This window comes from Scyliorhinus canicula, chromosome 6 (genome assembly GCF_902713615.1).
Source record: "Scyliorhinus canicula chromosome 6, sScyCan1.1, whole genome shotgun sequence".
NCBI lineage: Eukaryota > Metazoa > Chordata > Chondrichthyes > Carcharhiniformes > Scyliorhinidae > Scyliorhinus > Scyliorhinus canicula.
The window spans coordinates 219,617,468-219,688,309 of record NC_052151.1 but is presented as its reverse complement, the minus strand read 5'-3'; the positions used below and the strand labels follow the sequence as shown (position 1 = coordinate 219,688,309).

The 70,842-nt window shown below is 51.7% G+C and overlaps 2 protein-coding genes across 3 annotated transcripts in view; both read right to left on the bottom strand.

Moving 5' to 3' along the window:
- The window catches only part of LOC119967885 (centromere protein Q-like), a 70,285-nt gene extending 51,014 nt beyond the window's left edge, over positions 1–19,271 (bottom strand). The window contains exon 1 of one of the 2 annotated variants that reach the window (XM_038800974.1): positions 19,136–19,271. The gene's annotated coding sequence lies outside the window, so the exon portion shown is untranslated. Of the gene's footprint in view, positions 1–14,384; positions 14,564–19,135 lie in introns of those variants that run through there. The other variant, XM_038800975.1, reaches the window with a different exon arrangement.
- Positions 19,272–42,929: 23,658 nt separating this feature from the next.
- LOC119967884 (serine protease FAM111B-like) lies at positions 42,930–60,375 on the bottom strand. The gene is made up of 2 exons (XM_038800972.1): positions 60,254–60,375; positions 42,930–45,154 (listed from the first exon to the last, which is right to left on the bottom strand). Exons 1-2 carry the CDS (start codon positions 60,332–60,334, stop codon positions 43,403–43,405), a joined length of 1,833 nt encoding a protein of 610 aa, XP_038656900.1. The 5' UTR covers positions 60,335–60,375; the 3' UTR covers positions 42,930–43,402.
- Between the last annotated feature and the right edge of the window lie 10,467 nt (positions 60,376–70,842).

The window sequence follows — 70,842 nt, the reverse complement described above, 5'->3', positions numbered from 1 at the left end:
GCACTTAAGGGGGTGAAAGGCAGACGTAGCCAAACTACAAGAAACACATCTGAAGGTCGCGGATCAAACCAGGCTGAGGATGGGATGGGTGGGGCAGGTCTTCCACTCAGGGCTGGATGTGAAGACCAGGGGGGGTCGCAATCTTGGTGAGAAAGCGGGTGGCATTTGAGGCGGGGGGGGTATTGTGGCGGATAAAGGGGGTAGATATATTATGGTGAGTGGCAAACTGCAGGGGGTCCGGGTGGTGTTAGTGAATGTGTCTGCTCCGAACTGGGACGATGCAGGGTTCATGAAGCGGATGTTGAGTAGGATTCCGGATTTGGAGTCAAGCAGTCTGATAATGCGGGGGGGGGGGGGGGGGGGGGGGGGGGGGGGGGGGACTCCAACACGGTCCTGGACCCGGCATTGGATCGGTCTAGGTCTAGATTGGGTAAGAGGCCGGCAGCGGCCAAGGTCCTGAGGGGGTTCATGGACCAAATAGGGGGAGTGGACCCGTGGAGATTCGCCTGGCCAAGGGCGAAGGAGTTTTCTTTCTTCTCCCATGTTCACAAGGCGTACTCGCGGATTGACTTTTTCATGGTGAGTAGGGCGCTAATCCCGAGAATGGAGGGGGTAAAGTACTCAGCCATTGCGATTTCGGACCATGCCCCGCACTGGGTGGAGTTGGGGCTGGGGGTGGAGAGAGGCCAACGCCCTCTGTGGAGACTGGACGTAGGGCTATTGGTGGATGAGATGGTCTATGGGCGGATTCGGAGGATTATCCAAAGCTATGCGGCGACCAACGATACTGGGGAGGTTTCAGTGAGTCTGGGAGGCGCTGAAGGCAGTTATCAGGGGGGAGCTCATTTCAGTCAGGGTCCACAGGGAGAAGAGGGATAGGATGGAGAGGGAGAGGTTGGTGGGGGAGATACTTAGGGTGGACAGGAGGTATGCGGAATCCCCCGAGGAGGGGTTGTTAAAAGAGCGGTGGAGTCTGCAGGCGGAGTTTAACTTGCTTCCCACAGGGATGGTAGAGGCTCAGTGGAGGAAGGTACGAGGAGCGGTGTACGAGTATGTGGAGAAGGCAAGTTCGGCAAGGATCAATGAGGTCTTCAAGGACTTTTATGGTAAACTGTATGAGTTAGAACCCCTCTAGGAAGCGATTCTTGGACCAAGGTGGAGGAGGGGCGGGTAGAGGGACTGGGGGCCCCGATTGAGATGGAGGGATTGGTTAAGGGTTTGGAGGGTATACAGTCGGGCAAGGCCCCGGGACCGGACGGATTTCCCGTAGAATTTTACAGGAAATTCTCAGAGCTGTTGGGCCCGTTATTGTTGAGAACCTTCAACGAGGCTAAGGAAATGGATGTCCCGACGATGTAGCGGGCCTTGATCTCGCTCATCCTTAAGCGAGATAAGGACCCGTTGCAATGTGGCTCCTAAGGGCCGATATCGCTCCTTAATGTAGATGCCAAACTGTTGGCCAAGATCCTGGCCACCAGAATTGAGGACTGTGTCCCGGGAGTGATCAGTGAGGATCAGACAGGGTTTGTGAAGGCAGCTGAACACAAATGTGCGGAGCCTCCTGAATGGGCTCATAATGCCCTCGGACCGGGGGGGGGGGGGGGGGGGGGGGGGATGTAGAAGTGGTGGCGGCAATGGACGCGGAAAAAGCCTTCGATCGGATGGAGTGGGAGTACCTGTGGGAAGTGTTAGGCAGATTTGGATTTGGCGTGGAATTCATTGGGTGGGTTAAATTGCTGCATCAGGCCCCTGTAGCGAGTGTGTCGACGAACCGGCAGCGGTCGGAGTACTTTAGGCTACATCGAGGAATGAGACAGGGGTGCCCCCTGTCCCCACTTAAGATGGTCGAGAGGAGCTTTCACTATTTGGGCATACAGGTGGCTAAGAGTTGGGATGCCCTGCACAAGCTCAATCTAGCACGGCTGGTGGATCAGATAGAGGAGGACTTTAAGAGGTGGGACATGCTGCCGCTTTCCCTGGCGGGCAGGGTGCAGTCCGTGAAGATGACGGTCCTTCCCAGGTTCTTGTTCGTCTTCCAGTGCCTTCCCATCCTCATCCCCAGGAGGGAGAACAGGATTATTGCGGGATTTGTGTGGGCAAACAGGCCCCCACGTGAGAGCACAGTCGGGGGGGGGGGGGGGGGGGGGGGGGCTGGCGCTGCCGAACTTCTGCAGCTATTACTGGGCAGCGAATATATCCATGATTCGTAAATGGGTAGTAGAGGGAGGGGGCGGTGTGGAAGCGGTTGGAGGAGGCATCTTGCAGGGATACTAGCCTGGGGGCCTTGATAACGGCACCGCTGCCGCTCCCGCCGACACAGTACACCACGGGCCCGGTGGTGATGGCGACATTGAGGATCTGGGGTCAGTGGAGATGGCACGGGGGGGGGGGGGGGCCTCAGTCTGGACCCCGATACGGAACAATCACAGGTTCGTTCCAGGTAGAATAGACGGTGGGTTCCTAAGCTGGCACAGAGCGGGTATCAAAAGGATGGGGGACGTGTTTATTGACGGGACGTTTGCTAGCCTGGGGGTGCTGGAAGAGAAATTTGGGTTGCCCCCAGGGAATACCTTTAGGTACCTGCAGGTCCGGGCTTTCCTGAGGAAGCAGGTGGGGGAATTCCCGCTGCTACCGGCCCAGAGGATACAGGACTGGGTGGTCGCGGGCGTGTGGGGAGGGGACGGAAAGGTATCGGACATATACCAGGGGCTGCAGGAGGCCTCGGTGGAAGAGCTGAAGGGTAAGTGGGAGGAGGAGCTGGGTGAGGAGCTGGATGAGGGCCTGTGGGCAGACGCCCTGGGCAGAGTCAATTCCTCCTCATCTTGTGCCAGGCTGAGCCTGGTTCAGTTTAAGGTGGTGCATCAGGCGCACATAACAGTGGCGAGAATGATCGAGTTCTTTGGGGTGGAGGACAGGTGTGTGAGGTGTTCAGGGAGCCCAGCAAACCATGTCCATATGTTTTGAGCATGCCCGGCACTTACAGAATTCTGGAGAGGCTTTGCAAACGCTACGTCCAAGGTCTTGGACACTCGGGTAAAGCCGAGCTGGGGGATAGCGATATTTGGGGTGTCAGAAGATCCGGGAGTGCAGGAGCCGAAAGAGGCCGGAGTCTTGGCCTTTGCCTCCTTGGTAGCCCGGAGACGGCTCTTGTTAATGTGGAGGGAAGCGAAACCCCCAAGTGTGGAGACTTGGGTCAGTGACATGGCTGGGTTTTCTAAGTTTAGAAAGGATAAAGTTTGGCCGAAGAGGGTCCTTGCTGGGGTTCTCCAGGCGGTGGCAACCGTTTCCTTGACTTTCTCGCGGAACATTAAGTGGAGGTCAGCAGCAGCGGCAAACCGGGGGGGGGGGGGGGGGTACGTGTGGTGGATTGACTTTACTTGTAAAGGGCAGATACCCCACCTTGTTAAGTTGTTAATTCGCTTTTCTTTATTATTATTATGTTCTTTTTTGTTTTCTTTCTGTAGTGGTTTGTAAAATTTTGAATAAAAACAAACTTAAAAAAAAAGTGGGGTTACTAGGCTTATGGGGATAAGCACAGTAAGAAGTCTTACAACACCAAGAGGTGTTGTTCCTCAGGTGAGGAAGGAGCTGCGCTCCGAAAGCACGTGTTTGAAACAAACCTGTAGGACTTTAACCTGGTGTTGTAAGACTTCTTACTGTGCTCACCCCAGTCCAACGCCGGCATCTCCACATTATGGGGATAAGGTGGAGGTGTGGGGCTTAAGTGGGGTGCTCTTTCCAAGAGCTGGTGCAGGCTCGATGGGCCGAATGGCCTCCTTCTGCACTGTAAATTCTATGTAATCTGGCCCCTTGAGCCTGCTCCGCCATGCAATAAGACCATGGCTGATCTCTTTTGTGGACGCAGCTCCACTTCCCTGCCCACTCTCCATAATCCTTAATTCCTTTACTGTTCAAAAATCTATCTATCTTTACCTTAAAAACATTCAACGAGGAAGCCTCAACTGGGCAGGGAATTCACAGATTCACAAACCTTTGGGTGAAGACGTTCCTCTTCAACTCAGTTCTAAATCTGCTCTCTCTTATTTTGCAGCTATACCCTCTAGTTCTAGTTTCAACCTCCCTGCTTCTACCCTATCCCCTTCAGAACTTGATATGTTTCTATAAGATCCCCCCCCCCCCTTCATTCTTCCAAATTCCAATGAATATAGTCCCAGTCTACTCAGTCTCTCCTCATAACCCAATCCTCTCAACTCCGGAATCAACCTCGTGAATCTCCTCTGCATCCCTTCCAGCGCCAGAGCATCCTTTCTCAAGCAAGGAGACCAAAACTGTACACAGTAATCCAGGTGTAGCCTCACCAGCAACCTGAACAGCTGCCAACATAACCTCCCTGCTTTTAAACTCCATCCCTCTCGCAACGAAGGACAGAATTCCATTTGCCATCGTAATTACCTGCTGCATCTGCAAACCAACTTTTTTGCGATTCATGTACAAGGGCGCCCAGGTCCCTCTGCGCGGCGGCGTGCTGTAATTTTTCACCAGTTAAATATTATTCCTACCCAAATGGATGATCTCACATTTACCAACATTGAACTCCAGACCCTTGCCCACTCTGTAAAACTTTCAGTGTCCTCTGCGCACTTTGCTCTATCGCTTATCTTAGTTCATCTGTGAATTCTGACACATTGCACTTGGTCCCCAACTCAAATCATCTCGGTAAATTGTAAACAGTTGTGGTCCCAACAAGGATTCCCTGAGGCACACCACTAGCCACTGATCGTCAACCAGAGAAACACCCATTTATCCCCACTGTCTGCTAAATTTGCTAAGCAGTCAACTCAAGGGCAATAAGGGATGGGCAACAAAAGAGACTGGAAAATATTCGCAAAAGCCCTGGCTAAGCGTTACTTCATTGCAGAACTTGTGATCCTAATAAAGATTATTACTTTTATGATAGGCTTTGTTCAGGGTCGACAGCTAACTGCGAACATCAAACGACTGCTGAACGTGATGACTCTATCTGGGGGGGGGGGGGGGGGGGGGGGGGGAAACACCAGAGGTGACCGTCTCCCTGGATATAGGAAAGGCTTTCGACAGTCGAGTGGAAATACCTCTTTGAGGTACCAGAGCCGTTTGGGAGAGGAACAGGGTTCACCTCATGGGTGAAACCCCTGTACGACGCCCCAAGGCAAGCGTACGGACCAATACCACCAGCTCCAAATACTTCAATCCGCACAGAGGCACAAGGCAGGGATACCCGCTGTGCCTGCTCTGGTTTGCCCTGGCAATCGAGCCGCCGCCGATCGTCCGGAGAGTGGCGAGATGCTGGAAGGGAATCGGCAGAGAGCAGAGTCTAGCTCTATGTGATGGCCTGCTCCTCCAGACCTCGGACCTGCAAAGCGGAACGAAAGGAATCATGAAGCTCCTGGGAGAGTTCGGAGCCTTCTTGGGCTACAGACCCATCCCGGGCAAAAGCGTATTCCCAGTGAGCCCGACAGTGGGAGGGTTAGAGCTGGAGGGACAGAGCTGGAAGGACAGCCATTTAAACTAGGCCAAAGTAAATTCCACTAGCTGGGATCCAGATTGGCCAAGACTGGACACGGATCTACAAGTGGAACCTGGCCAGTCCGGCGGAGAAAGTAACCGACTGAGATGGAACGCACTCCTGTTTTCCCTGACAGGAAGTGTACAGATGATCAAGCTGTACGTACGGCCCAGGTTCCTCTTCAGGTCTATACCAATCTATATCCCTAAGGCCTTTTTCCATTCAATAGACAAGATGATTATTATGGGGTGGGGAATCCCCAAAACAGAAGAAGAAGAAACATAGGGGGGCCTGTCCCCCATAACTTGTAATACTACCACTGGGCAGTCACGGTTGAAGGAGTGAGGGGATGGGTGAAGGAGCCAGACACGGAATGGGTGAGGATGGATGAGAACTCCTGCACAGGAATAACCTTCCAGGCCCTAGCCACGGCAGTGCTCCCATCCCTGCCAGCAAAACACACAGCAAGCCCAGTGGTGGCAGCTACCCTGAGAATTTGGAACCAAATGAGGCAGCGTTTCGGTCTGAAGGAAGTGCCCATCATGGCCCCCACCTGCAGCAACCGTACATTTGTACCAGCCTTGCTCAACGCCACCTTTGAGAGGAGGAAATAGGACCAGGGAGGAGCGGGGTTGGACACTGACGGGGAGAACGTTTACACGGAAGACAGACCAGCAACCTTGGAGGATGCTTACAGAGGGACTGAAACAAACTTCAACATCCTAACGGCAAAACCTTTCTTCGCAAGGAGACGACAGCTTACTCACGGACCCCGAAAAGCAATCAGGAGGAGTTACCGGACGGGGACAGTCCGGGAGAGGAAACCGTGGGAACCTTTAAGGAGGCTCCCCACTGGACGAGACACGGGGAAAATGGGAGGAAACAGGGTGGGGACTCTGGAGCGAAGCACTGTGCAGGGCCAAGGCTCAGCCTCATGCAGTTGAAAGTGGTGCACAAGAGCTCACCTGACCAGAACCCGAATGAGCAGGTTCTTCCCTGGCGGTGGTGGACAAATGTGAACGGTGCCAAGGAGGCCCGGCCAACCACACCCACATGTTCTGGGCACGCTCCAGGCTTGTTGGGCACCGGTCAACCTTCTTCGAGGCAATGTCCAAGGGCTGTGGGGTTGAGGGTAGAGCCATGCCCAAGCGTTCTGGTAACGGACCGACCAGAACTATTCATTGGCGGGCGGGGGTGGGGGGGGGGGGGGGGGGGAAAGAGGGCCGATGCCCTGGCCTTCGCTTCCCTGATCGTACGCCGGAGAATCCTGCTCGGCTGGCGATCGGCAACGCCACCCACAGCTGACCTCTCGGAACTTCTCCACCTGGATAAGATCAAATACACCACCCGAGGGTCAGAGGAAGGCTTCCAAAAAAAGCGTGGAGGCCATTCACCAGCTTGTTCCAGCGGAGGGAAGGGGAGCACCTCGCATGTAAACAGCAGATAACTACCCATTGTACAGTAAGGGACCCAGGAAAGGACCCTGAAATAACCAATTAAGCGGGGTGGGAAAATGACCAGAACATTGTAACCAACGCATTTATCCTTACCGAATGCACAGTGCATGAAATGTAAAAACTTCAATAAAAACATTTTAAAACTGGATTCTCGCACTGTCTGTAATGACAGATGTGAGATGAACTGGCCTGATATTTCCCGCTTTCAGTCCCCCCCTGTTCTTGAAGAGGGGTTATATCTGCCATTGTTCAATCCACTGGGATCTTTCCAGAATGTCGGAAATGTTGGACGATTACCACCAATGCATCCACTACCTCTGTAGTACAAAGAACAGGAACAGGCCCTTCGGCCCTCCAAGCCCGTGCCAACCATGCTGCCCGTCTAAACTAAAATCATCTGCACTTCTTGGGTCCGATCCCTCTATTCCCATCCTATTCATGTATTTGTCAAGATGCCCCTTAAACGTCACTATCGTCCCCGCTTCCACCACCTCCTCCGGCAGCGAGTTCCAGGCACCCACTACCCTCTGTGTAAAAAATTTGCCTCGTACATTTACTCTAAACCTTGCCCCTCGCACCTTAAACCTATGCCCCCCCCAGTAATTGACCCATCTACCCTGGGAAAAGGTCTCCGACTATCCACTCTGTCTATGCCCCTCATAATTTTGTAGACCCCTATCACGTCGCCCCTCAAACTCCAGTGAGAACAAACCAAGTTTATTCAACTTCTCCTCATAGCTAATGCCCTCCATACCAGGCAACTTCCTGGTAAATCTCTTCTGCACCCTCTCTAAATCCTCCACATCCTTCTGGTAGTGTGGCGACCAGAATTGAACACTGTACTCCAAGTGTGGCCTAAGGTTCTATACAGCTGCAACATGACTTGCCAATTTTTATACTCAATGCCCCGGCCAATGAAGGCAAGCATGCCGTATGCCTTCTTGACAACCTTCTCCACCTGTGTTGCCCCTTTCAGTGACCTGTGGACCTTTACACCTAGATCTCTCTGACTGTCAATACACGAGGGTTCTACCATTCACTGTATATTCCCTACCTGTATTAGACCTTCCAAAATGCATTACCTCACATTTGTCCGGATTAAACTCCATCTGCCATCACTCCGCCCAAGTCTCCAAACGATCTAAATCCTGCTGTATCCTCTGACAGTCCTCATCGCTATCCACAATTCCACCAACCTTTGTGTCGTCCGCAAACTTACTAATCAGACCAGTTACATTTTCCTCCAAATCATTGATATATACTATGAACAGCAAAGGTCCCAGCACTGATCCCTGCGGAACACCACTAGTCACAGCCCTTCAATTAGAAAAGCACCCTTCCATCGCTACTCTCTGCCTTCTATGACCGAGCCAGTTCTTTCAATATCCTGGGCTGCAGGCCATCGGGCCCAGAGGACATGTCAGCCTTCAGTCCTGTTCGGTTTTCTCATACATTTTCCCCAGTGAACAAACAACAGTACAGCCCTCCGTGCCTGGGCCGATCATGATGCCTGTCCAAACTAAAACCTTCTGCACATCCGGGCTCCTTATCCCATATTCCCATCCTATTCACGGTAGGTTAGCACTATTGCTTCACAGCGCCAGTGTCCCAGGTTCGATTCTCGGCTTGGGTCACTGTCTGTGCGGAGTCTGCACGCTCTCCCCGTGTCTGCTTGGGTTTCCTCCGGGTGCTCCGGTTTCCTCCCACAGTCCTGAACGACGTGCTTGTTAGGTGGATTGGACATTCTGAATTCTCCCTCTGTGTACCCGAACAGGCGCCGGGATGTGGCGACTAGGGGCTTTTCACAGTAGCTTCATTGCAGTGTTAATGTAAGCCGACTTGTGACACCAAGATTATTATTCGTCATGTATTCATCAAGATGTCTCCTAAACGTCACTATTTCCCTTTCCCGGCAGCGCATTCCAGGCACCCACCACCCTCTGTGTAAAACACTTCCCTCGCACATCTGCTCTGAACTTTGCCCCTCGCACCTTAAACCTATGTTCCCTAATAAGTGACTCTTCCACTTCTGACTATCCACTCTGTCCATGCCACTCAATTTTGTAAACCTCGATCAAGTCGCCCCTCAACCTCCGTCGTTCCAGTGAGAACAAGCTGGGTTTATCCTACCTCTCCACATATCGATAGTTTTTAGTTCCACTTCTCGATTCTGCCTTCTGAATTACTGCTGTTCTTTGGATGCTTTTTGTGTCTGGACCTGTGCAGAGGGAAACTAAATACTTGCTCAAAGTCTCTGCTAATTCCTCATTTCCCATTGTTCATTCCCCAGCCCCTTCCTCCAAGGGTTCAATCCTCACTCCAGCTCCTTTTTATATATTGCGGGAAGATGTTACCGATTATATTTCTTGGTAGTTTGATCCCGTTCTCTAATTTCACTCATTGTTTTAAACTATCCTCCGTGGGTTTTGCAAAAAAACGTTCCCAGTGGGTCGGCACGGTGGCGCAGTGGTTAGCACTGCTGCCTCACGGCGCTGAGGTCCCGGGTCCGATCCTGGCCCTGGGTCACTGTCCATGTGGAGTTTGCACAGTCTCACCCCCACAACCCAAAGATGTGCACATTAGGTGGATTGGCCTCGCTAAATTGCCCCTCAATTGGGAAAAAAAGAATTGAGTGCTCTAAATTTGTTTTTTTAAAGTTCCCGGTGTTCAGGCTGACCACTGATCTTAACAGCATTGCTCCGCTGTTTCTCTCAGCTTGATACTACCCCGAATCTCCTCAGCTACTCACGGATGATGGATTCTCCTTGCAGAGACTTTCTCAATGGAATATATATCTTGTTGGGAGTTATTAAAAAAAAATGCCTTAAATCTCTGCCATTGGTTCTTGCCTGTTAATCTGATTTCACCATCCGTTTCAGCAACTCGGCCTTCATAAACTTGTAAATTCAGACACAAATTGAACACTCGCATTTCTCATCCACAGGCAGCTAAAGTCACAGCCGGCTAGAAGTACCGAAATTGTGGCTGGCGGGCGGAGGGTTTGAACAGATGCTGGGAATAGATGAGAGCAGAGAGGCAGGGATTGTCAAGGCTGGAAGAGATGAGATAGGGAAGGGTGCAGGCAGTGGAGGAGGTTTGAGGGAGCGAACTGCCTCCCCCTGTTCCTGTGTTACAGGTTTGAAGGGCTGAATGGCCTGTTTCTGGGCGACAGGTTCGAAGGGGGGAGGGAGGGGGGGGGGGGGGTTAATGGCCTCCTCCTGTTCCTGGTAATAATAATCTTTATTTGTGTCACAAGTAGGCTTCCATTAACACTGTAATGAAGTTACTGTGAAAATCCCTAATCGCCACATTCCGACGCCTGTCCGGGTACACTGAGGGGGAATTCAGAATGTCCAATTTACCTAACAAGCACGTCTTTGGACTGTGGGAGGAAACCGGAGCACCCGGAAGAAACCCACGGATCACGCCGCTCGAGCCTCCCTTCCCGGCACCAAATGGGCGCCGTGCCAACCCGCGCATACGCAGTTGGGCTGCATCAACCCGCGCATACGCAGTTGGGCTGCGTCAACCCGCGCATACGCAGTTGGGCTGCGTCAACCTGCGCATGCGCGGGGGACTGTTTCAGTGCGCCGGCTCCAACTCAACATGGCGTCGGTGTTCAAGGGCCAGCCGCGCAGGAAAGTAGCCCCGGGGGGAGGAGGGGGGTGAAGTGGCCGACCCACCGATCAGTGGGCCCCGATCGCGGTTCAGACCCCAACAGAGGCCCCCCCCTGGGGACGGAGCTCCCCCCACAGGCCACCCCCCCCCCCCCCCCCCCCCCCCCCCCCCCCCCCCCCCCCCCGGTCAGTTCGTGCAGAGTTCGCGTCGGCAGCGACCAGGGGTGAACGGCTCCACCAATTCCAGCGGCCTGCGTGCAAATGGCACTGATTCTCCGCACCTCGGAGAATCACGCGCCGGCGTCAGGGCGTGGTGGCGGCGATTCTCCGGCCCGCGCGGGGCTCGGAGAATCGCCCCCCCCCCCCCCTTCCCAGACTGTATTAAAATGGCATGAAAAGTTTCATTTACCTCTGAAGTCTGCTGTTCCACTTTTACATCTAGTTACTGCAACTGTCTCTTTAACTCAGTGCACTTTGGAGTGGCACAGTGGTTAGCATTGCTGCCTCACGGCGCCGAGGACCGGGGTTCAATCCCAACCCCGGGTCACTGTCAATGTGGAGTTTGCACATTCTCCCTACGTCTGCATGGGTCTTACCCCCACAACCCAAAGATTTGCGCGATGGGTGGATTGGCCACGCTAAATTGCCTCTTAATTGGAATTTTTTTTCATTAAAAAAAACTCAACACACTCTGTTTACTCATCCTTGAATTCTTCTGAACAATACCGTGGGCTCTGTTCACTTAACTTCTATCATCATAAACTTTCTTTCTGTCCCAATTCCTTGGATATCTGGGGGGTATCTTGTTTCTTCAGAAACTTGCAGCTTTGTAACTCCCTTGTCCTGTCCTGCTTCACCTGGCAGATATGTGAGCTGATCACTATTCAGTGCCCTGGCTTCCAGTTTGTAATGTTCTTTGTTTTAGTTCTTTCAGGATGGTGAAGGTTGTAGTGTTAACAAAGAACAGCAAGCTGTGTTTAATAAACAAAGCTAATTTATTAACTACGCTATTTGTTCAACTATCTCACAACTACTCTGTCTTTTTCCCTCCATCTATCTTCCAGAAGTCAAGGAGGCATTTGATATGTATATGGTTGCTCTATAGCACCATCTAGAGATTAGAGTAGTAACATTACATTAACCCTTTATGTGCTTTACAATATCACATATGGTGACACAGTTAAAATTAAGAGCAAAGGCAAGCGCGTCCCTCAGAGATGTGGGTCCTTGTGGCTGAGCCTCACCCTTGCTGTTAGTATTTATTCATCATGCCGGAGCCCTCTCTAACCACAACAACAACACAGTTGGACTTAACCAACTCCACCAAATGTCCAGCATTAATTTACCAATAGGTTTTACCCTTCCAGGCACGTAAAGGGGTTGCCCATCACCCCTCCCTGTCTCTGTCACCTCTTGCAGCACCTAGACCCCTCACTATCTCTGTAACCTCCTCTGGCCCCTACACCCCTCCCTATCTCTGTAACCTCCTCTGGCCCCTACACCCCTCCCTGTCTCTGTAACCTCCTCAAGCCCCTACAACCCTCCCTATCTCTGCAACCTCTTCCAGCACCTAGACCCCTCCCTGTCTCTGTAACCTCCTCTGGCCCCTACACCCCTCCGTCTCTGTAACCTCTTCCAGCCCCTACAACCCTCCCTATCTCTGTAACCTCCTCCAGCCCGTACACCCCTCCCTATCTCTGTAACCTCCTCCAGCCCCTACAACCCTCCCTATCTCTGTAATCTCTTCCAGCTCCTACAACCCTCCCTATCACTGTAACCTCCTCCAGCCCCAACATCCCTCCCTATCTCTGTAACCAACCCCAGCCCCTACAACACTCCCTATCTCTGTAACCTCCTCCAGTCCCTACAACCCTCCCTATCTCTGTAACCACCCCAGCCCCTACAACCCTCCCTATCTCTGTAACCCCCAGCCCCTACAACCCTCCCTATCTCTGTAACAACCCTCAGCCCCTACAACCCTCCCTATCTCTGTAACCTCCCCCAGCCCCTACAACCCTCCCTATCTCTGTAACCACCCTCAGCCCCTACAACCCTCCCTATCTCTGTAACCTCCTCCAGCACCGACATCCCTCCCTATCTCTGTAACCTCCTCCAGTCGCTACAACCCTCCCATTCTCTGTAACCTCCTCCAGCTCCTTCAACCCTCCCTATTTCTGTAACCACCCCCAGTCCCCTACAACCCTCCCTATCTCTGTAACCTCCTCCAGTCCCTACAAACCTCCCTATCTCTGTAACCTCCTCCAGCCCCTACAACCCTCCCTATCTCTGTAACCACCCCCAGCCCCCTACAACCCTCCCCATCTCTGTAACCTCCTACAACCCTCCCCATCTCTGTAACCTCCTCCAGCCCCTACAACCCTCCCTATCTCTGTAACCTCCTCTAGCCCCTACAACCCTCCCTATCTCTGTAACCACCCCCAGCCCCCTACAACCCTCCCCATCTCTGTAACCTCCTACAACCCTCCCCATCTCTGTAACCTCCTACAACCCTCCCCATCTCTGTAACCTCCTCCAGCCCCTACAACCCTCCCTATCTCTGTAACCTCCTCCAGCCCCTACAACCCTCCCTATCTCTGTAACCTCCTCCAGCCCCTACAACCCTCCCTATCTCTGTAACCACCCCCAGTCCCTACAACCCTCCCTACCTCTGTAATCTCCTCCAGCCACGACAACCCTCCCTATCTCTGTAACCACCCCCAGCCCCTACAACCCTCCCTATCTCTGTAACCTCCTCCAGTCCCTACAACCCTCCCTATCTCTGTAACCTCCTCCAGCCACGACAACCCTCCCTATCTCTGTAACCACCCCCAGTCCCTACAACCCTCCCTATCACTGTAACCTCCTCCAGCCACGACAACCCTCCCTATCTCTGTAACCACCCCCAGTCCCTACAACCCTCCCTATCTCTGTAACCTCCTCCAGCCACGACAACCCTCCCTATCTCTGTAACCACCCCCAGCCCCTACAACCCTCCCTATCTCTGTAACCTCCTCCAGTCCCTACAACCCTCCCTATCTCTGTAACCTCCTCCAGCCACGACAACCCTCCCTATCTCTGTAACCACCCCCAGTCCCTACAACCCTCCCTATCACTGTAACCTCCTCCAGTCCCTACAACTCTCCCTATCTCTGTAACCTCCTCTGGCCCCTACACCCCTCCCTATCTCTGTAACCTCCTCCAGCCACGACAACCCTTTTCACAGTAACTTCATTAAAGCCTACTCGTGACAATAAGCGGTTTTCATTTCATTTCATTTTCATCTCTGTAACCTCTTAACCTGTTACCCTTAAAACATTATCTTATTTCTCATGTTGACCAATACAAAGATACATAATTTAAAATTGCATTTCTTTTCCCAACAGCGGTGGGAAGCTGGTAACAGTGCAGAGAGCAAACAAACTTCTCTTTTTCAAAACAGGGCACATTCGGGTGTCCTGTGTACAGATTTGGCAGCTGGTGAGGTCTGAACACAGGCCTGAAGCAGGGGCCTCAATTAGAACAGTGCCCCATGTTGAGTGCTCCACTCCTGGGCATGCTAACTCAGGGGCTTTAGGCTGGACAGATGTGTCCAGACAGACTTTCACAAGGAATTGATAACTGATTGGGGTTTCAAACACTGCGGTGTGCTATTTGTACACAATATATCTAAAATAGCACAGAGAGAGAGAGAGGATACAAACTCAGACTGAGACAGACCCACCATCTCCACACTCCACACATTGTCACAGCAGCTTCTGGAAACATGGTTGTAAAGGTAAAGGAGGGTAGAGAGCAGAGACGTACCTTCCTGACACAATTCAGTCCTGTTTCACTGCCTTTCCCTCCGTCAGCTGCACAGTTTTGACAGATGGGGCCTCCACAGCCCCACACAGTGGACAGGGACCAAACAGGAAGAAACTCCCAACAACAACAACAACATCTTGCATTCACAGAGCAACTTCAACACAGAGAAAATGCCCCACAGTGTGGTTACCTCAAACAGCAACTTCAGACCCTGCCAGCACAGGAAATGGGAGCACAGGCTGCCCACAGCTTAGTCCATGATTTGATGTTTGAAGGAGAATCTGAAAGCAGGAGGGGAGGCTACAGAGATAGGGAGGGTTGTCGGGGCTGGAGGAGGTTACAGAGAGAGGGAGGGATGTAGGGACTGGAGGAGGTTACAGAGATAGGAAGGGTTGTAGGGGCTGGAGGAGGTTACAGAGATAGGGAGGGTTGTAGGGGCTGGAGGAGGTTACAGAGATAGGGAGGGTTGTAGGGGCTGGAGGAGGTTACAGAGAGAGGGAGGGATGGAGGGGCTGGAGGAGGTTACAGAGATAGGGAGGGTTGTAGGGGCTGGAGGAGGTTACAGAGATAGGGAGGGTTGTAGGAACTGAAGGAGGTTAGAGGGATAGGGAGGGTTGTCAGGTCTGGAGGGGGTTACAGAGATAGGGAAGATTGTATGGGCTGGAGGAGGTTACAGAGAAAGGGCTGTAGGGGCTGGAGGAGGTTGGAGAAAGGGAGGGTTATAGGGACAGGAGGAGGTTACAGAGATAGGGAGGGTTGTAGGGGCTGGAGGAGGTTACAGAGATAGGGAGGGTTGTCGGGGCTGGAGGAGGTTACAGAGATAGGGTGGGTTGTAGGGGCTGGAGGAGGTTACAGAGATAGGGAGGGTTGTCGGGCTGGAGGAGGTTACAGAGATGGGGAGGGTTGTAGGGGCTGGGGGAGGTTACATAGGGAGGGTTGTCGGGCTGGAGGAGGTTACAGAGATAGGGAGGGTTGTCGGGGCTGGAGGAGGTTATAGGGATAGGGAGAGTTGTCGGGGCTGGAGGAGGTTACAGAGATAGGGAGGGTGTAGGGGCTGGAGGAGGTTACAGAGATAGGGAGGGTGGAGGGGCTGGAGGTGGCTACAGAGATTGGGAGTGTTGTCGGGGCTGGAGGAGGTTACAGAGATAGGGAGGGCTCTAGGGCCTGGAGGAGGTTACAGAGATAGGGAGGGTTGTAGGGTCTGGAGGAGGTTACAGAGATAGGGAGGGTTGTAGGGGCTGGAGGAGGTTACAGAGATAGGGAGGGTTGTCGGGCTGGAGGAGGTTACAGAGATGGGGAGGGTTGTAGGGGCTGGGGGAGGTTACATAGGGAGGGTTGTCGGGCTGGAGGAGGTTACAGAGATAGGTAGGGGTGTAGGGGCTGGAGGAGGTTACAGAGGTAGGGAGGGCTGTAGGGCCTGGAGGAGGTTACAGAGATAGGGAGGGTTGTAGGGTCTGGAGGTTACAGAGATAGGGAGGGTTGTAGGGGCTGGAGGAGGTTAGAGGGATAGGGAGGGTTGTCAGGTCTGGAGGGGGTTACAGAGATAGGGATGGTTGTTCGGGCTGGAGGAGGTTACAGAGATTGGGAGGGTTGTAGCGGCTGGACTAGGTAACAAAGATTGGGAGGGTTGTGGGAACGGGAGGAGGTTTCAGATATAGGGAAGGTTCTAGGGGCTGGAGGTTACAGATATAGGGAGGGTAGCATGGTGGTTAGCATAAATGCTTCACAGATCCAGGGTCCTAGGTTCGATTCCCGGTTGGGCCATGTCTGTGCGGAGTCTGCACGTCCTCCCCCTGTGTGCGTGGGTTTCCTCTGGGTGCTCTGGTTTCCTCCCACAGTCCAAAGATGTGCGGGTTAGGTGGATTGGCCATGCTAAATTGCACGTAGTGTCCTAAAAAGTAAGGTTAAGCGGGGGGTTGTTGGGTTACGGGTATAGGGTGGATGTGGGTTTCAGTAGGGTGATCATTGCTCGGCACAACATCGAGGGCCGAAGGGCCTGTTCTGTGCCGTACTGTTCTATGTTCTAGAGAGGGAGAGTTGTAGGGACTGGAGTAGGTTACAGAGATAGGGAGGGTTGTCGGGATTGGAGAAGGTTACAGAGATTGGGAGGGTTGTCGGGGCTGGAGGAGGTTACAGAGACAGGGAGGGTTGTAGGGATTGGAGAAGGTTACAGAGATTGGGAGGGTTGTAGGGATTGGAGAAGGTTACAGAGATTGGGAGGGTTGTCGGGGCTGGAGGAGGTTACAGAGATTGGGAGGGTTGTCGGGGCTGGAGGAGGTTACAGAGATAGGGAGCATTGTAGGGACTGTAGAAGGTTACAGAGATAGGGAGGGTTGTAGGGACGAGGAGGTGACAGAGATAGGGAGGGTTGTAGGGGCTGGAGGAGGTTAGAGAGATGAGGAGGTTAGAGAGATAGGGAGGGTTGGAGGAGGTTACAGAGATAGGGAGGGCTGGAGGAGGTTACAGAGATAGGGAGCGTTGTAGGGGCTGGAGGAGGTTACTGAGATAGGGAAGGTTGTCGGGGCTGGAGGAGGTTACAGAGATAGGGAGGGTTGTAGGGGCTGGAGGAGGTTACAGAGATAGGGAGGGTTGTAGGGGCTGGAGGAGGGTTGTAGGGGCTGGCGGAGGTTACAGAGATAGATAGGGTTGTAGGGGCTGGAGGAGGTTACAGAGAAAGGGAGGGTTGTCGGGGCTGGAGGAGGTTACAGAGATAGGGAGGGTTGTAGGGGCTGGAGGAGGTTATAGGGATAGGGAGAGTTGTCGGGGCTGGAGGAGGTTACAGAGATAGGGAGGGTGTAGGGGCTGGAGGAGGTTACAGAGATAGGGAGGGTGTAGGGGCTGGAGGAGGTTACAGAGATAGGGAGGGTGTAGGGGCTGGAGGAGGTTACAGAGATAGGGAGGGGTGTAGGGGGCTGGAGGTGGCTACAGAGATTGGGAGTGTTGTCGGGGCTGGAGGAGGTTACAGAGATAGGGAGGGCTCTAGGGCCTGGAGGAGGTTACAGAGATAGGGAGGGTTGTAGGGTCTGGAGGAGGTTACAGAGATAGGGAGGGATGTTGAAGTTGGAACTAGGGAGCCAAATTCCAGCCTTGGTCAGCCAGCAGAAGGAGAGCGCATCACAAATCCTAGAATAATGTACAATTGATTGTGTTTTGATTTGGATCGTTGATGTTCTAACAGGCTAGAGGGTCTCCACTTGTTCCTGCACAACAGACCACGAGATGCTTCATAGCCTTCTAGTGTTCCTGTGTAACGGGCTAGAGAAGGGGCTGAATGGGGCATCCTCCTGTTCCTGTGTAACAGGCTGGAGAAGGGGCTGAATGGCCTCCTGTTCCTGTGCAACAGGCTGGAGAAGGGGCTGAATGGCCTCCTCCTGTTCCTGTGGAACAGGCTGGAGAAGGGGCTGAATGGCCTCCTCCTGTTCCTGTGCAACAGGCTGGAGAAGGGCTGAATGAGGCCTCCTCCTGTTCCTGTGCAACAGGCTGGAGAAGGGGCTGAATGGGGCCTCCTCCTGTTCCTGTGTAACAGGCTGGAGAAGGGGCTGAATGGGGCCTCCTCCTGTTCCTGTGTAACAGGCTGGAGAAGGGGCTGAATGGGGCCTCCTCCTGTTCCTGTGTAACAGGCTGGGGAAGGGGCTGAATGGGGCCTCCTCCTGTTCCTGTGTAACACGCTGAATGGGGCCCCCTCCTGTTCCTGTGTAACAGGCTGGGGAAGGGGCTGAATGGGGCCTCCTCCTGTTCCTGTGTAACAGGCTGGGGAAGGGGCTGAATGGGGCCTCCTCCTGTTCCTGTGTAACAGGCTGGAGAAGGGGCTGAATGGGGCCTCCTCCTGTTCCTGTGTAACAGGCTGGAGAAGGGGCTGAATGGGGCCTCCTCCTGTTCCAGTGTAACAGGCTGGAGAAGGGGCTGAATGGGGCCTCCTGTTCCTGTGTAACAGGCTGGAGAAGGGACTGAATGGGGCCACCTCCTGTTCCTGTGTAACAGGCTGGAGAAGGGGCTGAATGGGGCCTCCTGTTCCTGTGTAACAGGCTGGAGAAGGGGCTGAATGGGGCCCCCTCCTGTTCCTGTGTAACAGGCTGGAGAAGGGGCTGAATGGGGCCCCCTCCTGTTCCTGTGTAACAGGCTGGAGAAGGGGCTGAATGGGGCCCCCTCCTGTTCCTGTGTAATAGGCTGGAGAAGGGGCTGAATGGGGCCTCCTCCTGTCCTTTTGTGGTTCTGACTGATTTGCAACGTTACAAAATGACTGCATGCCGAGGGAAGCAACAGTTTGTATTTTTAAAATACAAAAACTGTTTTCATCAGAAAGAGGGCGGATAAAGTGCCAAAAAATGATTAATTACCGTCCAAAAAGAAGTGATGTTTCCTTTTCTTAAACAGAAGAGCTGCCGGTACACATTTGGGTGTCCTGTGTACAGATTTGGCAGCTGGTGAGGTCTGAACACAGGCCTGCAGCAGGGGCCTCAATTAGAACAGTGCCCCATGCTGAGTGCTCCACTCCTGGGCATGCTAACTCAGGGGCTTTAGGCTGGACAGATGTGTCCAGACAGACTTTCACAAGGAATTGATAACTGATTGGGGTTTCAAACACTGCGGTGTGCTATTTGTACACAATATATCTAAAATAGCAGAGAGAGAGAGAGAGGGTACAAACTCAGACTGAGACAGACCCACCATCTCCACACTCCACACATTGTCACAGCAGCTTCTGGAAACATGGTTGTAAAGGTAAAGGAGGGTAGAGGGTAGAGACGTACCTTCCTGACACAATTCAGTCCTGTTTCTCTGCCTTTCCCTCCGTCAGCTGCACAGTTTTGACAGATGGGGCCTCCACAGCCCCACACAGTGGACAGGAACCAAACAGGGAGAAACTCCCAACAACAACAACAACATCTTGCATTCACAGAGCAACGTCAACACAGAGAAAATGCCCCACAGTGTGGTTACCTCAAACAGCAACTTCAGACCCTGCCAGCACAGGAAATGGGAGCACAGGCTACCCACAGCTTAGTCCATGATTTGATGTTTGAAGGAGAATCTGAAAGCAGGAGGGGAGGTTTAGCTTGCAAATTCCAGAATGTGGGGCCCCATCAACGCCGGACACCGCCGCCAATGGTGGATGGTTTCATTGGGTTGGGTGGGAGGGCTGGATTTGAGGGAGAGCAGAACTCTCAGTGGGAGGATCGGGGTTGCAGGAGATGATAACTGAGACATTTATAAGGCTGCAGAAGGTTATTGTGATGAGAAGGTTTGAGAGGTCAGTCTGTGGACGCATTCCAACACAGATGTGGAGTGCATGGATATCAAGGGGCCATTAGAACCGAATGCAATAGTGCTCAAGGGTCAGCACTGAGGGAGTGGAGCACTGTCAGAGGGTCAGTACTGAGGGAGTGCTGCACTGTCAGAGGGTCAGTACTGAGGAAGTGCAGCACTGTCAGAGAGTCAGTACCGAGGGAGAGCTGCACGAACAGAGGGTCAGTACTGAGGGAGTGCTGGACTGTCAGAGGGTCAGTACTGAGGGAGTGCCGCACTGTCAGAGGGTCAGTACTGAGAGAGTGCTGCACTGTCAGAGCGTCAGAACCGAGGGAGAGCTGCACTAACAGAGGGTCAGTACTGAGGGAGTGCTGGACTGTTAGAGGGTCAGTACTGAGGGGGTGCTGCACTGTCAGAGGGTCAGGACTGAGGGAGTGTCGCACTATCAGAGGTTCATTACTGAGGGAATGCTGCACTGTCAGAGCGTCAGTACTGAGGGAGTGCTGCACTGTCAGAGGGTCAGTACTGAGGGTGTGCTGCACTGTCAGAGGGTCAGTACTGAGGGTGCGCTGCACTGTCAGAGGGTCAGTACTGAGGGAGTGCTGCACTGTCACAGCATCAGTACTGAGGGAGTGTTGCAGTCTCTGAGGGTCAGTGCTGAGGGACTGATGCACTTTCAGAGTGTCCGTACTGAGGGAGTGTTGCACTGTCAGAGGGTCAACACTGAGGGAGTGCTGCACTGTCAGAGGGTCAGTACTGAGGCAGCGCTGCACTGTCAGAGGGTCTGTGCTGAGGGAGTGCTACACTGTCAGAATGTCAGTACTGAGTGAGTGCTGCACTGTCAGAGCATCAGTACTGAGGGAGTGCTGCACTGTCAGAGGGTCAGTACTGAGTTAGTGCTGCACTGTCAGAGCATCAGTACTGAGGGAGTGCTGCACTGTCAGAGGGTCAGTACTGATGGAGTGCCGCACTGTCAGAGGGTCAGTACTGATGGAGTGCTCAACTGTCAGAGGGTCAGTGCTGATGGAGTGCGGAACTGTCAGAGGGTCAACACTGAGGGAGTGCTGCACTTTCAGAGGGTCAGTACTGAGGGAGTGCTGCACTGTCAGAGGGTCAGGACTGAGGGAGTGCTGCACTGTGAGGGTCAGTACTGAGGGAGTGCTGCACTGTCAAAGAGTCAGTACTGAGGGAGTGCTGCACTGTCGGAGAGTCAGTACTGAGGGAGTGCCGCACTGTCACAGGGTCAGTACTGAGTGAGTGCCGCCCTGTCAGAGGGTCAGTACTGAGTGAGTGCTGCACTGTCAGAGTGTCAGGACTGACGGAGTGCCGCACTGTCAGAGGGTCAGTACTGAGGGAGTGCTGCACTGTCAGAGGCTCAGAACTGAGGGAGTACCGCACTGTCAGAGGCTCAGTACTGAGGGAGTGCTGCACTGTCAGAGGGTCAGTACTGAGGGAGCTCTGCACTGTCAGAGGGTCAGGACTGAGGGAGTGCCGCACTATCAGAGGTTCATTACTGAGGGAATGCTGCACTGTCACGAGGGTCAGTACGAGGGAGTGCTGCACTGTCAGAGGGTCAGTACTGAGGGAGTGCTGCACTGTCAGAGGGTCAGTACTGAGGGAGTGCTGCACTGTCAGAGGGTCAGTATCTGAGGGAGTGCTGCACTGTCAGAGGGTCAGTACTGAGGGAGTGCTGCACTGTCAGAGGGTCAAGTACTGAGGGACTGCTGCACTGTCAGAGGGTCAGTACTGAGGGAGTGCCGCACTGTCAGAGGGTCAGTACTGAGGGAGTGCTGCACTGTCAAGAGGTCAGTACTGAGGGAGTGCTGCACTGTCAGAGGGTCAGTACTGAGGGAGTGCTGCACTGTCAGAGGGTCAGTACTGAGGGAGTGCCGCACTGTCAGAGGGTCAGTACTGAGGGAGTGCTGCACTGTCCGAGTGTCAGTGCTGAGGGAGTGCCGCACTGTCAGAGGGTCAATACTGAGGGAGTGCTGCACTGTCAGAGGGTCAGTACTGAGTGAGTGCTGCACTGTCAGAGGGTCAGTACTGAGGGAGTGCCGCACTGTCAGAGGGTCAGTACTGAGGGAGCACTACACTGACAGAGGCTCAGAACTGAGGGAGTACCGCACTGTCAGAGGCTCAGTACTGAGGGAGTGCTGCACTGTCAGAGGGTCAGTACTGAGGGAGTGCTGCACTGTCAGAGGGTCAGGACTGAGGGAGTGCCGCACTATCAGAGGTTCATTACTGAGGGAATGCTGCACTGTCACAGGGTTAATAGAGAGGGAGTGCTGCACTGTCGGAGGGTCAGTACTGAGGGAGTGCTGCACTGTCAGAGAGTCAGTACTGAGGGAGTGCTGCACTGTCAGAGGGTCAGTACTGAGGGAGTGCTGCACTATCAGAGGGTCGGTATTCAGGGAGTGCTGCACTGCAGAGGGTCAGTACTAAGGGAGTGCTGCACTGTCAGAGGGTCAGTACTGAGGGAGTGCTGCACTGTCAGAGGGTCAGTACTGAGGGAGTGCTGCACTGTCGGAGAGTCAGTACTGAGGGAGTGCCGCACTGTCAGAGGGTCAGTACTGAGTGAGTGTCGCACTGTCAGAGGGTCAGTACTGAGGGAGTGCTGCACTGTCCGAGTGTCAGTGCTGAGGGAGTGCCGCACTGTCAGAGGGTCAACACTGAGGGAGTGCTGCACTGTCAGAGGGTCAGTACTGAGTGAGTGCTGCACTGTCAGAGGGTCAGTACTGAGGGAGTGCTGCACTGTCAGAGTGTCAGGACTGAGGGAGTGCCGCACTGTCAGAGGGTCAGTACTGAGGGAGCACTGCACTGACAGAGGCTCAGAACTGAGGGAGTACCGCACTGTCAGAGGCTCAGTACTGAGGGAGTGCTGCTCTGTCAGAGGGTCAGTACTGAGGGAGTGCTGCACTGTCAGAGGGTCAGGACTGAGGGAGTGCCGCACTATCAGAGGTTCATTACTGAGGGAATGCTGCACTGTCACAGGGTTAATAGAGAGGGAGTGCTGCACTGTCGGAGGGTCAGTACTGAGGGAGTGCTGCACTGTCAGAGGCTCAGTACTGAGGGAGTGCTGCACTGTCAGAGGGTCAGTACTGAGGGAGTGCTGCACTGTCAGAGGGTCAGTACTGAGGGGGTGCTGCACTATCAGAGGGTCGGTATTGAGGGAGTGCTGCACTGCAGAGGGTCAGTACTAAGGGAGTGCTGCACTGTCAGAGGGTCAATACTGAGGGACTGCTGCACTGTCGGAGTGTCAGTACTGAGAGAGTGCTGCACTGTCAGAGGGTCAGTACTGAGGGAGTGCTGCACTGTCAGAGGGTCAGTACTGAGGGAGTGCTGCACTGTCAGAGTGTCAGTACTGAGGGAGCGCTGCACTGTCAGAGAGTCAGTACTGAGGGAGTGGTGCACTGTCAGAGGGTCAGAACTGAGGGAGTGCCACACTGTCAGAGGCTCAGTACTGAGGAGTTGCTGCACTGTCACAGGGTTAATAGAGAGGGAGTGCTGCACTGTCGGAGGGTCAGTACTGAGGGAGTGCTGCACTGTCGGAGGGTCAGTACTGGGGGAGTGCTGCACTGTCAGAGGGTCAGTACTTAATGAGTGCTGCACTGTCAGAGCACCAGCACTGAGGGAGTGTTGCACTGTCAGAGGGTCAGTACTGATGGAGTGCTCAACTGTCAGAGGGTCAGTACTGATGGAGTACGGAACTGTCAGAAGGTCAGTACTGAGGGAGTGCTGCACTGTCAGAGGGTCAACACTGAGGGAGTGCTGCACTTTCAGAGGGTCAGTACTGAGGGAGTGCTGCACTGTCGGAGAGTCAGTACTGAGGGAGTGCCGCACTGTCACAGGGTCAGTACTGAGTGAGTGTCGCACTGTCAGAGCGTCAGTACTGAGGGAATGCTGCACTGTCCGAGTGTCAGTGCTGAGTGAGTGCCGCACTGTCAGAGGGTCAACACTGAGGGAGTGCTGCACTGTCAGAGGGTCAGTACTGAGTGAGTGCTGCACTGTCAGAGGGTCAGTACTGAGGGAGTGCTGCACTGTCAGAGTGTCAGGACTGAGGGAGTGCCGCACTGTCAGAGGGTCAGTACTGAGGGAGCACTGCACTGACAGAGGCTCAGAACTGAGGGAGTACCGCACTGTCAGAGGCTCAGTACTGAGGGAGTGCTGCACTGTCAGAGGGTCAGTACTGAGGGAGTGCTGCACTGTCAGAGGGTCAGGACTGAGGGAGTGCCGCACTATCAGAGGTTCATTACTGAGGGAATGCTGCACTGTCACAGGGTTAATAGAGAGGGAGTGCTGCACTGTCGGAGTGTCAGTACTGAGAGAGTGCTGCGCTGTCAGAGGGTCAGTACTGAGGGAGTGCTGCACTGTCAGAGGGTCAGTACTGAGGGAGTGCTGCACTGTCAGAGTGTCAGTACTGAGGGAGCGCTGCACTGTCAGAGAGTCAGTACTGAGGGAGTGGTGCACTGTCAGAGGGTCACAACTGAGGGAGTGCCACACTGTCAGAGGCTCAGTACTGAGGAGTTGCTGCACTGTCTGATGGTCAGTACTGAGGGAGTGCTGCACTGTCAGAGGGTCAGAACTGAGGGAGTGCCGCACTGTCAGAGGCTCAGTACTGAGGGAGTGCTGCACTGTCAGAGGGTCAGTACTGAGGGAGTGCCACACTGTCAGAGGCTCAGTGCTGAGGAGTTGATGCACTGTCAGAGGGTCAGTACTGAGGGAGTGCCGCACTGTCAGAGGGTCAGTGCTGAGGGAGTGCCGAACTGTCAGAGGGTCAGTACTGAGGGAGTGCTGCACTGTCACAGCATCAGTACTGAGGGAGTGCTGCATTGTCAGAGGGTCAGTACTGAGGGAGTGCTGCACTGTCAGAGGGTCAGTACTGAGGGAGTGCGGCACTGTCAGAGGGTCAGTACTGAGGGAGTGCTGCACTGTCAGAGGGTCACCACTGAGGGAGTGTTGCACTGTCACAGCATCAGTACTGACGGAGTGCTGCACTGTCAGAGGTTCAGTACTGAGGGAGTGCTGCACTTGTCAGTACTGAGGAGTGCTGCACTGTCAGAGGGTCAGTATGAGGGAGTGCTGCACTGTCAGAGGGTCAGTACTGAGGGAGTGCTGCACTGTCAGAGTGTCAGTACTGAGGGAGCGCTGCACTGTCAGAGATGTCAGTACTGAGGGCAGTGGTGCACTGTCAGGAGGGTCAGAAACTGGAGGGAGTGCCCCACGCAGAGGCTCAGTACTGAGGAGTTGCTGCACTGTCACAGGGTTAATAGAGGGGGAGTGCTGCACTGTCGGAGGGTTCAGTACTGAGGGAGTGCTGCACTGTCAGAGGCCTCAGTTACTGAGGGAGTGCTGCACTGTCGGAGGGTCAGTATGGGGGAGTGCTTCCACTGTAGAGGGTCAGACTGATGAGTGTGCACTGTCAGAGGATCAGTCATGAGGGAGCACTGCACTGTCAAAGGGTCAGTAATGAGGGAGCGCTGCACTGTCAGAGCATCAGTACTGAGGGAGTGCTGCACTGTCACAGCATCAGTACTCACGGAGTGTTGCATTGTCAGAGCGTCAGTACTGAGGGATTGCTGCACTGTCAGAGGGTCAGTACTGACGGAGTGTGGAACTGTCAGAGGGTCAGTACTGAGGGAGTGCTGCACTGTCTGAGGGTCAACACTGAGGGAGTGCTGCACTTTCAGAGCGTCAGTACTGAGGGAGTGCTGCACTGTCAGAGGGTCAGTGCTGAGGGAGTGCTGCACTGTCAAAGAGTCAGTAATGAGGGAGTGCTGCACTGTCGGAGAGTCAGTACTGAGGGAGTGCCGCACTGTCAGAGGGTCAGTACTGAGTGAGTGCCGCACTGTCCGAGTGTCAGTGCTGAGGGAGTGCCGCACTGTCAGAGGGTCAACACTGAGGGAGTGCTGCACTGCCAGAGAGTCAGTACTGAGGGAGTGCCGCACTGTCAGAGGGTCAGTACTGAGGGAGTGCCGCACTGTCAGAGGGTCAGTACTGAGGGAGTGCTGCACTGTCAGAGGGTCAGTACTGAGGGAGTGCTGCACTGTCAGAGAGTCAGTACTGAGGGAGTGCCGCACTGTCAGAGGGTCAGTACTGAGGGAGCGCGGCACTGTCAGAGGCTCAGAACTGAGGGAGTACCGCACTGTCAGAGGGTCAGTACTGAGGGAGTGCTGCACTGTCAGAGGGTCAGTACTGAGGGAGTTTTGCACTGTCAGAGGCTCAGTACTGAGGGAATGCTGCACTGTCACAGGGATAATAGTGAGGGAGTGCTGCACTGTCGGAGGGTCAGTACTGAGGGAGTGCTGCACTGTCAGAGGGTCAGTACTGAGTGAGTGCTGCACTGTCAGAGCATCAGCACTGAGGGAGTGCTGCACTGTCAGAGCGTCAGTACTGAGGGAGGGCTGCACTGTGAGGGTCAGTACTGAGGGAGTGCTGCACTGTCAGAGCATCAGTATTGAGGGAGTGTTGCATTGTCAGAGCGTCAGTACCGAGGGATTGCTGCACTGTCAGAGGGTCAGTACTGAGGGAGTGCTGCACTGTCAGAGGGTCAGTACTGAGGGAGTGCAGCACTGTGAGAGGGTCAGTACTGAGAGAGCGCTGCACTGTCAGAGGGTCAATACTGAGGGACTGTAGCACTGTCAGAGGGTCAGTATTGAGGGAGTGCTCCACTATCAGAGGGTCAGTACTGAGGGAGTGCTGCACTGTCAGAGGGTCAGTACTGAGGGAGTGCTGCACTGTCAGAGAGTCAGTGCTGAGGGAGTGCTGCACTCTCAGAAGGTCAGTAATGTGGGAGTGCTGTACTGTCAGAGGGTCAGTACTGAGGGAGTGCTGCACTGTCAGAGGATCAGTACTGAGGGAGTGCTGCACTGTCAGAGGGTCAGTACTGAACGAGTGCCGCAGTCAGAGGTTGAGTACTGAGGGAGTAATGCACTGTCAGAGGGTCAGAACTGAGGGAGTGCTGCACTGTCAGAGGCTTTGTACTGAGGGAGTGCTGCACTGTCAGAGGGTCAGTACTGAGGGAGGGCTGCACTCTCAGAGGGTCAATACTGAGGGAATGCTGCACTGTCAGAGGGTCAGTACTGAGGGAGTGCTGCACTGTCAGAGGGTCAGTACTGAGGGAGTGCTGCACTGTCAGAGGGTCAGTACTGAGGGAGTGCTGCACTGTCAGAGGGTCAGCACTGAGGAACTGCTGCACTGTCAGAGGGTCAGTACTGAGGGAGTGCCGCACTGTCAGAGGGTCAGTACTGAGGGAGTGCCACACTGTCAGAGGGTCAGTGCTGATGAAGTGCTGGACTGTCTGAGGGTCAGTGCTGAGGGAGTGCTCCACTGTCAGAGGGTCAATACTAAGGGATTGCTGCACTGTCAGAGGGTCAGTACTGAGGGAGTGTTGCACTGTCAGAGGGTCAGTACTGAGGGAGTGCTGCACTGTCAGGGGGTCAGTACTGAGGGAGTGCCGCACTGTCAGAGGGTCAGTACTGAGGGAGCACTGCACTGACAGAGGCTCAGAACTGAGGGAGTACCGCACTGTCAGAGGCTCAGTACTGAGGGAATGCTACACTGTCACAGGGTTAATAGAGAGGGAGTGCTGCACTGTCGGAGGGTCAGTACTGAGGGAGTGCTGCACTGTCAGAGAGTCAGTACTGAGGGAGTGCTGCACTGTCAGAGGGTCAGTACTGAGGGAGTGCTGCACTATCAGAGGGTCGGTATTGAGGGAGTGCTGCACTGCAGAGGGTCAGTACTAAGGGAGTGCTGCACTGTCAGAGGGTCAATACTGAGGGAGCGCTGCACTGTCAGAGGGCCAGTAATGTGGGAGTGCTGCACTGTCGGAGTGTCAGTACTGAGAGAGTGCTGCACTGTCAGAGGGTCAGTACTGAGGGAGTGCTGCACTGTCAGAGGGTCAGTACTGAGGGAGTGCTGCACTGTCAGAGTGTCAGTACTGAGGGAGCGCTGCACTGTCAGAGAGTCAGTGCTGAGGGAGTGGTGCACTGTCAGAGTGTCTGAACTGAGGGAGTGCCACACTGTCAGAGGCTCAGTACTGAGGAGTTGCTGCACTGTCTGATGGTCAGTACTGAGGGAGTGTTGCACTGTCTGAGGGACATTGCTGAGGGAGTGCTGCACTGTCAGAGGGTCAGTACTGAGGGTGTGCTGCACTGTCAGAGGGTCAGGGCTGAGGGAGTGTAGCACTGTCAGAGGGTCAGTACTGAGGGTGTGCTGCACTGTCAGAGGGTCAGCACTGAGGGAGTGCTGCACTGTCCGAGTGTCAGTGCTGAGGGAGTGCCGCACTGTCAGAGGGTCAACACTGAGGGAGTGCTGCACTGTCAGAGGGTCAGTACTGAGTGAGTGCTGCACTGTCAGAGGGTCAGTACTGAGGGAGTGCTGCACTGTCAGAGGGTCAGTACTGAGGGAGCACTGCACTGACAGAGGCTCAGAACTGAGGGAGTACCGCACTGTCAGAGGCTCAGTACTGAGGGAATGCTGCACTGTCACAGGGTTAATAGAGAGGGAGTGCTGCACTGTCGGAGGGTCAGTACTGAGGGAGCGCTGGACTGTCAGAGAGTCAGTACTGAGGGAGTGGTGCACTGTCAGAGGGTCAGAACTGAGGGAGTGCCACACTGTCAGAGGCTCAGTACTGAGGAGTTGCTGCACTGTCAGAGGGTCAGTACTGAGGGAGTGCCGCACTGTCAGAGGCTCAGTGCTGAGGAGTTGATGCACTGTCAGAGGGTCAGTACTGAGGGAGTGCCGCACTGTCAGAGGGTCAGTGCTGAGGGAGTGCCGAACTGTCAGAGGGTCAGTACTGAGGGAGTGCTGCACTGTCACAGCATCAGTACTGAGGGAGTGCTGCATTGTCAGAGGGTCAGTACTGAGGGAGTGCTGCACTGTCAGAGGGTCAGTGCTGAGGGAGTGCTGCACTGTCAAAGAGTCAGTAATGAGGGAGTGCTGCACTGTCGGAGAGTCAGTACTGAGGGAGTGCCGCACTGTCAGAGGGTCAGTACTGAGTGAGTGCTGCACTGTCACAGGGATAATAGTGAGGGAGTGCTGCACTGTCGGAGGGTCAGTGCTGAGGGAGTGCCGCACTGTCAGAGGGTCAACACTGAGGGAGTGCTGCATTGTCAGAGGGTCAGTACTGAGGGAGTGCTGCACTGTCAGAGGGTCAGTACTGAGGGAGTTTTGCACTGTCAGAGGCTCAGTACTGAGGGAATGCTGCACTGTCACAGGGATAATAGTGAGGGAGTGCTGCACTGTCGGAGGGTCAGTACTGAGGGAGTGCTGCACTGTCAGAGGGTCAGTACTGAGTGAGTGCTGCACTGTCAGAGCATCAGCACTGAGGGAGTGCTGCACTGTCAGAGCGTCAGTACTGAGGGAGGGCTGCACTGTGAGGGTCAGTACTGAGGGAGTGCTGCACTGTCAGAGCGTCAGTACCGAGGGATTGCTGCACTGTCAGATGGTCAGTACTGAGGGAGTGCTGCACTGTCAGAGGGTCAGTACTGAGGGAGTGCAGCACTGTGAGAGGGTCAGTACTGAGGGAGCGCTGCACTGTCAGAGGGTCAATACTGAGGGACTGTAGCACTGTCAGAGGGTCAGTATTGAGGGAGTGCTCCACTGTCAGAGGGTCAGTACTGAGGGAGTGCTGCACTGTCAGAGGGTCAGTACTGAGGGAGTGCTGCACTGTCAGAGGGTCAGTGCTGAGGGAGTGCTGCACTCTCAGAAGGTCAGTAATGTGGGAGTGCTGTACTGTCAGAGGGTCAGTACTGAGGGAGTGCTGCACTGTCAGAGGATCAGTACTGAGGGAGTGCTGCACTGTCAGAGGGTCAGTACTGAACGAGTGCCGCAGTCAGAGGTTGAGTACTGAGGGAGTGCTGCACTGTCAGAGGGTCAGAACTGAGGGAGTGCTGCACTGTCAGAGGCTTTGTACTGAGGGAGTGCTGCACTGTCAGAGGGTCAGTACTGAGGGAGGGCTGCACTCTCAGAGGGTCAATACTGAGGGAATGCTGCACTGTCAGAGGGTCAGTACTGAGGGAGTGCTGCACTGTCAGAGGGTCAGTACTGAGGGAGTGCTGCACTGTCAGAGGGTCAGTACTGAGGGAGTGCTGCACTGTCAGAGGGTCAGCACTGAGGAACTGCTGCACTGTCAGAGGGTCAGTACTGAGGGAGTGCCGCACTGTCAGAGGGTCAGTACTGAGGGAGTGCCACACTGTCAGAGGGTCAGTGCTGATGAAGTGCTGGACTGTCTGAGGGTCAGTGCTGAGGGAGTGCTCCACTGTCAGAGGGTCAATACTAAGGGATTGCTGCACTGTCAGAGGGTCAGTACTGAGGGAGTGTTGCACTGTCAGAGGGTCAGTACTGAGGGAGTGCTGCACTGTCAGAGGGTCAGTACTGAGGGAGTGCTGCACTGTCAGGGGGTCAGTACTGAGGGAGTGCCGCACTGTCAGAGGGTCAGTACTGAGGGAGCGCTGCACTGTCAGAGGGTCAGTACTGAGGGAGTGCTGTACTGTCAGAGTGTCAGTCCTGAGGGAGTGCTGCACTATCAGAGGTTCAGTACTGAGGGAGTGCCGCACTGTCAGAGGCTCAGTACTGAGGAGTTGCTGCACTGTCAGAGGGTCAGTGCTGAGGGAGTGCCGCACTGTCAGAGGGTCAACACTGAGGGAGTGCTGCACTGTCAGAGGTTCAGTACTGAGGGAGGGCTGCACTGTCGAAGGGTCAGTGCTGAGGGAGTGCCGCACTGTCAGAGGCTCAGTGCTGAGGAGTTGATGCACTGTCAGAGGGTCAGTACTGAGGTTGTGCCGCACTGTCAGAGGGTCAGTGCTGAGGGAGTGCCGAACTGTCAGAGGGTCAGTACTGAGGGAGTGCTGCACTGTCACAGCATCAGTACTGAGGGAGTGCTGCATTGTCAGAGGGTCAGTACTGAGGGAGTGCTGCACTGTCAGAGGGTCAGTACTGAGGGAGTGCGGCACTGTCAGAGGGTCAGTACTGAGGGAGTGCTGCACTGTCAGAGGGTCACCACTGAGGGAGTGTTGCACTGTCACAGCATCAGTACTGAGGGAGTGCTGCACTGTCAGAGTGTCAGTACTGAGGGAGTGCTGCACTGTCAGAGGGTCAGTACTGAGGGAGTGCGGCACTGTCAGAGGGTCACCACTGAGGGAGTGTTGCACTGTCTGAGGGACATTGCTGAGGGAGTGCTGCACTGTCAGAGGGTCAGTACTGAGGGTGTGCTGCACTGTCAGGGGGTCAGTACTGAGGGAGTGCCGCACTGTCAGAGGGTCAGTACTGAGGGAGCGCTGCACTGTCAGAGGGTTAATAGTGAGTGAGTGCTGCACTGTCGGAGGGTCAGTACTGAGGGAGTGCTGCACTGTCAGAGAGTCAGTACTGAGGGAGTGCTGCACTGTCAGAGGGTCAGTACTGAGGGAGTGCCGCACTGTCAGAGGCTCAGTACTGAGGAGTTGCTGCACTGTCAGAGGGTCAGTGCTGAGGGAGTGCCGCACTGTCAGAGGGTCAACACTGAGGGAGTGCTGCACTGTCAGAGGTTCAGTACTGAGGGAGGGCTGCACTGTCGAAGGGTCAGTGCTGAGGGAGTGCTGCACTGTCAGAGGGTCAGTACTGAGGGAGCGCCGCACTGTCAGAGGGTCAGTACTGAGGGAGTGCTGCACTTTCAGAGGGTCAGTACTGAGGGAGCGCCGCACTGTCAGAGGGTCAGTACTGAGGGAGCGCTGCACTGTCAGTGGGTCAGTACTGAGGGACTGCTGCACTGTCGGAGGGTCAGTACTGAGGGACTGTAGCACTGTCAGAGGGTCAGTATTGAGGGAGTGCTCCACTGTCAGAGGGTCAGTACTGAGGGAGTGCCGCACTGTCAGAAGGTCAGTACTGAGGGAGTTTTGCACTGTCTGAGGGTCAGTACTGAAGGAGTGCCGCCCTGTCAGAGGGTCAACACTGAGGGAGAGCTACACTGTCAGAGGGTCAGTACTGAGGGACTGTAGCACTTTCAGAGGGTCAGTATTGAGGGAGTGCTACACTGTCAGAGGGTCAGTACTGAGGGAGTGCCGCACTGTCAGAAGGTCAGTACTGAGGGAGTGATGCACTGTCAGAGGGTCAGTACTGAAGGAGTGCTGCACTGTCAGAGGGTCAGTAATGTGGGAGTGCTGCACTGTCAGAGGGTCAGTACTGAGGGAGTGCTGCACTGTCAGTGGGTCAGTACTGAGGGAGGGCTGCACTGTCAGAGGGTCAGTACTGAGGGAGTGCTGCACTGTCAGAGGGTCAGTACTGAGGGAGTGCTGCACAGTCAGAGGGTCAGCACTGAGGAACTGCTGCACTGTCAGAGGGTCAACACAGAGGGAGTGCCGCACTGTCAGAGGGTCAGTACTGAGGGAGTGCCACACAGTCAGAGGGTCAGTGCTGATGAAGTGCTGGACTGTCTGAGGGTCAGTGCTGAGGGAGGGCTGCACTGTCAGAGGGTCAATACTCAGGGATTGCTGCACTGTCAGAGGGTCAGTACTGAGAGAGTGCTGCACTGTCAGTGGGTCAGTACTGAGGGAGTGCTGCACTGTCAGAGGATCAGTACTGAGGGACTGCTGCACTGTCGGAGGGTCAGTACTGAGGGAGTGCTGCACTGTCAGTGGGTCACTACTGAGGGACTGCTGCACTGTCAGAGGGTCAGTACTGAGGGAGAGCTGCACTGTCAGTGGGTCAGGACTGAGGGAGTGCTGCACTGTCAGAGGGTCAGTACAGATGGAGCTGCACTGTCAGAGGGTCAGTACTGAGGGAGCGCCGCACTGTCAGAGGGTCGGTACTGAGGGAGCGCCGCACTGTCAGAGGGTCAGTACTGAGGGAGTGCTGCACTGTCAGAGGGTCAGTACTGAGGGAGTGCAGCACTCTCAGAAGGTCAGTAATGTGGGAGTGCTGTACTGTCAGAGGGTAAGTACTGAGGAGGCGCTGAACTCTCAGAGGGTCAGTACTGAGGGAATGCTGCACTGTCAGAGGATCAGTACTGAGGGAGTGCTGCACTGTCAGAGGGTCAGTACTGAGGGAGTGCTGCACTGTCAGAGGGTCAGTACTGAGGGAGTGCTGCACTGTCAGAGGGTCAGTGCTGAGGGAGTGCTGCACTCTCAGAAGGTCAGTAATGTGGGAGTGCTGTACTGTCAGAGGGTAAGTACTGAGGAGGCGCTGAACTCTCAGAGGGTCAGTACTGAGGGAATGCTGCACTGTCAGAGGATCAGTACTGAGGGAGTGCTGCACTGTCAGAGGGTCAGTACTGAACGAGTGCCGCAGTCAGAGGGTGAGTACTGAGGGAGTGCTGCACTGTCAGAGGGTCAGAACTGAGGGAGTGCTGCACTGTCAGAGGCTTTGTACTGAGGGAGTGCTGCACTGTCAGAGGGTCAGTACTGAGGGAGGGCTGCACTGTCAGAGGGTCAGTGCTGAGGGAGTGCTGCACTCTCAGAAGGTCAGTAATGTGGGAGTGCTGTACTGTCAGAGGGTAAGTACTGAGGAGGCGCTGAACTCTCAGAGGGTCAGTACTGAGGGAATGCTGCACTGTCAGAGGGTCAGTACTGAGGGAGTGCTGCACTGTCAGAGGGTCAGTACTGAGGGAGTGCTGCACTGTCAGAGGGTCAGTACTGAGGGAGTGCTGCACTGTCAGAGGGTCAGCACTGAGGAACTGCTGCACTGTCAGAGGGTCAGTACTGAGGGAGTGCCGCACTGTCAGAGGGTCAGTACTGAGGGAGTGCCGCACTGTCAGAGAGTCAGTGCTGATGAAGTGCTGGACTGTCTGAGGGTCAGTGCTGAGGGAGTGCTCCACTGTCAGAGGGTCAATACTAAGGGATTGCTGCACTGTCAGAGGGTCAGTACTGAGGGAGTGTTGCACTGTCAGAGGGTCAGTACTGAGAGAGTGCTGCACTGTCAGTGGGTCAGTACTGAGGGAGTGCTGCACTGTCAGGGGGTCAGTACTGAGGGAGTGCTGTACTGTCAGAGTGTCAGTACTGAGGGAGTGCTGCACTGTCAGAGGGTCAGTACTGAGGGAGTGCTGCATTGTCAGGGGGTCAGTACTGAGGGAGTGCTGCACTGTCAGAGGGTCAGTACTGAGGGAGAGCTGCACTGTCAGAGGGTCAGTACTGAGGGAGTGCTGCATTGTCAGGGGGTCAGTACTGAGGGAGTGCTGCACTGTCAGAGGGTCAGTACTGAGGGAGCGCTGCACTGTCAGAGGGTCAGTACTGAGGGAGCGCTGCACTGTCAGAGGGTCAGTACTGAGGGAGTGCTGCACTGTCAGAGGGTCAGTACTGAGGGAATGCCGCACTGTCAGAGGGTCAGTACTGAGGGAGTGCCGCACTGTCAGTGGGTCAGTACTGAGGGAGTGCTGCACTGTCAGAGGGTCAGTACTGAGGGAGTGCTGCACTGTCAGAGGGTCAGTACTGAGGGAGTGGTGTGGGGGTGGGGCTAACCCTGAGCATTTGATTGACAGGAGGGTTCCCGTTGTGAAGCACGCGCCGCCCCTGAGTCACCTCGCGCACCTGTCCAGTGGCGGTTGGGATTGGATCCGACCCCTGTCCCGCCCTCGTGGTGTAACTGCCGCTGTCGGCGATTTGAGGCGCGCGTTCCGGAGGGAGGGGGCGTGGTTTCAAATGCCGTCTTCACCGATTGGCGCCCGACTTGACAGGAGGTGGTCCTTCCGCTCTCTGATTGGCTGGAGCGACGGCCCGCTCCCACGTGGTTGAACCGCCGCCATTTTGTGGATTTGTGTTTGGCGCCTTCGCCTCAGCCTGGAGCACAAGTGGCTGAAGGGACCGAGTTCACAAACGTCTGCGGGCATGTCTTTGCTATTTGATCCGAGATTGAAGGGCTGCCTTTTTTGCTGCAACTTTGATCAAAACCCTGGGTTTGGCTTGGGCTGCATGTCGAAATCTGGAGTTACTGTGTTAAAGTTGCTTCCCAGGTCTCTGTGGGCCTATTTCTTCTGGAAAGTGCTTTTGAAATATGAAGAATTCTGCCCGAACAGTGACAGAATGACATGATGTGGGGGGAATAAACCTCTTTTACCAGGGGAGTTGCCATCCCTCCAGCATTAGCCTGGAGCCACCAGGGGTTGCAGATCAATCCCTCGGTCCTTGCTGTGTGCAACCCCAGCACATTAAAAAATACGGACTTCCTCATTTTCTTTCAACATTTCGCTTCATCAAATGTAAAAGTGGGAAAACGAGGCGTGCGGCTCGGAGCCGGACGTCACCCCTTGGGGTGATGAGTCTTTTGATTTCTGTTTTGCCCAGGGAGTCAGCACTTCACAAGGATGGATGCGTGTGGGGGGCAAGCCTGGTGATGAAGCCTCCAGGAATACCCCGAATCACAACTCGGCGGAGGCAAATTGAGCCGCGGCTTTCAAAGTGGAATTGGGCAAGCAGCTCTAATGAGGAAACAATTTGCGGTTGCTTTCGTGGAGAGCCAGCAAACACTCGCCGGGCCGAATGGCCTCCTTCTGCACCGCCAGCATCCCACAAACCTGTTCCACACCCGAGTTGGGCAGTCGGGTATTTGGAAGCAGTTTTAAGGCAGCTTATTAAGGAGCGGCAATTTGATTTTAAATCGTTTAAATCAAAATAAGATGAGAAGAGCATGTCCCACCACCAGGGTTGCCAACCATACTGGAATGGTCAGGAACCTCAAGGAATCAGCGTCAATGTCCCAGTGGCCAAAGAAAGCCATGTGAGAGATTCTAAAACAATACTTCATGTTGATGCCCTCAAGCCCGAGGCACTGACCTGGAAATGTCGTCTCCCTATCCCTGCATTGCAGAGAGAGTGTGCAACTCGGTGGTGACATGGCCCGGGAGAGGGAACTTCAATGCTGAGGGCCCTGAGGGGTGGGGGGGAGGCGAGGCTAGCCCGGGCTCAGTGCTGACTGTCGAGTGTCTTTTAACATTTTTTTCCAATTAACAGGGCAATTCAGCCTGGCCAATCAACCTCCCCTGGGTTGTGGGGGTGTGAACCAAGCAGACAGGGGGAGAATGTGCAAACTCCACATGGACAGTGACCCGGGTCCTTGGCGCCCTGCGGGAGCAGTGCTAACCACTGTGCCGTCGGAAGCAGCGTTTCTCGTCCACACTGCGCAGGCCAAAAAGACCGTCTCTAAGACCCCTCAGGCTGTGCAGTTCCAATATATTTGAGGTCGATCTCGCTGAGTGTCAGGTCTGTTTTACTGAACAGCCGCACTGTGTCTGACTGCTGGGCAGCCTCGTACTTCCGATTTAGTGTTTTGAAAAGCCCACCAGAAAACCGCAAAGATGCCCGAAGGTGCCAAAGGTACCGAGAGTGTTCATGGCTTCAAAAGAGTAAGTCAGCTCCCTGTGAGCATTTGGATGCTGGTAGGGGGGTGTGTGTGTGTATTCAGTGGAGGGGTTCGTGGGGGGTTGGGGGGGGAGGATTGGTCTTTTTGAGGAAGTTGGAAGTGGGGTTCGTGGGGGGGGGGGGGGGGTGGGGGGGAGGATTGGTCTTTTTGAGGAAGTTGGAAGTGTGTTTGTGGGATGGTTGCGTGCAGTTTGTGGGCCGCGTGGAGGGGTTTTAAGGATGATGAAGGGGGGTTCGGGGGAGAGGGTGTGGGGAGGTTTAAAATGAAATGAAAATCGTTTATTGTCACAAGTAAGCTTCAAATGAAGTTACTGTGAAAAGCCCCTAGTCGCCACATTCCGGCGCCTGTTCGGGGAGGCTGGTACGGGAATTGAACCGTGCTGCTGGCCTGTATTGGTCTGCTTTAAAAGCAAGCAATTTAGCTCTGTGCTAAAAGGGCTTAGCTAGGGGTGGGGGATGTTGGAGGGGGAGTTGAGGATACAGAATGGAGATTGAAGGAGTTTAGAGGTTGGGTTGGGGGCGTTGCGGGAACAATGGCGATGAGAAGGTTGGGGCAGGTTGTGAGAAAGTCGGAGTTCGTTTCTGAGGGTGGTTGGAGGGAGATTGGAGGGGGGGGTTTGGGGAGGTTAGTTGAGGTGTGGGAGAAGGTTTGTTGAGGGTCTGGGGGTTGGTTGGGGGGGTGTTGGGGAGGTTAGAGGGGGTTTAGGTGCTATTAGATGGGGAGATTGGAATGGGGGTATTGGAGAAGTTGGGGAGTGTTATTCTGAGATGGACAACATGAACTTGCCTAGATGGCCTTTCTCATCCATCACTTGTTGTGAACAGGGATATATAACAGGATAATGGTTGCAGTTCTGTTTAATTTCTGGCTAATGAAAGCTTATTGTGAGCAGACTTTGTGGGGTGATATTGCCAGGACAAGAGTGCAGAATGCACTCAGGATGAATCAGTAACCTGTTTTACACTGCACGATTCTCAATATTCTTTTCCATCGACTTCAGTCTTACCCCTTCATCAACTTTCCTGTTAACCTTCTCTGTCTCAATGTTTTTATAAGTTTATGAGGTATTGAAACATTTTGATTAAATTGTGTTGCATAGTAGATATTGAAAATATATTCCCATGGGAAGCCGTAATCGGTCTCTTTATACTTGTTGATCAAGAAAACACACTTACAACTGTGAACCATTTTATCTCAGTCCTCTAGCTTTGTAAAAATTGTGTTGCACAGACACACCGGAGGGCTCCAACGCTTCTCACTGCCCAGTGAAAGCCTTTGTTCTTCAATCATTCCACTTCGTTACTCAGGAGTCATTTGACCATTCTACTACGTGAGATTACTGGTGAAATAGAATCCACTTACACCCCTTCTATGAAATCATTATATTGGATAATATTGTGCACCGGGACAGGAGAAAGTTTTCCACAGAATTGAACAGATCTGAGTTCCAGGTATTGAATGTTTCCCCAAATTTATGAATTTACTGTTCCCATGCGATGTACTGAACATGTCAATCAGGACGGAGGCAGTCACTAAAATCAGTGTTATTGTCGACAGTGTTACAGATAGCTAAATTAGATATTTTCCTGTCAAATTAACAATATTGCATGACGCTGGTCAATTGAAATTTGTACTCGGGTTTGTTTAATGGTCACGGTGGGAACACCTATGGGGCACACACAAACTTAACACTGCATTTTATATGGGAAAAGTATATCTAGGCTTCTTTATATTAATGACCCATGTGGATGTCAACAATGGGCTTTATCATTCAACTAGGGTCTTACTGTGATTGGTAAATTGATTGGCGAATCTTCAAAGCGGGGGAAAATGCATGGGGGAGGGTTAAAGTGGGGGTGTGGACGATGTGAGACACAAGGGCCGCAGAAACAGAAGCAACGCTGTGGGCCATGCTGGAATTGAACACCATGGAGGAGAGCAGGTTAACAGATTTAATAGATGGCTTTAAAATCATGAAGGGTTTGGAGAGAGCAAAATTGTCACTTTCCGATCTACTCGAAGGTACGTCTGGGAAAAGGAACACAAGATTACCATGATCCATGGTCACATTCTGGTGCCAGCACTGTCGGATGTGCTGTCTTCCGGAAAAGGCCAAGACCGTGCCTTCCATCTGAGGAAAGATGGCCATTGTTTTAAAGAGAGCAGGCTGTTATACTCAGTGTCCTGGGTCTGATATATTTCCCCATTAATCAGCATCACTAAACATAGATTATCTACTTATAGAACATAGAACATAGAACAGTACAGCACAGAACAGGCCCTTCGGCCCTCGATGTTGTGCCGAGCCATGATCACCCTACTCAAACCCACGTAACCACCCTATACCCGTAACCCAATAACCCCCCTTAACCTTACTTTTTTTAGAACACTACGGGCAATTTAGCATGGCCAATCCACCTAACCCGCACATCTTTGGACTGTGGGAGGAAACCGGAGCACCCGGAGGAAACCCACGCACACACGGGGAGGACGTGCAGACTCCGCACAGACAGTGACCCAGCCGGGAATCGAACCTGGGACCCTGGAGCTGTGAAGCATTTATGCTAACCACCATGCTACCGTGCTGCCCTGCTGCCCTACCGTGCTGTTCATATTGGTGTTGTGGGAGCTTGCTGTGCGCAAATTGGCTGAAACGTCCCTGATACATTGACTGCAAACACTTGACATTTTGTATGCCACGTTTTTATTAATAAAAAGTGCAGACATGTGAACTAATGATCAAACTATCATACTGAAAATGATTATGCAAAGCAATAGTAGCAAATTATAGATTTGATACAAAGCCAATCTCCCTCCACACTGTCCCCATCAAACACTCCCAGGACAGGTACAGCACGGGGTTAGATAAGAGTAAAGCTCCCTCTACACTGTCCCCATCAAACACTCCCAGGACAGGTACAGAACGGGGCTAGATACAGAGTAAAGCTCCCTCTACACTGTCCCCATCAAACACTCCCAGGACAGGTACAGCATGGGGTTGGATACAGAGTAAAGCTCCCTCCACACTGTCCCCATCAAACACTTCCAGGATAATTGCAGCACAGGTTTCGATACAGAGTAAAGATCCCTCTACACTGTCCCCATCAAACACTCCCAGGATAGGTACAGCACGGGGTTAGATACAGAGTAAAGCTCCCTCTACACTCTCCCCATCAAACACTCCCAGGACAGGTACAGCACAGGGTTAGATACAGAGTAAAGCTCCCTCTACACTCTCCCCATCAAACACTCCCAGGACAGGTACAGCACGGGGTTAGATACAGAGTAAAGCTCCCTCTACACTGTCCCCATCAAACATTCCCAGGACAGGTACAGCACAGGGTTAGATACAGAGTAAAGCTCCCTCTACACTCTCCCCATCAAACACTCCCAGGACAGGTACAGCACGGGGTTAGATACAGAGTAAAGCCCCCTCTACACTGTTCCTCCCTTCTTAAATGAGAGAACAGTTCATGATTACCCACTCTTTTAATATTCTTCAAAAATCTGTAACATTTCAGTTCCTTAATTGTTATTTCACAAGTTCTTTAAAACTTTATCTCCAGAACTAACAAGCAGGTTAGTTTTCTTCCCCCATGAATTTGAGCGTCATTGGAAAGATCCGTATCTAATCTCCATCTCTTGAGAAGGTGGTGGTGAGCTGCCTTCTTCAACCACTGCCATCCATGTGGTGTTGGTACAACCACAGCGCTGTTAGGGAATGAGTTCTAGGGACTTCACCCAGCCAAAGTGAAGGAACAGGCAACATGTTTTAAAGTTGGGCGGGTGTGTGTTAGTTGGAGAAGAACCTGGAGGTGGTGATGTTCCCACAATATTTCTGCTCTTGTCTTTCTAGGTTGCAGGGGAGAGAGGCGCTGTTGAAGCAACCTTGGCGAGTTTCTAAAGTGTGTCAAATTTGTCGGAACTTTGTGTATTGCATCCAGCGATGCAGGGGGCAGAGATCAAGTAGACTGCAACCGCGGTGGTGTTGTTGTGGCTGTTTTCTTCCGACAAATGTTCCATCACATTTCTGGCTCGTGCCTTGCAGGTGGTGAACAGGTTTTGAGCAGTCAGACGATGGGCCTCCTCTGTGGAGTACCGCAATCTCCACTCTTGTGACCACGGTGTTGGTGTGGCTGACCCAGTAAATGTCTGTTCCATGACTGCCCCTGAGATATTGATGGGAGATGACGGGTTCATTGAAGATCATTGGGAGAATACTGAGCTTCCAATGGTTGCGTGATCACAGATCATGTCGTCTAAACTTTGAAATTTTGTCTTCCTGCATTTGTCCTGACGAGTGTAAGGTGAAAATCTTTGACAGTCAGTCTCTTTTCTCAGCAATACTGAAAACTAGAAAGCTTGATCGCAGGTTTCAGTAAATGTGGAGAGACTGGAGAAGCTGAGATTAATGTCTGGAACAGGAAAAACTAAGGAGGGATTTAATTGAGTCGTTGATACATTTTGATCGAGTAAATAAGGGGAAAGTGTTGCCAATGGCAGGGAAACCAGGAAGCAGAAGATACAGAGTTAAGATGATTGACAAATGAAACAGAGCTGGGAAAGATTGACAGGACTATGGGGAACGTGCAGGGGAGCGTGATTTCTTGGATAATTGTTTCAAGGAGGTGTGTTGAGATGGGTGCTTTATCATTCTAAGAAGTTTTAGATAAACTAGTGGAATTACTCATAGATGGATTTCAAGAAAGCATTTCACTCCGTGGCACATAAAAGGCTGACTCTTGGAACAGGAGATTCAGCATGAGCTTGGGTTTGAAAAAGGCTTGAGGTCAGAAAACTGTGAGCTCTGGTGAATGGTTGTTTTTAGATTGGAATATTGTGACAGTGGTGTTTTTTCCAAGGGTCAGTGCTAACAACATGGCTTTTTTGCGAAATATAAATAATTTGGACTCTGCAATATGGGGAACATTTTCACAATTGGCTGACGACGCGTGCAGATGATATTGAGAGAGTAGTTAGTTCTTTCACATTCTTTCTCAGGATGTGGATGTTGTTGGCTGGGCCGGTATTTTAATTGCCCAACCCTAGTTGCCCTCAGAAGATGGTGGTGAGTCACATGCTTGAACTGCTACAGTCTGTGTGGCGTAGGTGCACCCACAGTGCTGTCGGAGAGCGAGTCCCAAGGGTTTTTGCCCCACCGACAGTGAAGGAACGGAGGTATATTTCCAAGTCAGGACGATGAGTGAGTGGCTTGAAGGGAAATTCCAGGTGGTGGGGTTCCCAGATATCTGCTGCCCTTGACCTTCTAGGTGGTGGAAGTTGCTAAGGTGCTGGCGAAGGGAGCTTGTTGAATTGTTCCAGTAGATGATACACACGGCTGCTATTGAGCATTGGTGGTGGTAGGACTGAATATTCAAGGTAGTGGATGAGGTGCAATCAAGCGGGGCTGCTTTGTCCTGGAGGGTGTCGAGCATTTTGAGTGTTGTTGGAGCTGGACTCATCCAGGCAAGTGGAGACATCCTTGACACTCCTGACTTATGCCTCGTAGATGGTTGACCGAGGCGTCAGCAGATGAGTTCCTAGCCTCTCGCCCGCTCTTGTTACTACACACTTATAATGGGTGCAGCATACCCAGGGATGGTGATGAAGGTGTCTGGGCTACAAGGTATGATTTGGTACAAGTCCCTGGATGTTAGTGAGCAGAACTTTTCAGGGTCACAAGGGATGGTTGCGCCGGTGCCTAGGTCTGTCCAGTTTTATTCTCTTTCAACTTTTTTGTAGCTGTTTGATACAATTAAGTGGCTTTCCATCGGCCGTTTCAGGGGCCAGTTAAGAGCCAACCACATTGCTGTGTGTCTGAAGTCAAATGTAGGCCAGGCCAGGTAAGTATGTCAGATTTCCTTCTCTAACGTACAGAAGCAAACCAGGTGGGATTTTATACCTGGTAGTATCATGGCCACCATTACTCCGATTAACTTTTCGTGATAGATTTAATAATTCAATTGAAGTTTTCAGCTTCTGTTGTGGGATTTGAACTCGTGCTTTTGGCAGTAGCCAGGCTTCTGACTTACTAGTTCACGAATGTAACTGTTCCTCTTCATTCCTTGAAGAAGCTCTTTTGTACTCCTTGGACTGAGTGAAGTTAAGGGGATTTCTGATAGAGGTGAACAAGGTTGTGACATGTTTAGATATGGTCTACATATGAGACTGTTCATCGCCGATGGTATAAGAATTTAGTGACACAGAAGGTGCTTCAAGGTGCAAAGGGGGCTGTGAGGAAGATTGCGGTGATGGGAGCGGAGGGAATCGATGATTTCAAAAGAATTTGATGTGTAAGTGAGGCTGTGGAGATCAGGCACAGTGGTTGGCGCTGCTGCCTCACAGCGCCAGGGACCCGGGTTCTGTTCCGGCCTCGGGTGACTGTCTGTGTGGAGTTTGCACTTGCTCCCCGTGTCTGCATGGGTTTCGTCCGGGTGCGCCGGTTTCCCCCCCCCCCCCCACAGTCCAAAGATGTTCAGTGTTCGGTGGATTGACCATCTTAAAATTGAGCCTTCGTGTTGAAAGATGTGCAGGTTAGGTTATGAAGTTATGGGGGTAGAACGGGGTGTGGACCTAAGTCTAATGCTCTTTCAGAGGATGGGCCGAATGACCTCCCTCTCCACTGAAGGGATTCTATTCCATGGGAATGGGGGGATTGGAACTGATTGGACTACTCTGCACAGAACCAGCGTGCATTTGATGGGCTGAATGGCCGACTGTTGGGCCATTATGATTCTATGTGACCAAGCAATATCTTTTTTAAAATAAATTTAGATTAGCCAATTATTTTTTTCCGATTAAGGGGCAATTTAGCGTGGCCAATCCACCTACTTTGCACATTTTTGGGTTGTGGGGGTGAAGCCCACGCAGACACGGGGAGAACGTGCAAACTCCACACGGACAGTGACCCAGAGCCGGGATCGAACCTGGGACCTCAGCGCCGTGAGGCGGTTGTGCTAACCACTAGGCCACCGTGCTGCCCCCAAGCAATATCTTAAAGGAGTAATGAAATATGTAGAGAAACAGAAAGGAGCAGGGAAGACAGTGCAGAACTTAAAATCTGGGCAGCTGGAAGCAAGTCCTCTCTTGGTGGAGTGACGGAAATCAGGAGCTGTGCAAGAGGCCAGAATTGGAGAAATGTAAAAATCTCGAAGGCCTGTCGGGTGGGAGGTGGCTATCGAAACCTACAGAGCGGTTTACAATCACAGATAAGAATTTTTAAACTGAATCACTACGGCACCAGGAGTAGGTCTGTGAGCACAAGGGGTACTAATGAGTGGGATTTGGTGTAAGTCAGCAGACAAACTAGAATTTACAGAGAGACGCAGGTAAGAGTGACCAACTAGGGTGATCTTGGAATAATTGAGTATGGAGGCAAAGGAGGCACCACTGTAACAAGGATAGGAATTTAAAAACTGCCCTTTTTAAGCTGGTTTGGTTGCATTCATTTACTCAATGTCCATTGGAATCTCCTGCTGGTCGTTGGACGGGACGTTCTGCTTGTCCTGGGTTTCATTTTGACGCGTGAAGAAAAATGACCTGTCAAATCCTCGATGATGTTTCTCCATGTGGGCTGCAATGGATGTAATGGACGGACCAAATTCAATCACACTGTTCATCTTCAAGCCGATTTCATATTTATATCCTCCAGCGTGCATTCCCACAAGCTGGCCAAAGGAATCGAACAGTGGAGAACCAGAGGCACCATGGAAGAAGCAAGTGTTGTAGGTAATCCTGTCAGGACCTGTGATTTCTCGGAAAGAGTACTTAGTGAAAACTTGCACATAGTATCCAATGTTTCGCTGACCATAGGGGATGACAATGCAAGTGTCAGTGGATTTGCGAACTCCATCAGGGTGACCTATAATGTAGACCACTCCATTACTGGGTGGGGAGATTACAATGGGTGACACAGCTGGTGGAAGTTGTGAACTCTGACCAGCACAAGTCTTTAGGCTCAGCACTGCATAGTCAAGATCTGAGCTGTACAGTTTGAACCATGGCTTAACTTCATACCAGCCACCGGTAGGATTGTCCTCTTTGTAGGTGAAGGTCACCTTAGTAGATTTCTCTATTATGGCCTCCCCCTCATTCTCAGGCACCCCATCTCCAATGATCATCTTCACTACGTGATAACATGTCAGAATGTAGCCATTACCGAGGTGGAAGCAAGACGCAGTCCCTCCAATCCCGTTGTTATTCCATTTGACGAATCCAACTGCCTCACTCAATCGCACCAGCATTTCATGGACTGTAATGGGAACTCCATCACTTGTGACCTTCCCAAACTCTACCTTGAGCAGGTTCCAATTCTTTCCAATGCCTTTCTTAGTGCCTTTACTTTTTTCCAAACTTTGGTCAACCTGCTCGACCAGCTCACGGAGCAGATCGTTCCCTTTTCCTGGCACATTTTCCTCAGCCTGTTTCCCCTTGGGACTGGTATTGTCTGCCTTATTTCCTGCTTTGAATATTTTGTTGGTCAGTTTAAGTTCAAAGTGTTTGTTGTGGAGATCATTCACGCTGTGGGTGAACTGCCAAGATTTCTGCCCTTCCTTCAGGTACCATATATGCTCCTCAAGTTTAGGTAGGAACCTCCTATCCTTACACACAGCCTCCCGGATGGTCTCGCCTGCAAAGGCGTAAACACACAGATCATGCCCACCTTTTCTCAGAGATTCGCTCCTGATGATATGTTTCGGTGCTGTGCTAAATTCGCCAGCTGATTTTCCAGTGCTCCTGATATAGAATATAACACACTTCTTGCCTGAAGAACTGTCAGCTCGATAGCACAGCTCATTGTTATCTCGATAGAATATCACTTCAAAATGGGCTTTATCTGGGAGACATTTGCATGGCATTCCGAGATTAACACTACCTTCAATGTTATTTCTCCCAATGAAATCAAAAACCTTCCCATCATTTTTCCCTTCCTCCTCCTTGAATGCCTCAGAAGACATCAGAACAGAATATAAATTCTCATCCAGTTTCCCTCTTGCTACGTGCTGGGTGCTGTTCCTTTGGAAGTTGAATGTGAACTCTTTCACGCTGTCCTCTTCACTGTGCTCTGTAGCGTGGCCTGGTGGAGCCACTCGCATTATCCTTGCACCATTGGAGCCTTTCCTTACAGAGAGAGGTTCCCTTCTTTCAGTGTGAGATTTTTTACCCAGAACTGGGCTGGGAGATATGTTTTCAGAGTTCACCTGGAGGGAGAATAATAATAACATTTACTGGAAATATACAGGAACACAACAAAATCACTCAGCTCCTCTAACCTGTTAGAGAACAACAGGAGGAGGCCATCACCTCCCTCGAACCTGTTAGACAGGAAGAGGAAGAAGCCCCATTCAGCCCCTTCTCCAGCCTGTTACACAGGAACGGGAGGCCCCATTCAGCCCCTTCTCCAGCCTGTTACATAGGAACAGGGGGAGGCCCCATTCAGCCCCTTCCCCAGCCTTTGACAAAGGAACAGGAGGAGCCCATTCAGCCCCTTCTCCAGCATGTTGCACAGGAACAGGAGGCCCCATTCAGCCCCTTCTCCAGCCTGTTACACAGGAGACGGGGCTGGTTTAGCTCACCAGGCTAAATCGCTGGCTTTTAAAGCAGACCAAGCAGGCCAGCAGCACGGTTCGATTCCCGTACCAGCCTCCCCGGACAGGCGCCGGAATGTGGTGACTAGGGGCTTTTCACAGTAACTTCATTGAAGCCTACTCGTGACAATAAGCGATTTTCATTTTCATGTTGCACAGGAACAGGTCCCATTCAGCCCCTTCTCCAGCCTGTTATACAGGAACAGGAGGCCTCCTTCAGCCCCTTCTCCAGCCTGTTGCACAGGAACAGGAGGAGGCCCCATTCAGCCCCTTCTCCAGCCTGTTACACAGGAACAGGAGGCCTCCTTCAGCCCCTTCTCCAGCCTGTTACACAGGAACAGGAGGAGCCCCCATTCAGCCCCTTCTCCAGCCTGTTACACAGGAACAGGAGGAGGCCCCATTCAGCCCCTTCTCCAGCCTGTTATACAGGAACAGGAGGCCCCATTCAGCCGCTTCTCCAGCCTGTTACACAGGAACAGGAGGCCCCATTCAGCCGCTTCTCCAGCCTGTTACACAGGAACAGGAGGCCCCATTCAGCCCCTTCTCCAGCCTGTTACACAGGAACAGGAGGCCCCATTCAGCCCCTTCTCTAGCCTGTTACACAGGAACAGGAGGAGGCCCCATTCAGCCCCTTGAGCCTATTCCACAGGAACAGGAGGAGGCTATTCAGACCCCTGAATCTTTTATACAGCAAGAGGACATGACCACTCAGCCTGTTCCATTCAAAAGTAAATTTAGAAGAGACCAGGTTGGTATTCAAGAAATGTACTGCCTATGTGCTCCCCGATGTATAAATGACCTATTTATGTTAATTGGACGAGTCTTGCTTTGCAGGTGCCCTCCAATGTTGGAATTAACGATTGTTCTGTACCTGAGACTCAGAGTATTTAGGATAATAATCATTTACAACAGCCAACCTGGGTGCTTAATTCCTTAATGCCATTGGCCAAAAGAAATTATCAATCACAGTTTTGAAATTTTCCACAGATCACTCCCCTCAGCCTCAGCCACGTAATTTAGTTGCTCCTCGGGGAAACTACTCCAACCTTCGCCTGCGCCTTTTCATCAACCTTCCGCCCAGTTTCAGGTAAAAAGAGCTCTTTTCTGCGCCTTCAAGCAGGTGCTGCCCTGCGTGTGAGCACTCAACCGGAAGTCTCACTATCAAACTTTTTCAATTACTCTGTTGTACATTTTTTAAATCAACCTCATTCTCAAAGTTGAATGAATTAAACAAGTCTGTAGCCAGCAGTCCAGCCGTTAGTAGTAACAGTGGAATCTTTTGTTTGTCACTGGCTGACTCTAGCGCGGAGGCAGATAAATACAATTCAAACTGTTGTTTGAAAGTTCTCCAATTGAGATCGAGTTCACCAGTTGTCTTGAAGTGTCTGGGCTTCTGCAGTTCCATCTTACAGGCTGGAACTCAGTGCGATGGTTCTTCTTCTAACCTCTCTGGCTAACTGTTTGCTCTGCTTTCTGGAATCACTCCTAGGTACCATGTGGATTTTCCACTCCTCAGCACAATGTGGTGTTCTTCGTGTTTCTGATACCCAGGATGGATTCTGGACGCAGTGCACACTAAGACCACAAAGCGAAGTTAAATTCAGAAAGCTAAATTTTATTACACTACTTATTGTGCAGTTTGAACACTATTCCTGAAACTAGCAATACTACAAACTATAGTTACAATCTGTACTACACTAACACCTATCTCACACACACTATCTCTACTTGTTCTCTGCTCTACTCCTACTCTCGCTAACGTTTTCCCGCCTTCTCTGAGGAGTCTGAGAGGTATTCTCTTTTATTGGTCTCCGGCTCCACCTGGTGGTACATCTGGAGTTATCACATTAACTCTTAATGTGCCAGATGTTACACATAGTGTTACAGCCCCCCACAACCCAAAGATGTGCAGGGTAGTGAAGTGTTGGCCAGTGTAGACTTGAGAGATGAACAGACACTTCCAACACTGATTAAAGTTCAACTCAATTTTATTAACTAACTTCTAACTAACTAACACACGATGACTGTGGGTCTAAATAATGCTAACTTAATCTGGAGACCTAAGCCTTGTCCGAACCAATTGATTCTGTCAGCACGTGTTGTGAGTCCGTGCTGGGCTGAATAAGTTCCTGTTACACTCAGAGGCAGCACCCAGAATGAGCGGGAACCGTGGTGCCCTCTGCCTTTATAGTGTGTGTATTCTAAATGGTGATTGGCTGCGGTGTTTGTACATGTTGATTGGTCCCTGTGTGTGTCCATCAGTGTGTGTCTGCACCATGATATCCTGGTGTATATTATGACAGGTAGGTGGATTGGTCATGCTAAATTTGAAAAAAAATTGGGTGCTTCAAATTTGTATTAAAACAAAATGTTTAAAATACAGAGGTGAAGTGTTAATAGAATTGAGACGCAATGAGAGAATCTGAGAGACTGATGAGTGACATAAAACAGAATGCAAAGGCCTTTTCTCGGCATATGGACAGTAGACAGGTAGTAAGAGGAGGGTTGAGGCTGAATCATTAAATTCGAACTAGGCCTTTCAGGAATTATGTTAGGAAGCACTTAGACATAGACATAGAACAGTACAGCACAGAACAGGCCCTTCAGCCCTCGATGTTGTGCCGAGCAATGATCACCCTACTCAAACCCACGTATCCACCCTATACCCGTAACCCAACAACCCCCCCTTAACCTTACATTTTAGGACACTACGGGCAATTTAGCACGGCCAATCCACCTAACCCGCACATCTTTGGACTGTGGGAGGAAACCAGAGCACCCGGAGGAAACCCACGCACACACGGGGAGGACGTGCAGACTCCGCACAGACAGTGACCCAGCCGGGAATCGAACCTGGGACCCTGGAGCGGTGAAGCATTTATGCTAACCACCATGCTACCGTGCTCTTCTTCACAAAGAGTTGGGGGAGGAAGGGCTGATGCAAGCTGGAATGCCTCAACTGGAGCAGTTGATTCCTTTTATTAAGGAGGAATTCCAGCAGCAGAGGAAGGAAATGTAGGAGGATTGCTCGAGGGCCATTGAAGGAGCTGTGGCACCCCTGATGAGTTCGTCGGAATGGGCGGAGACATGTCAGGAGGTGTAGGGGTCACAGATGAGGGAGATCGAAGGAGTGATCTCGGACCGCAGCGATCGTGCGGTGGCTCTGGAGTCGGAGGTGGGGCTACGAGAGGACCTCTGTAAAATGGTGAGGGCAAAGGTGGAGGAGCAGGAGACTAGCTTGAGAAGGCAGAACCTACGAATAGTGGGCCTGTCTGAAAGAATGGAAGGTGTGAATGCCACAAGATATCTCTCGAAGATGCGGGTGGGGCTGGTGGCAGAAGGGGTGCTAGAAAAGGGCCCTGAAGTGGATCGAGTGCATTGGTCCCTGAGGAAGAAGCCTAGAGCTGGGGAGCCGCCGCGGGCGGTGATGATGACACTCCACAAATTTGTGGAGAAAGTGAAGATTTTGTGTTGGGCCAGGGAGAAGCCCACCTGCGACTAGGAAGGGGAATAGGGTCCGAATCTATCCAGGACATCGGAGCCAAGTTGGCAAAGCGGTGGGCAGGGTTCAACAAGGCCAAGGTGGTGCTGTACCGGCGGCAGATTTGGGGTGCTCTACCCGGCAAAGTTATAGGTGACATTTGGAGGCCTGGAGTATTATTTCTAGACGCCAGAAGCGGCCAAAGGCTTCATTAAGGAGCATGAACTGGGGGAGAATAGAGCGGACGATGCTTGGGAACCGGGGTGCTGGCACTATGTAATGGTCGAGAGCATGTTTGAAGTGGGCGTAGGGATTGGGGGAGTTTCATCTTTTTTTGGGAGGGGGTTCCTGATAACAGTTGGGATTCAAGGGGGTGTAGGGGTTCAATGTTTATGTGGGGATGGATGTTCCCATCCCCCCTCCTGTTTTATGGGACTGATTGTGTTTAACATTTGTTTGTTTGTTTGCTTTTGGAGAAGGCTACCTGGAGTTCAGGAGAAGTCTTTGGGTTGGGGTGGGTAAGGTCAGCATGGAGCCATCTTCCTTGAGCTGAGGACTGGGGAGGGGAGGGGGAGGTCATTGTGAGGTGACTTTGGGCAGGGACTGCCGAGCTAGCAGATGATGCTGGTGAACGGAAGTGAGGTGGTCGGGGAATAGGCCAAGATGGGTGGCCTGAGGGGAGGGAGCAACATGGCAGGGGGTGAGCGATGACATAGTCAGGGGCTGAGAAGGGGGCCACCTGGGATGGGCTAGGTATAGGGTGGAATTAAGGGGGCGGGAGTTAAGTGGGGAGGATGGCAGATGGTAGACAGGATTGCAGGCATAAGCCCTCCAGTAAAGCTGGTAACGTGGAACGTCCGGGGACTGAATGGGCCGATTAAAAGGTCGCGGGTGTTCACACACTCTGGAGCTTGAAACGGGGGTGCACGGAGACGCACCTCTGTGTGAAGGACCAGGTTAGGTTGAGGAAGGGGTGGGTTGGGCAGGTTTTCGCTCCGGGTTTGATTCAAAATCGAGGGGAGTGGCGATTTTAATGAGCAAAAAAAATGGGATTGGTGAGTGTGAAGGAGGTGAGGAATCCGGGTGGATATGTGATTGTGAGTGGGGTATTGGAAGAATGTGTATGTCCCAAATTGGGATGATGTGGGTTTTATGAGGGGGTTGCTGGCAGCGAACCAGGATTTGGCCAGGCACTAGTTGATCATAGGATTTTAACCTGGAGCCGAGGGTGGATAGATCGAGCCCCAGGTCGATGGCAGGGTACGAATGGCAAGGGGGCTGGGGAGGGTTTATGGAGAGGATGGGTATGGTGGATCATGGCGCTTTCAGAACCCAGGGGGAAGGGAGTATTCCTTCCTTTCACACGTCTATAAGGTGTATTCGAGGATTGGCCACTTTGTAGTCAGGAGATTTTGGTTGGGGTGGAGGGGGCAGAGTTGGCGGGGATAGTTATCTTGAACCATGCGCCCCACTGGCTGGAGATTCGGTTTAGAACTAAGTAAATATAGAATACCCAATTCATTTTTGTCCAATTAAGGAGCAATTTAGCGTGTCCAATTCACCTACCCTGCACATCTTTGGGTTGTGGGGTGAGACCCACACAGGCACGAGGAGAATGTGCAAACCCCACACTGACAGTGACCCGGAGCCTGGGTTGAACCCGGGTCCTCAGCGGCGTGAGGCGGAAGTGCTAACCACTGCGCCACCATGCCGTCCGTTCTACCTGCTTTGGCACTCAATCTTTGACACACTTGCTGATGAAGTCTGTGACGGTGGTGGCATACTCATTTAGGTTGGCCACTGAGTTCTTGAATATGGACCAGTCCACTGGCTCCAAACGATCATGAAGGAGCTCTTCTGCTGTTGCCTCGGATCAGCATTGCGCGACATTCTTAACCGGATTTGCCCGCTAAAGTTTCTGCTTGTCTGCGGGTGGAGCACTGTCTTAGTCCGATTTTTCCGAAGCCCGGTCGGGGGATGGATCGGTGTGTGCCCTTGTTACACTATAGTGTGATAAAGAGCCCGACGTCCCAGATTCCAGGCCGTTTTCCGCCCTGGTGGCCCAGGTGGGGGAGCATTTCAACCCAAAACCACTGCTCATCGTACGCCGTTTCCGGTTCCACGTGGATGGCCAGGCCCAAGCTGAGTGGCTGAGTGACTTTCTGGCCTGCCACTGAAAGCTGGAAGAGACTTGTGAATTTGGAGTGACGCTGAATGGGACACACAGGGACGTTTGGTAGCGGACTCCGTAATGCGGGCACACAACCAGAATTATTGGCTGAGTCCAACCTCGACCTGCAATGCGTGGTGAGGATAGCTAAGTGCTAAGGGGGTCGAGGAACTCCAGGGACTAACAGTGCTCAGTCTGGGACGCCAGATAGATAGTTTTTTGAAGAATAAAGGGATTAAGGGTTATGGTGTTCGGGCCGGAAAGTGGAGCTGAGTCCACAAAAGATCAGCCATGATCTAATTGAATGGCGGAGCAGGCTCGAGGGGCCAGATGGCCTACTCCTGCTCCTAGTTCTTATGTTCTTATGTTCTTATAACAAGTGGCAATCACTCTCGACTGGGTCTGAGGAGGGGGCCGCGTCATACATTCTCCCCAACCAGGAGGAACAGAAATATGGCCACCAGCCAGTGGGAGCCGCAACAGGCCGCGGTAACCAGAGACCGGAGGCCCTGTGAGGATCTACCTGCCACGCCAGACCCCCCAAGTGACAGGGCTTACTACGTGGAAGATGATGACAATATCTACCAGCAGTTATACACGTGACTGAGCCAAGAGTAGCGGCCATACTGATCTCCCTGCAAACTAATCTGCATGGAGCTCAACACTGGGGCGGTAGTCAGTCGCTATTCGTTCCTGGGCATGGTAAACTACCATGGCAAGTTCCTCCCAAACCTAGCCATCCCCCCTCCACTGTCTGTTGAAGAAGGGGCAATACGGGGAGTGTGGCCGATATCAGCAAATGTCTGACGTTGAGATGAAACGACAACTCTCTTTATCACAACTGCTAACCCACTTCAGCCCATCCCGGTCAATCCTGTTGACCTGCAGCGCTTCTCCGTCTGGCATCGGGGCCACGCTGGCCCACAAAATGGACGATGGATCTGAGCGTTCCTTTGCCTCCAGAACGTTGGACGACCCAGAGAAACGGTATACTCAGATCGAGAAGGAGGGTTTGGCTGTTGTGTTCGTGGTCAAGAAATTCTCTCAATATGTCTACGGGCATTGCTTCACCATTCTCACTGACCACAAGCCCCTCCTAGGGCTCTTCAAAGAAGATAGAGCAATTGCTTTTCTTTCCCCCCGCCTGCATACAGCGATGGGCATTGCTGCTCGCAGCGTATGACTGTGTTGCAACACAGCTCCGGGACCAGAATTCCCCACGCTGATGCATTAAGCCGCCTGCCCCTGCCGACCAGGGCACCTACATCAGCGGTGGCTGCCGAGGTCATTGTCCCCCTCTATTTTATGGTCACAGGATCCCGCATCCACAGGTGGACCCAGGCTGACCTTCAGCCATCCCGTGTCCAGCAGGGACAATCCAGGGAATTATAGACCTGTGAGTTTGACATCAGTGGTAGGCAAACTGTTGGAGAAGATACTGAGGGATAGGATCTATTCACATCTGGAAGAAAATAGACTTATCAGTGATAGGCAGCCTGGTTTTGTGCATGTCTTACAAACGTAATAGAATTCTTTGAGGAAGTGGCAAAGTTAATTGATGAGGGAAGAGCTGTAGATGTCATATTCATGGACTTTAGTAAGGCGTTTGATAAGGTTTCCCATGGCAGGTTTATGGAAAAAGTGAAGTCGTATGGGGTTCAGGGTGTACTAGCTAGATGGATGAAGAACTGGCTGGGCAACAGGAGACAGAGAGTAATGGTGGAAGGGAGTGTCTCAAAATGGAGAAGGGTGACTAGTGGTGTTCCACAGGGATCCGCGCTCGCACCACTGTTGTTTGTGATATATATATATATATAAATGACCTGGAGGAAGGTATAAGTGGTCTGATGAGCAAGTTTGCAGATGATACTAAGATTGGTGGAGTTGCAGATAGCGAGGAGGACTGTCAGAGAATACAGCAAAATATAGATAGATTGGAGAGTTGGGCAGAGAAATGGCAGATGGAGTTCAATCCAGGCAAATGCGAGGTGATGCATTTTGGAAGATCTAACTCAAGAGCAGACTATATGGTCAATGGAAGAGTCCTGGGGAAAATTGATGTACAGAGAGACCTGGGAGTTCAGGTCCATTGTACCCTGAAGGTGGCAACACAGGTTGATAGAGTGATCAAGAAGGCATACAGCATGCTTGCCTTCATCGGAAGGGGTATTGAGTACAAGAGTCAGCAGGTCATGTTACAGTTGTATAGGACTTTGGTTAGGCCACATTTGGAATACTGCGTGCAGTTCAGGTCGCCACATTACCAGAAGGATGTGGATGCTTTAGAGAGGGTGCAGAGGAGGTTCACCAGGATGTTGCCTGGTATGGAGGGTGCTAGCTATGAAGAAAGGTTGAGTAGATTAGGATTGTTTTTGTTGGAAAGACGGAGGTGAGGGGGGACCTGATTGAGGTCAACAAAATTGAGAGGTATGTACAAGCTTTTCCCAAGAGTGGGGGTGTCAGTTACAAGGGGTTACGATTTCAAGGTGAGAGGGGGAAAGTTTAAGGGAGATGTGCATGGAAACTTTTTTATGCAGAGGGTGGTGGGTGCCTGGAACGCTTTGCCAGCAGAGGTCATAGAGGCGGGCACGATAGCATAATTTAAGATGCATCTAGACAGATACATGAACGGGCGGAGAACAGAGGGAAGTAGATCCTTGGAAAATAGGCGACAGGTTTAGATAAAGGATCTGGACCGGCGCAGGCTGGGAGGGCCGAAGGGCCTGTTCCTGTGCTGGTGGGACTTGGCAAAAACAGGCGGGAACTCGGCTCATCGCGGGCCGGAGAATCGCTGGGGGGGGGGGGCGCCGACCGGCGCGATTCCTACTCCGGCCAAATCCCTGGCACCGGAGAATTCGGCAACGGGCGGGGCAGGATTCACACCGCCCCCGGTGATTCTCCAACCCGGGGGGGGGGGGGGGGGGGGTTGGAGATGCCTGCCCCGGATCAGAATTACAGGGACCAAGGCCAGTCTTAGTCAAGTGAGAATACAGTGTGCTGAGACACGCCTTTGAATCGGGGTTTTAAGTATTGGACTTTGTTTTTGAATTGGAACAGTTAAGGGGGAATTCATTAAGTGTTATACATAGATTACTGCAGCTGGGTGGTGTCTTTGTAATTGATAAAAAGTCTTGCTGTGTGTTTATATAAATGTTAACTAAGTTCTTAGAATAAAGCTTGTTTTGATAAAAAGTGTCCAGGAAGACTGTTGAAGCACACCTGAAGGGACGACTCTTGTGCTCATCCTAGCTAAATTCAACATAAAGGTTGGAGGTCAGGTGGACTCAATAATATATTTTGGAGTTTCAAAGCCCTGGCCCATAACAACAGGACTAGAATTGTGCGGGTGGAGGTGAAGAATCATAAAGGTAAAAAGACCCTGACGGGACTAATGTACAGCCCCCCCCCCACCCAGCAGTAGTCAGGATGTGGGGCAGAAAATAAATCAGGAGACCGAAAAGGCATGTAAAAAAGGCAATATCACAATAATCATTGGGGGGGGCTTCAATATGCAGGTGGACTGGGAAAATCTGGTTGGTAAATTTGTGGAATGTCTAAGAGATGGTTTTTTTGGAGCAGCTTGTGACAGAGCCTACTAGGGAACAGGCAATTCTGGATTTGGTGATGTACAATGAGGTAGACTTGATGAGGGAACTTAAGGTGAAGGAACCCTTAGGGAGCAGTGACCACAAAATTTACCCTGCAGTTTGAGAGGGAGAAGCTGCAATCAGATGTCAAAATTAAATAAATGCAACGACAAAGACATGAGTGAAGTGCTGGCCAGGGTTGATTTGAAGGGGAACTGAGCAGGGGAGACAGTGGAACAGCAATGGCAGGGGGTTTTGGGACGTTATTAGGGAGGAACATCAGAAGTTCATCCCAAGGAAGAGGAAACATGCTCAGGGAAGGACGTGGCATCCCTAACTAATGAGGGAAGTTAAGCATAAAAACAAAAAAAACCAACGTACAAAGTGGCGAGGCCACTTTGGTTTTGGGTAATGAACCAGGCCAGGTGTTAGATCTGGAGGTATGTGAGCACTTTGGAAACAGTGACCACAATTCGGTGACCTTTACGTTAGTGATGGAAAGGGATAAGTATACCCCGCAGGGCAAGAGTTATAGCTGGGGGAAGGGCAATTATGATGCCATTAGACATGACTTAGGATGTGTAGGTTGGAGAAGTAGGCTGCAAGGGTTGGGCACACTGGATATGTGGAGCTTGTTCAAGGAACAGCTATTGCATGTTCTTGATAAGTACGTACGTCAGGCAGGGAGGAAGGGGTCGAGCGAGGCAACCGTGGTTTACCAAAGAAGTGGAATCTCTTGTTAAGAGGAAGAAGGAGGCCTATGTGAAGATGAGGTGTGAAGTTTCAGTTGGGGCGCTTGATAGTTACAAGGAAGCGAGGAAGGATCTAAAGAGAGAGCTAAGACGAGCAAGGAGGGGACATGAGAAGTCTTTGGCAGGTAGGATCAAGGAAAACTCAAAAGCTTTCTATAGGTATGTCAGGAATAAAAGAATGACTAGGGTAAGAGTAGGGCCAGTCAAGGACAGTGGTGGGAAGTTGTGTGTGGAGGCTGAGGAGATGAGCGAGATACTAAATGAATACTTTTCGTCAGTATTCACTCAAGAAAAAGATAATATTGTGGAGGAGAATGCTGAGACCCAGGCTATTAGAATAGATGGCATTGAGGTGCGTAGGGAAGAAGTGTTGGCAATTCTGGACAAGGTGAAAATAGATAAGTCCCCGGGGCCTGATGGGATTTATCCTAGGATTCTCTGGGAAGCCAGGGAAGAGATTGCTGAGCCTTTGGCTTTGATTTTTAGGTCATCATTGGCTACAGGAATAGTGCCAGAGGACTGGAGGATAGCAAATGTGGTCCCTTTGTTCAAGAAGGGGAGTAGAGATAACCCCGGTAACTTTCGGCCGGTGAGCCTAACGTCTGTGGTGGGTAAAGTCTTGGAGAGGATTATAAAAGATACGATTTATAATCATCTAGATAGGAATAATATGATTATGGATAGTCAGCATGGTTTTGTGAAGGGTAGGTCATGCCTCACAAACCTTATCGAGTTCTTTGAGAAGGTGACTGAACAGGTAGACGAGGGTAGAGCAGTTGATGTGGTGTATATGGATTTCAGTAAAGCATTTGGTAAGGTTCCCCACGGTCGGCTATTGCAGAAAATACGGAGGCTGGGGATTGAGGGTGATTTAGAGATGTGGATCAGAAATTGGCTAGTTGAAAGAAGACAGAGAGTGGTAGTTGATGGGAAATGTTCAGAATGGAGTTCAGTTACAAGTGGCGTACCACAAGGATCTGTTCTGGGGCCGTTGCTGTTTGTCATTTTTATAAATGACCTGGAGGAGGGCGCAGAAGGATGGATGAGTAAATTTGCAGACGACACTAAAGTCGGTGGAGTTGTAGACAGAGCGGAAGGATGTTGCAGGTTACAGAGGGACATAGATAAGCTGCAGAGCTGGGCTGAGAGGTGGCAAATGGAGTTTAATGTGGAGAAGTGTGAGGTGATTCACTTTGGAAAGAATAACAGGAATGCGGAATATTTGGCGAACGGTAAAATTCTTGGTAGTGTGGATGAGCAGAGGGATCTCGGTGTCCATGTACATAGATCTCTGAAAGTTGCCACCCAGGTTGATAGGGTTGTGAAGAAGGCCTATAGTGTGTTGGCCTTTATTGGTAGAGGGATTGAGTTCCGGAGCCATGAGGTCATGTTGCAGTTGTACAAAACTCTAGTACGGCCGCATTTGGAGTATTGCGTACAGTTCTGGCCGCCTCATTATAGGAAGGACGTGGAAGCTTTGGAACGGGTGCAGAGGAGATTTACCAGGATGTTGCCTGGTATGGAGGGAAAATCTTATGAGGAAAGGCTGATGGACTTGAGGTTGTTTTCGTTAGAGAGAAGAAGGTTAAGAGGTGACTTAATAGAGGCATACAAAATGATCAGAGGGTTAGATAGGGTGGACAGCGAGAGCCTTCTCCCGCGGATGGAGGTGGCTAGCACGAGGGGACACAGCCTTAAATTGAGGGGGAAAAGATATAGGACAGAGGTCAGAGGTAGGTTTTTTACGCAAAGAGTGGTGAGGCCGTGGAATGCCCTACCTGCAACAGTAGTGAACTCGCCAACATTGAGGGCATTTAAAAGTTTATTGGATAAGCATATGGATGATAAGGGCATAGTGTAGGTTAGATGGCCTTTAGTTTTTTTCCATGTCGGTGCAACATCGAGGGCCGAAGGGCCTGTACTGCGCTGTATCGTTCTATGTTCTATGATTAGTGGGAAGCCAGAGGATCGGGAAGCCTTTAAAAGCGAGCAGAGGACAATTAAAAAGCAATAAAGGGGGAGAAGATGAAATATGAGTGTAAGTTAGCTAGTAATATAAAAGAAGATAGGAAGAGTTTATTTCACTTTATAAAAGGTAAGAGAGAGGCAAGAATCGCTGGAAAATGTGGCTGGAAAAGTAGTAATAGGAAACAAAGAAATGGTACAGGAACTGAATAGATACTTTGCATCAGTCGTCATGGTGGAAGAAGTCAGTAGGATGCCAGAACTCCAGGGGAATCAGGAGGTAGAGGTGGGTGTAGTGGCCATCACTAAGGAGAAGGTTCTTTTAGAACAGTACAGCACAGAACAGGCCCTTCGGCCCTCGATGTTGTGCCGAGCAATGATCACCCCACTCAAACCCACGTATCCACCCTATACCTGTTACCCAACAACCCCCCCCTTAACCTTACTTTTTAGGACACTACGTGCAATTTAGCATGGCCAATCCACCTAACCCGCACATCTTTGGACTGTGAGAGGAAACCGGAGCACCCGGAGGAAACCCACGCACACACGAGGAGGACGTGCAGACTCCGCACAGACATTGACCCAGCCGGGAATCGAACCTGGGACCCTGGAGCTGTGAAGCATTTATGCTAACCACCATGCTACCGTGCTGCCTTTCCGTTCTGGGGAAACTGAAAGATCAGAAGGCGGATAAATCACATGGACCGGATGGACTACACCCCAGGGATCGAAAGGAGTATCTGAAGAGATTGTGGAGAAATTGGTCGTGATCTTTCAGGAATCACTGGAGGCAGGGACAGTCCCAGAGGGCTGGAAAATGGTTCATGTAACACCCCTGTTTAAGAAGGGAGGGAGACAGAAGGTGGGAAATTATAGGCCGGTTAGCCTGACTTCGGTCATTGGTTTTAGGGTCCTTATTAAATATGAGAATAGGGCGGCACGGTGACGCAGAGGTTAGCACTGCTGCCTCACGCCGACGAGGACCCGGGTTCAATCCCGGCCCCGGCTCACTGCCCGTGTGGAGTTTTCACATTCTCCATGTGTCTGCCTGGGTCTCACCCCCACAACTCAAAGATGTGCAGGGTGGGTGGATTGGCCACGCTTAATTGTCCTTTAATTAGAAAAAAAAGGAAATGGGCACTTTAAATTTATAAAAAAAATGAAAGATGAGATTGCAGAGTACTTGGAAGTGCATAATAAAATAGGACCGAGTCAGCAAGGCTTCGTCAAGGCAAGGTCATATCTGACAGATATGTTAGAATTCTTTGAGGAGGTAACAAGGAAGTTAAAGCAAAGAGAACCAGTGGACGTGATCTATTTAGATTTCCAGAAGGCCTTTGACAAGGTGCCGAATAGTAGGCTGTCAAATAAGTTAGGAACCCATGGTATTAAGAGCATGATAATGGCATGGATAAAGGATTGGCTGACTGGCAGAAGGCAGAGAGTGGGGATAAAGGGGTCTATTTCAGGATGGCAGCCGGGGTCTGTGCTGGGACCACAACATTTCACAATATGCATTAACTAGCTGGAAGAAAGAACTGTCGGCATTGTTGCCAAGTTTGCAGATAATATGAAGATATGCAGAGGGACAATTAGTATTGAGGAAGCATGGGGGCTGGATAAGGATTTGGACGTGCAAAGATCTGGCAGATGGAATACAATGTGGAAAAGTGTGAGGTTCTGCACTTTGGTCGGAAGAATAGAAGCATAGACTATTTTCTAAATGGGGAAATGCTTAGGAAATCAGAAGCACAAAGGAACTTGGGAGTCCTTGTTCAAGATTCTCTTCAGGTTAATGTACAGGTTCAGTTGGCAGTTAGAAAGGCAAATGCAATGTTAGCATTCAGGTCGAGAGGGCTAGAATATAAGAGCAGGGATATTCTTCTGAGGCTGCATAGTCGGACCCCATTTGGCGTATTGTGAGCAGTTTTGGGCCCTGTATCTAAAGAAGGATGTGCTGGCCTTGGAAAGGGTCCAGAGGAGGTTCACGAGAATGATCCCCGGAATGAAGAGCTTGTCGTATGAGGAATGGTTGAGGACTAGGGGCTGGTTTAGCACACTGGGCTAAATCACTGGTTTCTAAAGCAGACCAAGGCAGTCCAACAATACGGTTCAATTCCTGTACCAGCCTCCCCGAACAGGCGCCGGAATGTGGCGACTAGGGGCTTTTCACAGTCACTTAATTGAAGCCTACTCGTGACAATAAGCGATTTTCATTTCATTTCATCTGTACTCATTGAAACTTACTGCGAGGCCTGGACAGAGTGGACGTGGAGGGGATGTTTCCACTTGTGGGAAATACGAGAACCAGAGGACACCATCTCAGACTAAAGGGACGATTCCTAAAAACAGAGGAGGAGGAATTTCTTCAGCAAGAGGTTGGTGAATCTGTGGAACTCTTTGCCGCAGAAGGCTGTGGAGGCCAAACACTGAATGTCTTTAAGACAGAGATAGATAGGTTCACGGGGAGAAGGCAGGAGAATGGGAATGAGAAACATATCAGTTATGATTGAATGGCGGAGCAGATTCGATGGGCCGAGTGGCTTAATTCTGCTCCCCTGTCTTATGGTCTTGATGATTGTGGACGGTGGGTTTGCTGTGGGGAAAGAGCCCGCTGATTGTGGGGGTGGGGGGGTGCAGTGGAGTTGACCTTCTGTCTAAGCAGAACTTAGTCCTGTCTATTTTTCAGCAAGGGTCTGTTACTGCCACAACATCATATCCCCATATTGCTGTTTGCATATGCCGCTCACTAACCTTGTTTATGTAGCGATCCATACTCTCCTTTCCCAGTGGTTTCAAAGGTGTTTTGGACTTCCTACGTTGTTTCAAAGGCATGGTTCCTTTTCAATGGTGATCACAGGAATAACAAGACTGTAATAACCCTGAAAAATATTGATTAATAAGCGTGAGTAACATGTAGCCCAGTCCACTGAAATCTGGCAGTGACAGATGAATTAGTAATTGGTATGGACCTGGTCGGAATGAACGTAGGAATTGGAGGAGGCCCCATTCAGCACCTTCTCCAGCCTGTTACACAGGAACAGGAGGAGGCCCCATTCAGCCCCTTCTCCAGCCCATTACACAGGAACAGGAGGAGGCCCCATTCAGCCCCTTCTCCAGCCTGTTACACAGGAACAGGAGGAGGCCCCATTCAGCCCCTTCTCCAGCTTGTTACATAGGAACAGGAGGAGGCCCCATTCAGCACCTTTAGCCTGTCACAGAGGAACAAGAGGGCCCATTCAGCCCCTTCTCCAGCCTGTTACACAGGAACAGGAGGAGGCCCTATTCAGCCTCTTCCCCAGCCTGTTACACAGGAACAGGACGCGGCCCCATTCAGCCCCTTCTCCAGCTTGTTACATAGGAACAGGAGGAGGCCCCATTCAGCCCCTTCAGCCTGTCACAGAGGAACAGGAGGTCCTATTCAGCCCCTTCTCCAGCACAGGAACAGCAGGAGGCCCTATTTAGCCCCTTCTCCAGCCTGTTACACAGGAACAGGAGGAGGCTCCATTCAGGCCCTTCTCCAGCCTGTTACACAGGAGCAGGAGTCCCCATTCAGCCCCTTCTCCAGCCTGTTACACAGGAACAGGAGGTCCCATTCAGCCCCTTCTCCAGCCTGTTACACAGGAACAGCAGGAGGCCCCATTCAGCCCCTTCTCCAGCCTGTTACACAGGAACAGGAGGAGGCTCCATTCAGGCCCTTCTCCAGCCTGTTACACAGGAACAGCAGGAGGCCCCATTCAGCCCCTTCTCCAGCCTGTTACACAGGAACAGGAGGAGGCTCCATTCAGCCCCTTCTCCAGCCTGTTACACAGGAACAGGAGGCCCCATTCAGCCCCTTCTCCAGCCTGTTACACAGGAACAGGAGGAGGCCCCATTCAGCCCCTTCTCCAGCCTGTTACACAGGAACAGGAGGCCCCATTCAGCCCCTTCTCCAGCCTGTTACACAGGAACAGGAGGCCCCATTCAGCCCCTTCTCCAGCCTGTTACACAGGAACAGGAGGAGGCCCCATTCAGCCCCTTCTCCAGCCTGTTACACAGGAACAGGAGGCTCCATTCAGCCCCTTCTCCAGCCTGTTACACAGGAACAGGAGGCCCCATTCAGCCCCTTCTCCAGCCTGTTACACAGGAACAGGAGGAGGCCCCATTCAGCCCCTTCTCCAGCCTGTTACACAGGAACAGGAGGCTCCATTCAGCCCCTTCTCCAGCCTGTTACACAGGAACAGGAGGAGGCCCCATTCAGCCCCTCTCCAGCTTGTTACATAGGAACAGAAGGAGGCCCCATTCAGCCCCTTCTCCAGCCTGTTACACAGGAACAGGAGGCCCCATTCAGCCCCTTCTCCAGCCTGTTACATAGGAACAGGAGGCCCCATTCAGCCCCTTCTCCAGCCTGTTACACAGGAACAGGAGGAGGCCCCATTCAGCCCCTTCTCCAGCCTGTTACACAGGAACAGGAGGCCCCATTCAGCCCCTTCTCCAGCCTGTTACACAGGAACAGGGGGAGGCCCCATTCAGCCCCTTCTCCAGCCTGTTACACAGGAACAGGAGGTTGCTGCTACATCTTAACAGGAGGAACCAATTCAGCCTCTCGGGTCAGTTACATCGGATCTCAAATAGCAGCATTCAGTCCTTGGACCTTATTCTGACATTTGGTGAGATTCTGGCTAATCTGTATCTTAATTCCATCTGTCTTGTTTTGTACCCTGTACTCAATTCTACCCAATTAATTTTAGTTTTGGTATAATAAATTGACTCAACAGCTTTTTCGGAGAGAACGTTCGAGATCTCCACTCCCCTTAATGTAAAGAGGTGTTTCCTGACATTACCACTCAATGGTCTGACTGTAATTTTAAAGTCTCTCCCCCCCCCCCACCCCGTCCCCCCTGTTCTGGTCTCCCCCTCACCCCCCCCCCCCCCAATAGTGTCATCCTCTCTTAAATTATCTTCACCTATCTCGATCAGACCAACCGTTGATCTATATGCGATAAGCTAGCATAATGGTTATGTTAGTGAACTAGGAATCGAGAGGCCTGGACTAAGTTACCGGAGACAAAGGGCGAGTTTTACCCGCCATGTTCCCGCCAAATTCAGGACAGTACGCGGCCGGTATTTCCCGTGAGAGGTCTGTTCCCGGGATTTCCGAAGCTCGTTACGCCCCGTGAGATCTAACGAGATCTCACAAGGTGTCTTGTTCGTGAGAATTGCACAGTTAAGTGAGCATAACGACTCACTTCATTATGCCTGCGCCAAATTTAGCGCACCCCCCCCCCCCCCCCCCCGGATCTACTGGCCTCGCCGGGCAGACCCCAGCCGGACGCTGTTTAGCACTGGTCCCCACAAACCGCACTTGGAGGGCGTCAAGTGTCCCAGGCGTACGGAGGCCCCCTGGTGGTTGGCCACTGGGCAGGGTGGCACCCTGGCACTGCTGATGCCGCCCAGGCACCATGGCACTGCCATTCTGGCAGTGCCAGGGTGCCCACGTAGCCCTTCCCAAATGAGGTGGGGTGCGGGGATGCTCGCGACCCCCCCCCCCCCACCACCACCAACAGGTGTGTTGTGGTTCCAAGGGACACGTCAATGGTGCCCCAATATCTTCCTGCGACTGAGTGTAGCCTGGGCAGGACACTCCGCGATGAGGCCAGAAAAAAAAATAACAGACCCCGCTCATCCCACCCAGGACGGGACTCTTTTTACCGTCAGATTGGGCTTGAAATTTCATCACCAGGCTCAGAGTGAGCCCTTGCAGCAGAGCTGAGGGCGGCCTTGCACTCAGCCCGCACTTTCATCACTGCTTTGGGTCTGAGGGCTGTTTCAAAGTTTTCGGATCATGCAAAACTTGCAGTATTATCACATGTGAGGAGGAGAATATAGAACTTCAAACAGACGTAGACAATTTGGTGAATCAGGCAGATAGGTGGCAGATGAAGTTCAATGTGGAGAATTGTGAGGTGATACATTACAGCAAGAAGATCGGGGAGGGTCAAGAGTAAATGGGAGGAGGACCTGGGGGTAAGATAGAGTATGGAGTGAGGCCCTTGCGAAGGGTAAATTTGACCTTGTGCGCAAGGATGAGCTTGATCCAATTCAAGGTGGTGCACAAGGTGCATGTGATCTGGGCGAGGATGAGTGGATTCTTCCAGGCGGTGGCAGACGAGTGTGAGAAGTGTGAATGAGGGCCAGTGAATCATGCGCACATGTTCTGGGGTGGGGGGGGGGGTGAGAAGTTGTGGAGATATTGGGAGGTGGTATTCGGGACACTTGGCGGGAGGGGTGGGGGGGTTGAGGTCATGCTGACCTCGGTGGTGACCTTTGGGGTATCGGAAATGGTGGAGCTGACAGAGGGGAGGAGGGCCGATGTTGTGGCATTTCACCTCTCTAATTGCCCGGCGAAGGATATTGTTTTTTAGAATTTAGAACAGTACAGCACAGAACAGGCCCTTCGGCCCTCGATGTTGTGCCGAGCAATGATCACCCTACTTAAACCCACGTAACCCGTATACCCGTAACCCAACAATCCCCCCATTAACCTTACACTATGGGCAATTTAGCATGGCCAATCCACCTAACCCGCACATCTTTGGACTGTGGGAGGAAACCGGAGCACCCGGAGGAAACCCACGCACACACGGGGAGGGCGTGCAGACTCCACACAGACAGTGACCCAGCCGGGAATCGAACCTGGGACCCTGGAGCTGTGAAGCATTGATGCTAACCACCATGCTACCGTGAGGCCCCGATATTGTTGGATTGGCAATCTGATGCCACCTTGGATGGCAGCATGGCTGGGGGACCTGTATGACTTTCTCTGGCTGGAAAAGATTAAGTTCGCAGGTATGCAGTATTTTGGAAATATCGGGTGAAAAGGAAAGAAGGTGGCGTAGCCCTGCTGGTGAGGAAAGGGCTCTGTGCTGTAATTAGAAATGACATGAGCGCTGGAGGTCAAGATGTTGAATCAGTCCGGGTAGAAGTAAGAAATAACAAAGGGAAGAAGTCCTTGGAAGGAGTAATCTACAAGTCCCCAAACAGTAGTTCCACAGTGGGGCACAGTATAAACCAGGAAATACTTGGGGGTTTGCAAGAAAGGTACGGCAATAATGATGGGTGATTTTTTTTTTTTTTTAAAATTTAGATTACCCAATTATTTTTTCCAATTAAGGGGCAATTTAGCGTGGCCAATCCACCTACTCTGCACATCTTTGGGTTGTGGGGGAAAAACCCACGCAGACACGGGGAGAATGTGCAAACTCCACACGGACAGTGACCCAGAGCCGGGATCGAACCTGGGACCTCAGCGCCGTGAGGCGGTTGTGCTAACCACTAGGCCACCGTGCTGCCCTTGATGGGTGATTTTAAGAGAATCTGGTGCGAGGATAATAATCTCTCCCTCAATGCCAGCAAAACAAAGGAGATTGCCATTGACTTCAGGAAGCATAGTGGAGAACATGCCCCTGTCTACATCAATGGGAACAAAGTAGAAAGGGTCGAGAGCTTCAAGTTTTTAGGTGTACAGGTCACCAACAGCCTGTCCTGGTCCCCCCCATGCCGACACTATAGTTAAGAAAGCCCACCAATGACTCAGAAGACTAAGGAAATTTCATGTCAGCTACGACTCTCACCAACTTCTACAGATGCACCATAGAAAGCATTCTTTCTGATTGTATCACAGCTTGGTATGGAGCCTGCTCTACCCAAGACCGCAGGAAACTACAAAAGGTTGTGAATGTAGCCCAGTCCATCACGCAAACCAGCCTCCCATCCATTGACTATCTATAATTCCCGCTGCCTCGGAAAGGCAGCCAGCATAATTAAGGACCCTACGCACCCCAGAAATACTCTCTTCCACCCTCTTCCGTAAGGAAAGAGATACCAAAGTGAGGTCACATGCCAACCGACTCAAGAACAGCTTCTTCCCTCCTGCCATCAGACTTGTGAATGGACCTACGTCGCATTAAAATGATCTTTTCTCTACACCTTGCTATAACTGTAACGTTACATTCTGCAGTCTCTCCTTCCTTCCCCGTGTACGGTATGCATTGTTTGTACAGCATGCAAGAAACAATACTTTTCACTGTATACTAATACATGTGACAATCATAAATCAAATCAAATCAAAATATGCACATAGACGGGAGGAATGAAATTGGCAAGGATAGCTTGGAGGCAGAATTCACTGAATGCATCAGAGATTATTTCCTGGAACAGTATGTGCTGGAACCAACCAGTGAGGAAGCTACTTTCAATTTGGTATTTTTAAATGACGAGGGATCAATTAATAACCCCAGAGTTAAGGTTCCACTAGGGAGTAGTCTGGCAGAATTCAAGATTTGATTTGGGAGCGAGACAGTGGAGTCCCACACTCGTGTTCTGGAATTAAATAAAGGGCATTATGGGACAGATTTGGCTCGTGTAGACTGGGCAGGATGGCTAAAAGGCAGGACAGCTGATGAGCAGTGGCAGTTGTTTAAGGAGATGCTAAATTCCTCACAACTAAAATATATCCCAGTGAGAAAGAAAGATGGGAAAAAGGGTTTAAAAAAAAAAGCATCCATGGCTAAGCAAGGAGGTCAAAGACATTATAAAGACATAAACTAAGTTATATCACATGCAAAGGCCAGTGGCAGGTTGGAAGATCGGGAAACTTTCAAACATTAACAAAGGGATACTAAAACGGTAATAAAAAAGTAAATTATGAAAAGACACTAGCACAGAATATCAAAAAGTATACCAAAAGCTTTGAAAGATACATAAAAGGGAAGAGAGTCACTGAGATGAATGTTGGCCCCTGGGAAGATGGGACTGGTGAGTTAATAGTGGGGAACACAGAAATGGCAGAGATGCAAGATTAATTCTTTGCCTCAGTTTTGACGGTGGAGGAAACTGGTACCATTCCTATAGGAATGGGAAATTCAGAGGTCATAGAAAGGTTAGAACTTGGAACAACCAGCATCAATAGGGAAATGGTACTCAACAAACTCTTCGGATTGAGGGCAGACAAGTCCCCAGGACCTGATGGCCTACACCCTCGGGTGTTAAAGGAAGTGGCAGCAGAGAAAGGGGATCCATTGGTTATGATATTCCAAAATTCTGTGGACACAGAAAAGATTCCAGTGGATTGAAAAAATGCTCACGTAACGCCCTTATTCAAAAAGGCAGTATGTGGGAAATTACAAACCAGTTATCTTAACATCTGTTGTTGAATAATTGTTAGAATCAATTATCAAGGATGTAATATCAGGGCATTTGGAAAGTCAAAACGTGATACATCAGAGTCAGCATGGTTTTATGAGGGGCAAATCATGTTTGACTAATTTGCTGGAGTTCTTCGAAGGTGTAACATGAAAACTGGATAATGGGGATCCTGGAGATTTGATTTGATTTTTAATTTGATTTATTGTCACATGTACCGAAGTACAGTGAAAAGTATTTTTCTGCGGCCAAGGGGAACATACACAGTAGACAAAAGAATAATCAACAGAGAACATAGACAAATGGTACGTCGACAGTGATTGGTTACAGTGCGGAACAAGGGGCCAAACAAGAGCAGCACAGGGTGTCGTGAATAGTGTTCTTACAGGGAACAGATCAGTCCGAGGGGGAGTCGTTGAGGAGTCTTGTAGCTGTGGGGAAGAAGCTGTTCCTATGTCTGGATGCGCGAGTCTTGAGCTTGATCTGGGGTACCAAAGATGTAGTATGCCTGGACTTCCAGAAGGCGTTTGATGAGGTGTCGCACAGAAGGTTAATTCACAAGGTGAGATCATATGGGATTAGGGATAACCTATTAGCTTGGATAGAAGACTGGCTGATGGATAGGGGAGACAGAGTCGGGATAAATGGGTCTTTTCCCAGAATGGAGGAGAGTTTGTGTCAGGGGTCGGGATTGAAGGCACTAGCAACAGCACCGTTCCCGATGGTCCCGGGGAGATACTCAGGGAGTCCGGTAATAATTGCTTCATTGAGAATTTTGAGGCAGTTTCGCCAACACCGGTTTGGGGGCAGGGTCAAGGGAAATGCCAATTCGGGAGAACCATAAATTTGAGCAGGGAAGTGGGATGGAAAGTTTCGGAGATGGGAGGAGAGAGGAATTAGGACACTAAAAGATTTGATCTTGGGGGTCGGTTTGCAGGATTGAAAGAGCTGAGAGCGAAGTATGGGCTGGAGCAGGGGAAATATTTAGATACATGCAGGTTCGAGACTTTGCCAGAAAGGAGATACAGAACTTCCCGGTGGAGCCGGCCTCCACATTGCTGGAGGAGGTGCTGACGACAAGGCGACTGGAGAAGGGGGTAGTGTCAGCGGTGTACGGAGCTATTTTGAAGAGGAAAAAGCGTTGCTTGAAGGGAGGAAGAGTTGGGAGAGGGTATGGAGGAGGGGGACTGGTGTCAGGTGCTCCGGAGGGTCCACCTCCACCTCGTGCGCGAGGTTGGGGCTGATACAGCTGAAGGTGGTGTATAGAGCACACCTTACAAGAACGAGGATGAGCCGGCTCTTTAAAGGGGTAGAAGATGTGTGTGAACGTTGCGGGCGGAGGCCCGCTAATCATGTTCATATGTTTTGGTCCTGTTCAAAGTTGTAGGGTTACTGGAAGGAGGTTTTTAGGGTAATCTCTAATGTGGTGCACGTGAAACTGGACCCGGAACCCCGGGAGGCCATATTCGGGGTGTGGGACCAGCCGGGGTTGGAAACGGGTGTGGAGGCAGATGTTGTAGCCTTCGCCTCGTTGATCGCCCGAAGGTGGATCCTGTTAGGGTGGAGATCACCCTCTCCACCCTGTGCCCTGGCATGGCGGGGGGACCTGCTAGAATTCTTGACTCTTGAGAAGGTCAAATTTGAACTGAGGGGAAGGATGGAGGGATTCTACAATTCATGGGCATTATTCATTATGCACTTTTGAGAATTTCGAACATTAGGGGGGTTGGGGGCTGGGAGCGTTGCGGGGTGGGGACTGTATGTGTCAATGGTGACTATGGGTGATTCCTGATTCCTTTTTGTCATTTGTTTATGTTAACATGCGGGCTGCTGTTTGGGGTTTGGTGGGAGGATGGGATCGTTGTTATTGATATGGGGATTGACATTAGTTACATTCGTTGCTGATTATTGTTTATTGTTGGGTGTAAATTTGGGAGAAAATGTGAAAAAGGAGGAGAATAAAAATATTTTTTAAAAATGGTCTGTTCCTGGATGGCAGGATGTAACTTAGTGGGGTACGATTGGGCCCCAGCTATTTACTATCTATATTAACGACATGGATAGAAAGATCTGTAGCCAAATTTGCAGATGGCACAAAAATAGGTGGGACAGTAAGTTGCAACGAGGAAATAAGAACCGTACAAATGGATAGGTTAGTTTAACGTGGATAAGTGTGAGGTCATGCATTTCAGTCAAAACAATGGAAAGGCAAGATATTATCTAAATGGGGGGAGAGACTTCGGGGTGCTCCGATGCAGAGGGATCTGGCTGTCCTCGTGTACGAGTCACAGAAAACGAGCCTGCAGGCGCAGCGGATAATAAGGAAAGCAAATGGAATGTTGGCATTTATAGCAAAAGGAATTGAGTTGAAAGGTTGTTGCAACTGTACAAGGAATTGGTAAGACGGCACCCTGGAGTATTGTCCACAGTTAGACCGCACCCTGGAGTATTGTCCACAGACCACACCCTGGAGTATTGTCCACAGTTAGACCACACCTGGAGTATTGTCCACAGTTAGACCGCACCCTGGAGTGTTGTCCACAGTTAGACGGCACCCTGGAGTATTGTCCACAGTTAGACCGCACCCTGGAGTATTGTCCACAGTCCGCACCCTGGAGTATTGTCCACAGTTAGACCGCACCCTGGAGTATTGTCCACAGACCGCACCCTGGAGTATTGTCCACAGTTAGACCGCACCCTGGAGTATTGTCCACAGTTAGACCGCACCCTGGAGTGTTGTCCACAGTTAGACCGCACCCTGGAGTATTGTCCACAGTTAGACCGCACCCTGGAGTGTTGTCCACAGTTAGACCGCACCCTGGAGTATTGTGCACAGTTAGACCACACCCTGGAATATTGTCCACAGTTAGACCGCACCCTGGAGTATTGTCCACAGTTAGACCGCACCCTGGAGTATTGTGCACAGTTAGACCGCACCCTGGAGTATTGTGCACAGTTAGACCGCACCCTGGAGTATTGTCCACAGTTAGACCGCACCCTGGAGTATTGTCCACAGTTAGACCGCACCCTGGAGTATTGTCCACAGTTAGACCACACCCTGGAGTATTGTCCACAGTTAGACCGCACCCTGGAGTATTGTCCACAGACCGCACCCTGGAGTATTGTCCACAGACCGCACCCTGGAGTATTGTCCACAGTTAGACCGCACCCTGGAGTATTGTCCACAGTTAGACCGCACCCTGGAGTATTGTCCACAGTTAGACCGCACCCTGGAGTATTGTCCACAGTTAGACCGCACCCTGGAGTATTGTCCACAGACCACACCTGGAGTATTGTCCACAGTTAGACCGCACCCTGGAGTATTGTGCACAGTTAGACCGCACCCTGGAGTATTGTCCACAGTTAGACCGCACCCTGGAGTATTGTCCACAGTTAGACCGCACCCTGGAGTGTTGTCCACAGTTAGACCGCACCCTGGAGTATTGTCCACAGTTAGACCGCACCCTGGAGTATTGTCCACAGTTAGACCGCACCCTGGAGTATTGTCCACAGTTAGACCGCACCCTGGAGTATTGTCCACAGTTAGACCGCACCCTGGAGTATTGTCCACAGTTAGACCGCACCCTGGAGTATTGTCCACAGACCGCACCCTGGAGTATTGTGCACAGTTAGACTGCACCCTGGAATATTGTCCACAGACCACACCTGGAGTATTGTCCACAGACCGCACCCTGGAGTATTGTCCACAGTTAGACCGCACCCTGGAGTATTGTGCACAGTTAGACCGCACCCTGGAGTATTGTCCACAGTTAGACCGCACCCTGGAGTATTGTCCACAGACCGCACCCTGGAGTATTGTCCACAGTTAGACCGCACCCTGGAGTATTGTCCACAGTTGGACCGCACCCTGGAGTATTGTCCACAGTTAGACCACACCCTGGAGTATTGTCCACAGTTAGACCGCACCCTGGAGTATTGTCCACAGTTAGACCGCACCCTGGAGTATTGTCCACAGACCACACCCTGGAGTATTGTCCACAGTTAGACCGCACCCTGGAGTATTGTCCACAGTTAGACTGCACCCTGGAGTATTTTGCACAGTTGGACTGCACCCTGGAGTATTGTCCACAGTTAGACCGCAACCTGGAGTATTGTCCACAGTTAGACCGCACCCTGGAGTGTTGTCCACAGTTAGACCG

Coding starts and splice junctions, on each gene's coding strand:
- LOC119967884 (XM_038800972.1), bottom strand. CDS start 60,334: ATGCCTTTGAAACAACGTAGGAAGTCCAAAACACCTTTGAAACCACTG. Junction 45,155..60,253: donor TGGATCGCTACATAAACAAG/GTTAGTGAGCGG, acceptor TTCTCCCTCCAG/GTGAACTCTGAAAACATATC.